Below are 72,089 nucleotides of genomic sequence, written 5' to 3' on the forward strand. Positions count from 1 at the left end.
ATCTTATCATCAATGTTGGAATTGATCTTCACCTATAACCTGGAATCTGACTTGTACTGTGTCCCTATGCATCCCCTTTTATTTCTAAAATTACTTCTCATTCCTTATTGTTTGGACACTCTTATTTATAGGGTGGCCATATAATCTATCATTTGTATCAGGATGTACTTTTGAGAGTGAAAAGGGGTGCTTTAATAATTATGCTTGGGCAACAAGCAAACTGGGCTATCTTGAGCATTACTGTGAAACAAAGTCACCCTGCTTGTTTAAAAATGATCTGGGGTGGATTGTGCCAGAAAGTGCAAGTCAGTGGCCAACACCAAGAAAAATTGGATGTTAGGTATACTTCTGTTTTCACAATGCAAGTATTCATCCTTTGTTCTAACTCCATGAAGCCTTGCCCTCTGATGATTATTGCATTTGGAAAATGGTTTAAAAATCAATGTGAATGCCCATAAAAGTTTACACTGTTTAGGGTTGCTTCTGCTCTCAAAGACTGGAGAGCCTTCAAATTATCATGGTATCATTTATGGCTTAATGGACAAGTAATGTTTGAGAGGCTAAGTCCCGACAATGCTGAAACAATAAGAGACAGCTGTCCACTCCTGAAGCCAACTTTCACTCACCCTCACCCCAATCTTTATTCCATAATTATGTGGTTAAATACAACTTACTAAATCTAAAGGTCAGTAATCAAACTGTGATCCACTGCTTGAAAGAGATAATCAGGTTCCTAGGGAAGCTTTTAGCTTTTTGTGTACTTGACTAAATATCAATAGTTCCTTTAATTTACATAAGGCTATCTTTTAATTATAAATAAAAATAGGGATTAAACACTGATTGAAAGGAGCATGAGCACCCAATAAAGTCTTCGCTGGTGAGCAGCCTTGAAACTTCATTTTGGAAAACAGTAGGTGAATAAAGATGCATTTTGAAAAGCATATAGTAATATGGTGCCAAAATTAAATGAAAGGTCAACTTTTAATTATTTGACATAATGACTATGAGATGGCAGGGACAATTTATAATAACTGGGAGACTATAGGTAAAATACAGTTTGTCTTAAATTCAAGATACTAATAGATGTTCTATCATGATATGGTCTAGCAATGCGACTTGTGCTATTCCTATTTATTTACTAGGATTTCCTGTTTAGCTCAGCAGGACTGACCACCCCTCTTACAGAGCATTCATAAATGTTATAGTTAACTTAATATTTATATGAAATCACCAGGACAGCCATTCTTCTGGCCAATCACTGTTTTTCTTAGAGAACAGGTTTCTCTATTTCTCTTTCCCTCAAAGCTAATGACTTCGGTAAATTACTATTCACATTTCAGTTTAGCTAAATGCTCTGACCTGGAGTACCCAGGGGAGAAAAAGGGCTCATTTATTCATTTGTCAAATATTGGCTCAGCTCCTATTATGTTTGACATTGGGGTTAAAAAATATGATTAATCTGCCCTTGAATTTAGTTTAGGGTTGTGCAAATGTAAACCTCATGATACTCGTGGTGAAGACTGCCTCCTCCAATCATGTACAGGGAAGAAAATTCTGGGAAATGTAGTGCAAGTCAAGCATGGATTAGTTATACTTTCTCTTTGAACTAGTTTCCTGTGCTGAGGCCAGCCCAATTCTGACTAATTTAGAGTAGTGGTATAACCAATATTCTTAAATTCAAGAATGTTGAGGTCTGGTGGCAGCTTTTCCATTGGGATATTTCCATGATTTAGCCTTGTAAGTGTGGTCATCCATTAAGCGGGAAAAATCATGCACATTCTCAAAAGTCTTCAGTGATTAACCAACAGATTCGGTTTTGCTGGTGCAAATTTTGCATAGATGGGATTATTTTCTCTTCTTTCAACTGGTAGCCAAATAGGCATCCCAGTTTGTAATCTCCCCCAATGAAAAACGCTACCTCAGTTTCACAAATCTCACAGCTTGAGCTTTATTTCCAGGAGGGTCCTGCAGATCACCAGGGTGGCAAGGCACAATGAACAGAATGGCAGCTTGCCAGCAGCCTCATCTGAATCACTGGGTTTCAGTATGATGCTGGTTGGTACAGGTTTCAGTCTTATCGAAATGTGCCCTGCCATTCTCACAATGAATGTTTCCCTTTTAAGTGTTCATTTTCCAGCCCTCATCTCCACCTACTAAAAGTGAGGAGAAACAGAAGCCTTTTTCTTAAGGATGAACCTTTTCCTTCTTATCCCTGTTCCTCACAAATGGACCTCCAGATTAATCTAAAAAAGCAGCTCCCAGCTCACTCGTTTTTCTCTAAAACTTTCCTCACGTCCATCTTTCTTGGTACTATCTCCTTCCCAAGTCTTCACCTTCTCATAGACACAAGCCTGGCAAACTACCACTGCAGGAAAACCAAATTGGTTGGCTTAACTAATTCCCATCCCCAAGGAAAGCATTCTGGGCCCCAAGAAGCCCGGTAAGGTAGGTAATTATCTAGTTTTGCCTGGAACTGAAGGGGCTCCCAGGTCCGTCCTGGGACAGTAGGTCATACGGGCCGTGCGGCGTTGGGAAAGCAGAACCAAAGTCAGGCAGGAAAGGACAGCCCAGTCTTTGGGTGTCAAAGCTCCCCAGCCCCGGATAACGCGCTGCGCGCACCCAACGCTTCCGTCCCGTATCAGAGTGGTAAACTGAGGCACCGCGAAGGCCGCGGCCGAGTCCGCCCGTCAGCCCTGGCTCCCCAGGCCGGCTCCCGCCTGGGGGCCCCTTTGTCAGAGCCGCGGCCTTCCCGCCTGCCCCGCCCCCTCGCCTCCGGCGCGGCTGACGCGACCGGGGAGGAATGCGTTTCCGGAGGGAGCCGGCGGCGGCGCGGCCGGAGGAGCTGGACCCGCGCGCTAAGGAGGCGGCGCCGCGGGGTTCGTTTCCTGCCGGGAGGCGGCTCCCCACCCGAGTCTCCGCCTCCCGTCCCCGAGAAGGAGGAGCCGCCGCCCGCCGCGCCCGAGACCCGGGAGGCGGCGCAGGCCCCGGGAGAGACCCAGCGGGAGCCGCGGAGCAGCAAGCCCGAGCCGACAGCGCGGGGCCCGGACGCCGCCTTGGGAAGGTAGGGCCTTAGGGGAGCGGGCCGGGCGGCGGCCTCCGACTCCCGTGCGCGCCGCGCCCCCAACCGTCCACAGCGGCTCCGGCCTGGACCTTCGTGGGGGGCGTTGGGGCCGGGTGGGCCGCTGGGGCTGTGGGGGGGGGGGGTGCAGATCCCAGGCCGGGTAGGAAGTCTGGGCCGGCGCCCGGCCTCCGGCCTCTCTGCCGGCCTTTCCTCCCCCACCGCTTCTCTCCCTCCAGCGCGCGCGGCCGGCGGCTCAGAGCCGCCCCGCCGCGTTCCCGGTGGAGGGTCGCGGGCTTGCACCGTCACCTCGGGGCCTGGCGTGTGTGGGTCCCGGGCCCTCAGCCGGCCGCTCACACACCTGCGTTCGTAGCGACCGTTGCCCAACTCGTGGCCTGAGCCGGGGATGCGAGCGGGCGCCGCGCCGCCGGGATTCCTGTGCGCCGCCCTGGGTGCTCGCCGGTGGGGCGGCGGCGCTGGCCTCCTCGGACCCGACTCCTTAGGACTTGGAACGGTCCTGGTCGGTTTCTCTTTGTCTCCGTTTCTGTCGCAGACTGCCTTTACTTTGAGCGACGTTGAGCTTCGTCATTAGCTTCTACGGGAAGGAAAACTGTTTTCTTCCAACTTCCTGAAGTTGGGTCCTGGCATTTAGCGCCTGGGGCGCATTGCGGGGTGGGCCCCGAACGCAAGTTGGCATCGTACGGCCGCTGGAAAAGGAGACGCAGTGTTGGCGTGTGTGCCGTTCACTTAAGAGGTGTGAGCCGCACTGGAGTGTCGGATACCTCAGCCGTCAGGCCGCGTCCCGGGTCGGGCGCTCCGAGTCCCTGCTCCATGTAATGCCCGTCCAGTTCCTCATGCCTTATTACGACGTGTCATTTATTATGCTTCGTAACAACAGGGTGTACTTTTAAGAATACCAGTGTTCAATGCCTAAGCAATTTGAATTCATCCAGATTTGCGCTTTTGGGTCAAAATCTCGCATTAGTCCGTAGGATCCCTAGTAGATTACACAGTGTAATTTAGCATTTCCTCTTCTGTAAAATGGGAACAAGAATACCTACGCTAATAACAAGTCATAATTATAGTAGGGATTGTGAGGGCCATGCTTAGCTCTAGGCGCTTTACATGTATTTTCTCAGTTAATCTTGGAAGTGAGCCAAAGAGGCAGGTGGTGGTTTTATCCCCATTTTACAAATGAGAAAACTGAGGCACAGGGAGCATAACTAATTTGCCTGAGGTCATCCACCCAGTAAGTGGAGAACCCATGAGGTCTAGCTTCAGAACCACAGGTAACCTTCTATGATTAGAGTTGTGAAAATCAAATGTAAAATGTAAAATACTTAAAGGAGATGCTCAATGTATAATATACTGATTCCTTTTCATTCCTTTTTAGTGTATTGAAAAGACTTGAAAAAATCTTAAATGTAATTGATAATATCATTATGAGGGTCCTTTGGATCTACTTTCCACATAGATACTTAGGTGGATAGAATTACTGGATCATTTTTTATTTTGATGGTACAAAGATAACATGCTAAATTCATTTTGATTAGGTATCTTAAACTACATACAGCCTTTACAATAGATTGTATAATAAACCACTTTTAGAAATAATCGAGAAATTTTAGCTGAAAGTTACCTAGTCTGCATTTGTGGAAATCAAGGTTCAGAGGAGACAGGGCTCAAGAGTTCCATTGTACTTTCATATTTTAAAATAATTTTAGTTCGTTAATAATATTGAGTTGCTGAAGATGATGAAGTGCTACATAGGAAACAGATGAAACAAATTAGTATTTTGGTTACAGGCATTTGAGGAGAAAGCCACTTTACTAACCTGAAATTCAGTGTAAAATGGAAGATGTTATTAGAATGCTAGTTAAAAAGATAGGATAGTTCACTTCTGTAACTGGAAAGCAGATAAACTCCAAATAAAGTCATCTGTGTTGACTTAACAGACCTAAAATTTTAAGTTTTTCTAATGTTCTTTTTAAAAAAATGTTAAGTTCTAAATAAGATATTTTCTGATCTCAACATTCTGTACATGAAAGGTGTAGAATCAACAATACTGAAAAATCACTGGATTTCATAATTTTACCAGATGGCTTCCTTCTTAACTTCTTTGTCAATATAATTAAAATGTGTCCCAAGTTACCATAACTGAATGAATATGTACTTTTATATTGGTGTCAAATTCCTAACACCAAGATGGGGGGGACATCTGGTCACTTTGTAATAGTGAATGTTATTAAACAGTTTAACGTGGTGCTAGTTTTAATGGAATGCTCCCCACTTAAAGCTTCATTGCTTCGCTTCTTGTCACATTGTGGCTTACAGCATGGGGTGGGGAGTAGTATAATCTAAAGAAAATATTTTAATATTCTGTAAGCACTGGTTTGCTCTTAAATACACTGCTGGAGTGATGAAATAACTATCTTCTAACTGGTGAAAGTTTTAGAACCTCTGAGGTCTGAGAATTTCAATATCTGAATGTCTTACAAGCTGAATTTATCTGAGAGGGCTCGTGTGGACTGTTGTTCAGTTTTAGAAAGTACCCACACTATGTATGGAAAGTTAGAATCTGTCAGGTATTGGTGGACACTTAGAGGATTATATTGTGCAAATATGTAAATAGTTCTTATTGTATTAGCAGGTCTCTTCTGAATTTAGTCACATATTGTGGGATTTTGTTTGTCCTTCTGTGTGGTTGCTGTTGGCAGAGGTAGGCGTCTTGAGATTGGGAGGATGTGCTGACCTGGACGAGGGTAGGGAGAACGCATTAGTCTTCAGGGTCCTGCAGTGGTAGCAAACTCCATAATTACAGAAAGCTGAAAAAATATTACAGTATGTACCTAGGTTAAAGGAGGTATAGCCCATAAAACCCAGAACATTAGCAGCCTTAGATTCAGTAGATAAGTGAAAATAATGTGGTATGTTTTTTTCAGGAGCTGTGTGCAAAAGGAGCCAAACTATATAAATTTTTCTTTTTGAAGATGGCTAATTACAAAACTAACAGAGTTAAGCTTTATTTATAAAATATGGAATGTGATTTTTTTAGAAGTAAACTACCTTTAAACTTTATTTTTGGTTTGTGGCTTTAGATAAGGTTAGCTGTATTTAGTAATATACTAAATAAAGCACTGGGATATCTCATCATGAATATGTGCATGCATAAAAAAGAAACTGCTTCAAATAGTCATACTACATATGTATATAAACACCATACACATGTGCATATATATATATATATATATATATATATATATATATATATATATATTTCTTATAAGATTATCTCCTTATATAGTCTCCAAAGTGTTGGTTCCTGGACCTCAGGGATGTGTAAAATGACTCATTGGAGTGTTAGGAAGAAAATATTAGACAATATTATATATATTTTTTAACCTCATGATTTTAAAGTTAAAAATCTTATTATGATTATGTCTTACTGTATATTCTGTAGAAGTACATGCATTCTAATTTATATATTTGGATACATGTATGCTCAAAACTTTTTTTTATTAATTGAGATGAGTGATCAAGCTTCAAAGATCGTTGGTATAGTGGATGATTTGGGTGGCGGTACAAGAATTACTGTAGGAGGGAGAATTGCTAAAACTTGATACCTGAAGTAGCAGAGGTGAAAGAAACCCTAAGTGACACAGGTTTCTGTCCAGGTGGTGTCATTTGCCAAGGTAAGCCGTCCGACCACAAGGGGGTGGTGCTGTTTGACCTGAAGGAGGCAAAATGATGAGTTTATCATGCTGAATGTTTTTTAAAGGTGACCATGGAACATGGGTAGAGACACCTAAGAGTGCAGTTGAATACACAGTTTAGAAGCTCAAAACGAGAAGTCTGGCTAGGAGATGTAGATTTGGGAATTCTTAATCTGTAAGTGGGAGTTGAAGCTACAGGCTGCAGATGAAAATACCAAGGGGGAGCATGTAGAGTGAAAAGGGGCCAGGGAGAGAACCTGGGAACACTTGTCAGTCAAAAGTTGGGTGGAGGAAAAGGAATCTAGAAAAGCATTTCCCTTTCCCAATATTCTCGCTGAATTCCTAATTTCTTTGTTTGACAGGTTAGTGAGGGGCTTGCGTGACTGGCATGTTTGCAGCAAAGAGAAGCACTTAATAGTCTTTTTAGACTTAATTAGAGAAGCAGTTTGATATAGTAAAGCTTCGTGATTGGGAGATGGGAAAGGGGGTTTCACTGTAAGCTCTGCCCCTGAATTTCTCTGTGACCTTTTTTGATTACTTATGTCCTGGGTTTGGTTTCTGTATCTGCACCATAAAGAGGTGGTCTCTCTGTGTCTGCATTCTGCCCTTCTGTGAGCTGAAGAAGAGTGCCACTCTTCCTTTTCTCCCATGAGCACCCATTTTCTTTTACTATTGCCAGAGAAATTAGGCGCTGTTCCCAATTACTGCTTTAAGTAAACCTGCCAATGCTGAGCAGCCAAATCTATTACTGTTAGCTCTTAGAATGTACCTTGGTTGTACATTCTAATCTATCAGTAGTGTTTTGAGGGCCAGTTACTTGGAAAATGCTGTGCCAAGTAGATGTAGATCAAGAAGTTGGCATGGGCCTTGCCATTGGATATATGGTCTAGTTGAGGCAAGTTGGGGTCATTCTAGAGCAGTGTTAACAAATATCAAGGGATATTTTCACCATGTCCTGTACCAGGTAATCATCTCTGATAGATTTTTGAGAAGGAAGTCAGCATTGCTTTGTTTTTGGAAGGTTTTGTAGAGGAGCTTGGCATAGTATGAGCAAAAATATGTATGACTGAGGGGGGACATATTCAAAGGACAGTATAGTTAGAAGGTAGAATCCAGCCTCATGTAGCAAGTACTGTTTGGCTACTTCGTTACATATGCACATATACATACCCTTCTATATATAGAAGCATATATAAAATGAAGGCCTGGATTCTTGCCCTCCAAGTCTGGTCTGGTGGGGCTCACAGACATGAAAAGAATTACAATAGAGGTTTGAATGAAAACACCACTATATCATTGAGCATCACTGAGGGTTTGTCATTTACTGTGCTAGACACTATCAGGAATATGTTTTGGGATCACAGAGAAAGGCGTTACTTCAGCTTATGTTTATGTGGTTGGGGAAGAGCCAATGAGGGCTAAAGAAAAAATCAGAAAAGTAGAAGAAAAATTAATATTTTATTTTGTTGTAGGGAACATAGTGTCAGTGGAATGATGAGGAAAGTATTACATGAAAACTTTGTTAGGAATGCACTATTTGAAGTATGGAAGTCACATTTTAGTATATAAATGTTTATTGAAGGTATATGTAAATAATGAGCTTTCAAACTGAAATTAGGACTAGTGATTTATTAGCTCATGTATTTTATAGTTTATGTGTGATTTATTTCATATAATTTCAGTGCTTCTCAAAACTGGTGGTGGTGGGTCATAGTTGATTATTGGAGGAGGAGGTTGTAGTTTGAAAAAGTTCATTTAGTACTATGGTGTAGTAGAAAAACAACACACACAGTAGGGAATGGATTTGAATTTGTGCTTATTACTACAGGAGCTTGGGCTCAAAAAGATTGGGATCCATTTACTAAGTAGTCACTCAGGATTTTCCATTTAGAAGCCTGTGAGAGGAATCAAGGAAAGTGGGACCCTTAGATCACTACAGATATTTGTTGCGAAGAGCTTTTACATTTGGGATTGTATTTTATCCTAGCAACAATTCTGAGGTAGGTAGTACTCCCAGTTTAGTGCTGATTAAGAGGAGAAATTGATTTCTCACCACGTTTAGTTAGTTTTTAAAACATGTAGCATATTTTTAAAATAGACCCAGCACTATGCTTGTTTTACTCCACTACAGGGCAGAAAGTGGGAGTGGTGAATACACAAAATATATGGTCAGGATTTATTAAAGTTTTTGGAGAGATCTACCTAAAAAGTAGGTAAAATTACACAATTTGGGAACATATAAATCTCCTTAATTGAAATTATGTAGAACAGATTTTTCCTTCCAGTGCTTATTGATACCATTTAATCAGGATGATCAATGTTTTTTGCTAGCTCCCTTCACAATTACCTTTGTAAACTTGCTCTAAAGTAAAATTCCTCAACCAAAACAGTTGCCAACTTTTCCCTGCACAGGGAAAGACAAAATCTATAGACACAGCAAGTGTTAAGAACAACAGCTCACTTAGGCTGTTTGAAACGTATCAGTTGGTAAATAATTACTATCTTCTGAGTATAAGGAGATGGGAAGAATTAAGTTCAGGCAACGTGACATGCTCATTTTGTATCAGCCTTTAATATGATAGCTTGTTTTTCTGCTTGTATTTTAAGTTTGTCCTGCGGTCTTTGAGTTTATTTTGTGCCCCCTCCCCATTTTTTTAATGCTTAACTTTTTTTATTCATTTTTACATAAGGCTTTCCTTTCTGAAGGGAAGTGGGGTGGCCAGTTATCTATTCATTGGGTCACCATTGACTTATCATAATGTTTGTAATTAGCTTGAATTATTTTGAATTCAGGGTGGTTTTTCTTAAGCATGCTCTTCCTGTCATTGATTCTGTTCCTTGTGTTTCTGAGCTCTACAGAGGATTTCAACTTAAATTTCCTTCCTTATCTTTGTATACTTTTCCTCTAGTGCTGTGGTCTTACTGTTCTTGATTGCTGTAAGGACTGTTTGAGGTTTTCTAAATTACTTCAAAACATAATGAACTCACCTAGATTTTCTCTATTTTCAAAAAGGATTCTTCACTTCCTTTCACTTTTTGTCTTATAGTTATTCCTAGTTGTCAAGTTCCATGACCTTACCTCCCCTCTACTTTGAACTTTTTGAGGCTTTTTTTTTTTTTTTTTTTGCCTACATGCAGGATCTCCATTCTTTTCCTCTTTTACTTGTGGAGTAGGTGGTGGGTGAAGATGATCATTCTTCCATATTCTCATTTTTCCTGAAAGGGTGGGTAGAGTAGTTACTGGTGATGAATTTTGTCTTCAGTCTGTTATTCTGTATTTTTTGTTAAGTGTCTAGCCCTGTTTTGAGCTCTTCTCATGTTTCAGATTGATTCCGGAGCTTGTAGCTTTGGAGCAGCCAAACCTTTGTTGTTGCAGCTCTTTAGCTTCAAGCTGATAAGATAGAACCATTGGGTAATAAGGGGTTAGTGTCCTAAAAGCCTGTTTTCTTCTGAGTGGGAGTGGTAAATACTGTTCTATTTATTAAGAGAGGGTGGGAAAGGACTTAGGAGGAGCAGTTGCTTCTTTGCCTTGAAGTACTTAGCCTTTTCTCCTTGCTGTTCCATTTTTTTAAACCCCTTCTTACCCTTTCTGCTAAGGTTTTGTTAATCATTAATTCTAGCATATTGTTTGTGTCATAAGCACCTTCACAGTCACTACCACTTACCCACACATGCTTCCTGCCTGTGGAAGGAAGAACACATTTGAGTTGAATTGCTCCTCCTGAAGGGTGAGGGTGCTCTTGGATGAATTCACGCCCTCCCCTCCCCTCCTATTTGATGGTGTAGAGAGCAGCAGGATTTCTCAGAGCCCTTTGATTCGCTGTCCCCTCTGACTGCCCTCTGGGCTAGGGAAAGGGCAGTGACCTGCACTTTAACTCCCTGAGGCTTTCAGTCTGTCTCTGTATTCTTTTTCTGGGCTACTGTACATTGATTTTTTTAAATATTAGTCTGTTATTGGACGATTTATTTTTCCCTTTTAAAAGCAAATACAGAAGATAGTGATGGTAGGACAGACTTGGGATGAATATGTTACTGTATTTTTAGGAGGGATCTATGATATACAGCACTGTAGGTGTACTGGTCATTTTCACCATTAAAGTGAAATGATTTTAGAATGTATGACATGGAAAAGGAAACAAGATCTGTTCTCTGGAAATGAGTATTTGAATGGTGAGAATGCTGAGCCTTTCTTATTAGAAGCCTGCTTACATTGAAAGCCTGAGCCTTTGAATCAGGCCTGGGTTCACATCCCAGCTTGGTCCTTTGTATGTCTGGCACATGGTAGATACGCGATAACTACTTGTTGACTTGAATTTAGTTAGTTGTACTGAATAAAAATGTGCCCTTGTGCAAAGATATTTGTAGGAAGAAATCTTTTGTGGGTGACTTCTTTTTGTACTAATTGGTTTTAGGGACCTTATTTTAAAACTTGAAATAAATGTAAGTCATCACATTTTTTTTAAAGTAATTTTTCTCTAAAGTGTAATTGTTTAATTTCAACAAATATACCACATCTAAAGTTTCCAAAGATGTTATCTTTAAATGTTAAAGGAAATGCCAAATGTCAAATATGTGACATTATCAAAACACTGTTACAAACATTAATAAAAAGTATGTATTTAAAAGTGAATAGGACATAAAACAGCACTTACTTTTGGGTAAAGATGAGTTTAGATTAAAGGAAGCTGAAATTTAGAGGAAATTAAAATAATTACACTTTCTGACAATGGGAAACATTGTACATATTTGGGGTTGTTAGACACTGAAAAGAAACTGGGGAAAGTGTTTACGATAATTTATTGTGTAAGGAGTGAATTATGACCCCTTAGATAAAACTGAATATGGTAAAAAAGGATACTAGAGGAAAGGTGTTTGTAAGAATGAGATTCAGAACCCGTGGGTGGACTCCTGAGATCTGACAGTTAACTCTTGGCCTCCATTCAATTTGAAGGACTAAGAAGTAAACTCACAGAACCTTGTAAGCCCTTTCATTTCTAAGCTGTAGATCTGTTCTAACAGGAGAAGGATGTTCTTTTAAAATAGTGACTAAGGAGGCCTTCAAAAAATTACAGTTTAGTGAAACTGAAGATCAGGTTACAGCTTCTGGATTCAGGTGGTCTGGTTTCAATTCCACCTGCTAGACTTTGGAGAAGTTATGACCTCTCTGTGGTTTGGTTCAAAACAAAGATAGTCTTCCCAATCTCACAGTTTGTTGGAGGAGATAGTTAGCTGTTAATCATTTTATCATTGTTGTCAGTATTATGGTCCTTTGAAGGGGCTCCAATAAAAGTGACATGACTTTTTTGTTACAGATTACCTTTATCCTCAAAACTCAGTGTATTGTATTGTTCCTGTCTGTGCCTGGCCTATGCCTAGTCCCGCTCCCTAACTGAACAAGTAGATCTCCCTTTTCTTAGTTGTCCTCTGTGGGCAGCAGTCCATGAGTGAAATCTGACCTGGGACACAACATCTGATTCGTTTCTCCCAATAAGATGTCTTTTCAGGGCCGTTTCCTTCTTTAGTTTAGCCTGTCTTAGGTGTGCTTCCCCTGACAGAGCCTCAGGTTATCCTTCCTTATTTCTCTTTGCAAGAGGTATGTTTCCCTCTTCCCCCTCATCTTTTTTTTTTGAAAGAGGTCTGTAATATTAACATTCATAAATATCTGTCTTTTGTCTGATTTAGTAATAAAAAAACACTAGGTTTTACTTTTATTATTTTACATACAAATTGTTAGGAATATAATTGTTAGAAAGTACATTAAATATAATCCTACACTTAGACATAGAACCTAAAATAAGTATCTGGTTATAATTATGTTACTAATATAATAATTATTATCTAATTTAAAACATCTGATTAAAAATTGTTATACAGTGTAATAAAGTTTTGATATTGTATCAAAATAAGTATCTGAATGGCTATAATAATCAACATTAATCTATTATTTGTAGCTGTGTTATTACTAACCCTTCCATCTTATCCTTTCTTCCATATCTTGCGTCTCTCTCAACATGAATCAGTTCAGTTTCCGGTTATAATTATGATTGGGGAAAAAAAGCAAAACATTGAAACACACAGTATTTCGTTATTCAATCAAGTTGTTATTTGAGCTCCAGCTGTAATGCATATTAATAATAATAAGTAATATTTATATAGTGTTTATAATGTGCCAGGCCTTGTTTCACACCTTTTATGTTTATCAGTTGACTTGAGCTCACATAACCCCTGTAAGGTAAGGTAAGTACTACTGTCTCCATTTTAAAATGAGGAAGCTGAGGCGCAGATTAAAATAACTTGTCGGTATCACATACTTGGTTAGTGCTTGATCAGAGATTCAAGTCCTGCTTTGTGGTTTCACTGCCCATGCTCCTAGCTGCTAAGTATTACTGTGCGGTGGTGGGCACAACACATTGCTTGCCCTCTGTAAGTTTACTGTGTTTCAGGGTACTTCAGAATATCTCCAGTTATCTTTAACTTTAGTTTCTTTGCTAAGTATTAAGATACTGTGCTAGATTCGGAGGACACAAAGAAATGACTTCTAGGAGATAATTCATAAGACATGTCAACCGTATTCATCTACAGAAGATTGAAAGAGCTCCATATGTCTAAGTAGTTTTTAAACATTGTTTATTTTTGTTTTAATATGTGTATATGTGTACACATGTGATAGCCTGGCCAAGTCACCTTCCTTGTTTTTGCCATCACTAGGGTCCTCAAGAGTTCATGCAGGTGATACCATCTGACCTAGCAGTTTTCTAAACTCTTGTCAACTGCAGTATTCATGCTCTCACAATACTGTGATATTATAGCTGAAACACAGGCACTCTGTCCTCCTCACATCCTCTGGGCATCCCCCCTGCTTCCAGTCTCTGCTGCTGCAAAGTTCGTGACTCACTTCTGGCTGACTGCATCTTGCTCATTGGCCTTGTCTTTTCCATCCCTGGGGCTTTTCCAACAGGCCCTCTTGTCTGCCCTTTGGGTGAAAAGCTGGCAGCAGCCTTCTGGGCAGACACAGTTCCTGGAAGTGTGGGGGAGTTTATACCCCAAACTTGTACCTATGGGGGCTGGTACAAATAGTTGATAAACATCCTTCTCCACGCTGACCCTGCTCTAGATAGGCTTTTCTATTCGCTTAAAAAACTTCTAGAAGACCAAGCTCCCAGCACCACACGAAGTAAATACTCTTTCTCGGTTCACTGTCTTCAGTGTCTCTCTTTTCTGGGGTCACCTTCTGCACCAGCTGCCTACACACCTGTTCTTGTCTCAGGCCCTGTGTGGGAAACAGTGATCCATAGCTGTGTCCTTACCTGGACCAGCTGCCCTGAGACTCCCTGTCTCTGAAATTTAAACCTGAATGCCTTACTTTCCAGCTGTTTTCCCTCCCTTGTTTCCACTAGTCCCTTCTTCTCACCTCCACTCCATTGTGGTCTCTAGTCCTGTGACCTGTCCTCTTTGTTGCTACCTTTTTGTCAGCACCCCACTTCTTCATGTCCCCCTTTTCTCCTGCACTTTCTCTGAGCCGATATTCAGTGATTTCAAATTGCAGCATGAAGACCCATGGGAGATAGTGTCAGTGATTTGAGTAGCTCTGCAAGAATTTTTTTTTTAATTCTGTGCTTTTGTGCTAATAGTAATAATAAACAACCAGCATCTGGATTATCTGGTTGACCACCTTATAACTGGGTAGTTCTTATTTCAGTACCTAGTTTGTGTTTGTATGTGTGAATTTTGGATCATAAGGTATAAGAGCCAGGAGCATGAGGCGTTTTGCATCTAGCTTTTAAGTTGACTTGTATATACTTGAGTGAATTGAAAATTGTTATCCCTAGGGTATGTGCATTTATTATTATATCTAACGAGTGTCTGTACATTACCGATCCTAAGAAATGCTTCTTTCCTGGGCTTTTGAGTAATGTTGGAATAAAAATGTTACACATTTTAATATAGTTCAGCAAACATTTTTGAGCATTGGCTTTGTGAGAAGCACTACTAGGTGCTATAACTGAATCAGACACACCAAGACCCTGTCTTCCTGGAACCTGGAACCCATAAGGGAAGATGGTATCAACAGGTAGTTTGAAGGGAGTGACTGTCACTAACTGCCTTTATAAATGAGGGTGCCTCCTCCCTGCTGGGCCCAGCTTTGCTCCATGATCCTACTGCATCTTCCTGATTTTCTTCCACCCCCTAGCCCTGCCTCTTTTTCTCCCAGCTATGTCCTTGACTCCTTTCAGAAAAAATCAGAGGCTGTCATGTATGACCATGATGACTTGGAGGAAGGGCACTGCACCTCTCTTCAGGGCGGCAGGCTTCCTGCCCCAGAGGGGCCTAGTCCCTCCGTTACTCTCTGTCCCGCGTCTTCACCTTGTCACGCCTGCCCTCTGCTCTTCCCAACTGTTGTTTTCTTCACCTTCTCATCCATGTTCATGGTTTCAGTTGCCACCTCTACAGTGACAACTCTCAGGGATTTATCTCTAACCCTGACTTACCTCCTGGGGCCCAGACCCATGTCCTACTTTCCCAGTGGGCATCTTCCCTGGATTTCCCACAGGCATGTCACACTCCACATTTCTGAAGCCAGTCACTGTCTTCTCCCCTCACTTCATTTTTTTCCTGTTGCCTTCATGTCAAAGTGATGATTCTTTTCTCGCCCTCACCCTCCCTTGTCTGAGCCGCCCTCAGATCCCACTCTGCGGCCTCCTGATTGCTTGCTTGCTCACTGTCCTGTCCACTGCCACTCTGAATTCAGATGTTTGTCATTTCTTATTTGAACCTTAGCTGTGAATTTTGTACCTGCCCTGTAGCTGCTATGTTGCTGCTCACCCTCTGTCTTGCTAATTATTCTCTGCCGTGGATAAGTTGCCGTGTTACTTTCCCTGCCCCACCTTTTCAGGTCCCTGTACGTACAGAATGGAATCTAAATGCGCTCAGCCTGGGTGGCATCTAAGGCTCCATGTAACCTACCTTCTGCTTTCTGGCTCAGTTTCCGTTATTTCTACCTCGTAATTTAGGTCTCAGAAATTCTTCAGTACTCTAAGATGATTTTGGCGTTTATGATATTTCAAGATTTTAACATAATTTATACTTATTGTACAGGGATAAAATAATCACTCATCCCACAGACTAGATTTAATTATAAATAACATAAAAATATATTTTGTTCTAGTCTTTTTTCTGTAAAGATAGGAGGAGCAAGACAATCCCAGTTGGAGGGGAATCCTTGGAGGTATATATTAGAAATAAGATTGGGAAGAAGTTATTATAATTTTTCTGGGAACTTCCTGGTTTTGCATGTGCTCGGAATTTTTTTTTTTTGCCTGAAATCTTTCTCTCCATTTGCCTACCTGTTTCCTTTATGTCTGCAATTCTAGCTGAAAAATTGCTGTCCCCATGAAGCCTCTGAACTTCCCCAGGCAGATTTCTGTGTCCTCAGTGCACTTTGTCCTTATTTTCATTACAGAATCCACTGCCTCATCCTGTAACTACTTGTATTTTTTTGTCTTTTAACTGAAAATACCTTGAGACAGTGATCTTTGTATGTCTAGATTTGGCACAAAGTCTGCCATAGTTGGCGAAGGAAGAACTTCCAGAGAAGCAGGGGAGAAACCAGTAAAGTCCAAAGGACTAGAGTGTGTGAAGCAAGAACGGTGAAATGTGTTAAATGTTGCTTTGTGTGCATTCTATGGGTGGTAAGCCAGCATATCTCCCCAAGTGCATGTTAGAGGTGGAGATTTTGAGTGAATGCAGAGAAGGCCTGGAAAGTTTTTTTTTTGCAAGAGCAGTTTCACATGCATGGTAGGAAGAGGAGGACACCAGGTACAGCAGGAGGAGGAGGGAGAAGGGGGTTACACAATGAGAACAATGGGGACAGTTATTTCTAGGCCTTTGACCATGAAGCGGAGACATTAGGACAGTACCTGAAGGCACATCTCCCTCTTGGCCCCTCACAATGAACTGTTCTGTGTGCAGTGTCATTGCTGGGAATCTCTGGAGTTATCTGGAGTAAGGCCCCACCCTCCAAAAATGGTGGATTTTAGGCCTGGGGTGGGCACCTAGATAGATCTGGTGCAGTCATCCCCTGGACCACACTGTGAGAAGTGCTGCCTCAGACAGTTTTGAAGTGCTGGAGAAGCTGGTGGTGTGCCCTTCTTCCCCCACAGTCCTTGGGAGACTGTCAGGGTTTGGGGAGGGGCTGCTGCCGAGCCTCTGCTGCACCAGGTTGACTGCGGCTCGCTGCTTGTGCTCCCCAGGGCCTCTTCTGACTGACCTCCTCTAGTAATTGTCCCCTGCAGCTCCTTTCTTCCCCGAGAGGAAGTGCAGACCCGCAGACATCTCCAGCCAGCCGACATCTGTCCTTGATCTGTTCTCAGCCTTGTCCTTGCTCTCAGCTGCTCTTCAACATAAAAGCCTGGTTTTGCTTGCTTCGGGCTTTGGAGCTCTTCCAGGGGCAGGAAGGCTTCAGAAGCATTGGCTTGTCAAGCTTTATAGAAGGGAAAGGACAGTGGCCCTCAAAGTATTAAAGTTACATAGATTAGGAATGTTGAGACATAAATAGTTATCTAATAACTTTATTTTAGTGATGATTCTCTGAATTATATAATATTTTTAAAGGTTTCTCAAGGCAGTCTAGTGGTCCTTAAAACAGCCTGAGTAGTATTTTGAAAAAACATGTATCAGACAATTTATGGAACAGATACATGTTCTGTTTACTTTGTGTAGCAGCTGCCCAGATGCCCCATTCGTCACAGCCGTGCATTTCCTCAGGAGTGTTCGTGCTCCAGGCCCCTGTAGTCATAGTTCTGGAATCAATAGCATTATCTGAACTGCTTTAAATTTCAGTCTACATGGATTTATTACATGTTCAATCTTCTGGCCAGGCCTTAAAAGGTGAACTGTTAGGCCTTCCACACTTGTGTGACACAGCTTTTGTTGGCCTGTGGGTGCATTTCCAAGTGATATGCAAGCAAAACTGTAAGCTCGATACATAACAGAAATTGCTGGTCTGAGCACAATTTCAAGTTGGATGACGGTGCAAGTTACTCATTGCTTTCTCTGGGAAGCCAACAGAGAAAACACAAACATTTAGGAGACGCAAGTGCCCCAGGGGCGCTCTGAGCACAGCTTTAAAGCACACTCTTGAAGTTCTGGGAATAGCTCCTAAAGATGGAGGTGTTTTAAAAGATATTTTTTTTCTTATTAAAGGACATTTACAAAGAAAGAAAAAAATTCCACACAGTTACTCTGTCATAAATGTTTTTATTAAGAATGCAAAAAGAAGAAAACACCTTAACAATTTAAAACCCCATTGTCTTTTTATCATGCATATAACTCTCTGTCATCTCCAGGCCTCTCTGGTTACTTTATTTATTCATATGCGGTTATTTTCACATACTTGCCATCTTAACGTGTACTTTGCATCTAAAATTATTCTATAAAGCTCTGATGTTACTATACTTTATTATTTGTATGACTGTAGCAGTCCGTATGTTGATGGAGTTAGCCATTTCCCTAGTACTGGGTAAAGTATGTTCCATTTTTGCCTGTTGTAAATATACTAGATTCTATGCTGAACATGTATGTGTGTATGTCACCTTTTATATTTTTAATTATTTCCTTAGAATGAGTTCCCCATCACTAGATTACTAAAAGGATAGAAATATTTTTTTATAGCTTTTGATATAGGTTGCTTAATTATATCCCCCAAATTCACACCAGTTTTTAGAGCCCTCTCTGGTTCCTTTCAGCCATCTGCAGTAAGTTTTGTTGGTTTAAAAACTTTTTTGTTTCTCTTGCTAGTTTGCCTTGTTTTGCTTTAATTTATGTTTCTTTGACAACTAGTAAAGCTACCCTTTTGTTGCTGTTATGTATTTTGTTTTTTTGTATTCTTGTAGGAGAGGCAGGTATTTTTATGCCTAATTATTAGACTGTCCTTTAGTCCAAGAGCACTAAGCAGTTCAGGGATAGAGGGAAACCTGTGGTTATAGCAGTCTTTAACCAACTCTGGTAAGGCATTGACTAATATTGTGAAAACCTTAATCTATAGAAAATACTCATGTGATAGCTGAAGATTGAAGTATTCTGCTTAGTATACAGAGTATTACTTAATTTTTCTTTAGTGGTTCTGGAAAACACTCAAGCCTCCGTCAGTTCTTCTCATGCCTACTTCACCTACCTTCTTTTGGTCTAGTTTGGAGATGTAGATATTACAGGAAATTTTACTAATTCTGTGCATGAAGTTGATATTCTTCAGAAAGAAAAATAATTACAGGAGATCAAACTGAAAAACTAAGTCAGGACTTTGTGCATGATGTTGAGGAGACATAAAACTTGAAAAGTTGTAAGCAAGGGGATGTTGCAATCAGGATTTTAACAGGTCCGCTCTAACAGTTGTTATTGAGGGATGTGAGGCATCTGAAAGATAAGGGAGCTAGAGATTCCAGGGGACAGATGTTGTTCATAGCTTTGGGGTGTTAGGGAATACTTGACACTGTGATTCTTTTTTGAGCACTGTTAATTAAATGTTAGCATATATTTGGTTTGGAGAAAGGCAAGAATGGAATCTGGTAAGGAAGTTATTTTAGTAGTGTCTGAAAGGTGGAGTGACTGGGAGGAGACATGGATAACGTGTGGAGAAGGGCTGGCGAAGAAAGGTTTTGAGGGGTATTTATAAAATCACAGAATATAAGGAGAATGGGAATGTTTTATGTTTAATGTATTTTTTATTTTTTTGTTTCACAACATAACGATGTATTTTGTATTTCAGATGAATTTACACCTGATTATTTGGATTGGACTGATCAGTTCAGTTTGCTGTGTGTTTGGCCAAGCAGGTAAAAAAAAAAAAAGTTTCCCAGTTGTCTTTATGTTAGTATCTTGTATCACTGTGACCAATTAGATTCCTGGGAAAACATAAAGCAGATCATGCCGCAGCTCCTGAAAGGCCTGCAGCGGTCTGTCTTCACTGGGGGGCGGGGGCCTTCATCAGGCTTCTCCCACATCTGCCACCCAGGTTAGTGAGAGGTAGGTCAGCTAGGGAAATGCTCACATAGTAGGAATGGAATACACTACAGAAAGACCTTTTAAAAATGTAAGAGAGTGTTTAAGTGAGCCCCGAGCAGGCAATGGCGTGTGACCTATTTAGGAGAAGCTGAATGTGTAGAGGGGGGATTATGAGCTAACCATTATTATCTAAAAAAAGAAACCAGGAACAATTGACTTCCTAGATGTTCTTGTTTGTTTGTTTTTCTCCCCCCAAAAAAGTCTTGTAAAATGTTGGCATCATCTAGAAGATGAATGAAAGGTAAAGCTGAAAGTATATCTCCTTGTAAACCGTGGTGCATCCACATTTGGAACATGGACTTCCAATTCTGTTCTCCAAATTTCAAAACATACATTTCAAGCAAAACATTTGTGAACTGGTGTTCAGGACCCAGTTTCCACCAGACAATTCTCGGACATCAGCAAGGTGTCCATATATTCAACTTGGTTCTGACACTCTCTACCCAAGATACCATCAGATTCCAGGCTGAGGGCTCCATCCTACAAGATGCCTCTCCTTCCACCCCCTTTCGTACGCCATTTGCAAGCCCACGCTCTTATGTGTGATTCTCAACAGCCCAGCTACATTTTGGAGGTTCCAAGAACCTCCTCATGTTCAATTAATTTGCTAGAGCAGTCCACAGAATCCAGGGAAACACTTAACGTTTACCTGTTTATTAAAGGATATGAAAAGGATAGGAATTAACCAGGTAAAGAGGTACATAGATGAGGTCCCAGACTGAAGACCTTCCATCCTCATGGAGTCTGGGGTGTGGCTCAGTGGCACATGGATGTGTTCTGGTCCCCCAAGTGTGGAAGCTCTGAAAAATGGGAAAGAACAAAAAGCTCTCCTTGGGTTTTTATGGAGGCTTCCCTACGTAGGCATGATTGGTGATTGATTCAACCTCCAGCCCCTCTCCCCTTCCCAGAGATTTGGGAAAGTTCAACCCTTTAATCACATTGCTGGTCTTTCTGGCAACATATCCCCCACACTTGGATGAGGTCCAGAAGTTACCTTTGTTAATAACAAGACACAAAAATCTCTTTTGTGATTCTGAAACATTTTTCAGGAACTGTGGGTGAAGACTAGAGTGCTGAGAAATGTGTTTGGTCATCTGAATGATCAAATAGGCATTTCTTTAAGTCGTTACATCACAGGGAACATATATTTGATGATTCTGGTGAGAAATTAATGTGTATTAAGTACATTAAAAGCATTAATACTCTTCAAGTCAATATTTTTTTTAATTGTGATAATCAGTTCTACATTCTAAGAATGACTATGAGAGTGGGTACATATATATATGTGCATGTTTGGAGGGTTGGTGTGTGCATGTGACCAAGAATGTGTGAATTCAGCTGAAAACAAATTCATCCAATATTAAATAGGACACATTAATAAGATGAAGTATGTAATCATTAAAATACGTATTTTTAAGCATTTGTATTGAAACACTTAGGATAAAGTATAAAACATAATGTGTAAAATGTATATTATCAATTTCATTTGGGTAATGTCTGTATATGCCCAGTTCCTTGCTATCTTTTGATCTATATAGGGAAAAGACTGGAAAGAATATGCAAAACCATTAACAATAGTTATTTCTTAGTGTGCAGATTATGGGTGGTTTTTAGTTCTTTACCCTTCTATGTATTTTCTAAATTTTCTGTAATGAGCATATGTTAGGTTTATAATCAGAAAAGACACATTGAAGACAATCCTTACTAGTAGTGCTTTACCACATGAAAAACATGCTGATCCTTAGGGATTCAAAGAAGTGCAAGCCATACTTTGAACACAAAGCCTGAAAAAGCATGGGATTGTGGATTGGTTGATTCAGACTTTTCAAGTATTGAACATACTAAAAATTAAGGGAAAGCCACTGAAAGTGCTGTGGGGGGTGGGTTATTGTGAGGTTCATGGAAAGCAAGAATACTTGACCCAGTTGTAGGAAACCTGGCAATTAAGACCAACATAATCATAAAATTATGCCTTTGAAAAAAAGGATCTATGTATAGATTAATGGTACCTAGTCTTTGGTATAGAAGATAAGAGATAGCTATGTCTTTTTATGGCTCTGTGCTAAGATGATTCAAAAATCCCTTCTCTTTAGGGTCCTTTTGGGTAGGTCTTTTTGGATCAGCTTAGTAACTATATTCATAGTATTCATATTTAATGCTCCTATATGTGGCATTCTTTGTCATTGTGATGCTGCTGTTTCATTGTTTTCTCTTTTGAAACTTCAAGTAAAGCGGTCTATTCTTTCTTTGTCCTGACAGATGAAAATAGATGTTTAAAAGCAAATGCCAAATCATGTGGAGAATGTATACAGGCAGGGCCAAATTGTGGATGGTGTACAAATTCAGTAAGTAAGATTGCTCAATCCTTTCCATTTATTCCCCATTTAGTCATTCAGTGTTGCCCAATACTGTATCCATGGGAAGTGCTTAGACAGGAATTTTTTCTTAAGTCACTGTTTACTGAGTGTCAACTCTGTGTGTAATACTGTGTTATGGTCTGTAGCTGTGCTGTCCCATGCAGTAACCACTGGGCACACGTGGCATTTGAAATATGGGTGGTCTAAATTGGGAATTGCCCACATACCAAAGTTTGAAGACTTAGTGATTAAAAATATCATTAATAATGTTGAAAAGCTAATATTTTGTATATATTAAAATTAATTTCCCTTGTTTTTATTTTTCTTCTTTAATGTGGCTACTAGATGATTAGAAAATATATAATAACACACCTTTATGGCACACATTATATTTCGGTTGGACAGCTTCCTAAAAACCCTAGCCATTGGCTGTTTTAGATTTTTCCCTTTTTTTGATGGGAGAGGTATAAATTAACTTCCCTAATTATATTGGAGTTAAACTAAAAGAGAATTGATTGCATCCTAATAAAAGCCATTGAGGTTAGGATTCAAACTTCATTGACTTGTCATCTCTGTACATTGCTTAACTTGGTACCTTCCACAAAATCTACTAAATGTTGAATGAGTGAATGAACAAATGAATGAATAATGATAGGAAGTAAAGAGAAGTCATTTTGAGGATATATTATTTTTTCAGAGTGAAAAATATAGGGATGTCAAAGGTTTATTGTTTAAGACATTCTACCCCACAATTTTGAGTGCCTGTTTATAGGTATAACTGGTTAAATATCAGATATTTTATATGCTTTACCACCTGATAGACAAAATCAAAGGCTTTTGGTTATTTCAGAATTTTTCTTATGGCACTTTCTGTTCTCTTGAAAATGATATTCTGGAGTTAAACTGGCGACTGTGGAGAACCAGAGTGCTATGGATTGTCTCAGGCAAGGCTCATGTACCTGAAACTCTGTTGTCTTTTCTGGAAAATAAGCATGCTACTGCCTGCTTTTTATGTGTTGCCACAAGAATTAGAATTGATTGAACTTAAAGCAGTTTCAACTAGAATTTCTAAATCACTGGTAGCTTCTGTATCAACAACAGTATCCATTTTATGAGGGTTATAGTTTATCTGGGATTGTGGGTTATCCTAGCCAAACTATTCTTTAAATAATTTAGGCTTTGATCTTTGTGGTCCGGTTGTTAAAATTAAAAAAAAATTTTTTTTGAATTATAATTGATATACAGTATTGGTTTCAAGTATACAACAGTGGTTCAATAGTTACACACATTATTAAATCCTCACCCAACTAGTGCAGTTTGTATCTGTCAACATAGAAAGATTATAGAACTATTGACTATATTCTCAATGCTGTAATTCTTAAAAAATTTAAAGGTTATTTTAGAATATATCCGTTGAAATTTTATTTGGCTGTTACCATCTTAAGGTTTCCTGGACTGGCTGATAGTGTATAGTGCACTGGGCTCCTGGGTTTTGTTAGTATATTAGGTTTGATAATATGTAGAAATATTATTATCGGCCATTAAAAGTAATATTTGAGCCATCTTGACCCTTAGTATTTCCTCCTAGTTGTTCCTTTGATTACATAAATGCTTTAATTAGTGTTACATTTTCCTTAAAAAATAACTGATGGGAACCATTGTGTATTCTCTGTATATAAGTATCCTCATTTACTTTATGCAGTGCTATGAAATTGGTTGATAATAAAAGGTACCACAGAAAATTGAACAAAGTGACCCCAAATAAAAGTCATTCCCCCATTTTCCCAATGTAAAGATTAAAAAAAAAAGATTTTTATTAGGGGTATATGTGAAATACACAAATGTCTACTACAATTATTAATTTAGTTATATGTATACATTTTTAAATGATGTACACACACACAGTATCATTGCTTTTCCCCCACCCTCTGTTTCATGAAAAACTTACAAAATCTTTACGTACATTTTAACAGCAGTGTTTTTGCTCTCACTAAAGTATTCCTTAGCGAGAGGCATCTGATAAAATTTTCATTTCCATCTAAGTTGTTTTGAGGTATAGCACATTCATTTCCATAGTAATGTCCAAATTAATATAGCATACTACTGGAAATTTACCACAGCTATAGGAACCATTTACATACAATTAGGAACTTTTTAATTTTATTTTTTTAAAATTTACCCTGTGGAAATATAAAATGTCCCTTATCGATTCCTCAAGGGAGGAACAACCTAAGACAGGCACAGTCGCAGGGGGGCCATCAGGTGAGAAATTGGGAAATTGGGGATCAACAGAGGTGAGGCTTAGAACCTCTCCCCCCCTGTTCTGAGAGAAATCTGCTGCATCCGTGGATATTTTATTGCCCTTGTCTTGGATTAACACTTAGTCTACAGGCAAACACCTGATCATCTACATTTGCTCTCTTACAACACTAAACTATGTTTTCTACCTTTATCTTGCATCTACCTACCACTTCAGCATTTTATTAAAAATAATAATAATAAAGAGAGAAATGTGGTATCCACATATAAATCAAGTATAAAAATCAAACGAATATTCATATTTGGACTGATTGTTTATAGTTCATAATGCATGATCAAAACCAAAAGTTTCTGTGATGACTGCCCTTGTACTGTTCACCATGTAACTTATTCACTATGTAAGAATTTGTTCTCCATCTAAGAACTTGTTCGTTATACTTCAGAAGATTGGAGACTGACGAAAATTAGGCTTGGGGTGGATTAATGATTGTGCATTGAGCATTTACTCCCCTATACAGAATTTTATTGTTGTTAACAACCATTTGATCAATAAATAGGAGAGATGCCCTCACAAAAAAAAAAGAAAATGTCCCTTATCATATCATCACTTACTGTATTTTTAAAATAAATTTTAAAAGGCTATTAACAATTGCTAGTACTTGAAGTTTTTTTAAACCTCCAGGAATTTTTGAAATCTCTGCTGAATTTCTTAGTCTCCTTTTTAAAAATAACATCATTAATTGAGATGCCTTTAGGGTAATATGTTTTCCCTAAACATAGAGTTGTTCAGAGTATTATGATGGAAAATGCTACATAACTATGAGAGACTTTCAAGGACTTTTTTAAGGGAAATTCTGGAAAAAAATGTTCAATATTTGGGTGTATACATTATTAGTGGATGTTAATCATGCTAAATAAGTGATTTCACTGAAGGGATTTGATTAGATACTCTGAATTTGAAGGTGGAACAGTTAAAATGTACACTTAGGTCTGTTCTATTACTAGAAACTTTATAGTAAATAAAAGTATTACTTTCTAGGGAACAATTTTGCTTATTTTTAAACAAGAAGACATGCGATTTGGATGAGGGGAACATTTTATTTAAAAGCCATAAATGAAGTACATTAGATGTGTTGGTTGAGTTTTGCAATTAGATTTTTGCAATTCAATTGCATATTTGCAACTACAATTACATAAAAGTTTTGACCATTATGCTTTTTAATTATACCTATATTTTGTATGTCACTTAGACATTTTTACAAGAAGGAATGCCTACTTCTGCCCGATGTGATGATTTAGAAGCCTTAAAAAAGAAGGGTTGTCATCCAGATGACATAGAAAATCCCAGAGGCTCCAAAGATATAAAGAAAAACAAAAATGTAACCAACCGTAGCAAAGGGACGGCAGAGAAGCTCCAGCCAGAAGACATCACCCAGATCCAGCCGCAGCAATTGGTACTGCAGTTACGATCAGGTACAGGAGTCCTGTGAATACCTGCGCTGCCTGAGCTTCCTGACAGCTTCTTATGAGCCTCTTACCTGTTCCGGCTGAGGATCCATTTCCCATGTGGACTATCACTCAGGAATGGGGAATATGTCAAATTTTAGAAGGTTTCTTGCAGACATAGTATCTGTAAGATGCATATACTTGATATAATAATAAATGTTGCTTAATGTCCAAAGTAAATTCTGTTAAAGATTCAGGAAGTATTAGATTTCATAGGTTTTAAAAACAAAAGTGTCCATTCTCTAGTATAATTATATAAAATAAAGACACTTTAACCTATTTTTTCCTTTGTATTTGTTGAGAATTGTTAAAATGCTAAGGTTTTTATGAGTCTGTGTTAGTCCTGCATCTAAGAAAAAAAGCAAAAGCAGAAAAACCTATAAGAGAGCCCTCCTCTTCCTTCCGCGTGCCATCCCCCTTTCTCCCAAAAGAATGGCTCCACTGCTGTCTCATGACCTTCCCTCCTGTCCAGTCTTCACCCTGGTGCCTTCAGGCCTCTGCTTCCAAACCAGCATGGCTGTCCAGAGTTACCAGCCCCTGAGCCACTATGCCCAGTGGACCTGTGTTACAGCCTTTTCCTTTTTTCTTTTTCTTTTTCTTTTAACCTGTCTGTACCAAGTGATGCCTTCAAACTCCTTGAAATGCTGTCATCTTGGCTTTTACATCACTCCCCAGTTTCTCTTCTTATATGTTAACCTTGCTTTCCATTCTCCTTTTTGTGTTTCTTCCTTTTTGCAGTCCACCTAATCAGTTTTCCTCTCATAGTTTTAAAACCATTTGTTTGCTCAGGCTTTTCTCTTAAGCTCCAAACCCATCTCCCCACCTGCCTACTAGAAATCCATACGGAGAAAATCTGCAAGTTAACCACCGGCTGTTTCACCCACCCCTTCTCTTTCTCCTGTTTTCCTAGGTGAATCATACCCAGCACCTCTGTGTGTCTCTCCTCTCCCCATTGTTTCAGTTCATATCTTCATTGTCTCCCTTTTAGATTATTGCTTTAGTTTCCTAACAAGTCTCTAGGGTTCATATTGAAGACTTTTTGCCAAGTTTTCTAAAGTAGAAATCAGATTATTATGATTCATTTGCATGTGGTGGCATTCCATTAAAGAGCAGTCTTCAATTGCAGTCTCTCAACAATCAGTGATGCTTATGTGCGCCTGCCTTATGCAGCCAGTCTAATTGATGTTGCTCCATCTATTTCCATGTGTCACAATTATAAATTGACTGATTGTCTTGCCCACTGTGGATTGTTGTCTCTCATTTTTCATCCCCAGGGCCTGGCATTTTAAGTGTTTACAGTTGTATGAAATTGAGTTTACACACAATTTGTTACCTGTGGAATTCCTAGGTTTTTGTCAAAATTGTGGCACTGATAAATTTCATTTTACAGCATTCACTTTGTAAATACAGTTTGTTTTTTTTGCATTTGCATTGGATTGCTGTGGGCTGATTTCATTTTCTAATCCATTTAATTAGGAGAGCCACAGACATTTACATTAAAATTCAAGAGAGCAGAAGACTATCCTATTGATCTCTACTACCTTATGGATCTCTCTTACTCGATGAAAGATGACTTGGAGAATGTAAAAAGTCTGGGAACAGATCTGATGAATGAAATGAGGAGGATTACCTCAGACTTCCGAATTGGTAGGAATATTGAGAAAATTAACAATTTTCATTTGTATAAGTCTTGACCACATACTTGTGAGATAAATAAGCCAGTTTTTAGTCTTTTCTTTCTGAGGGAACTGGTATTCCTGTCACATGCCTATTAATCTTTCTGCCTCCTTTGTTTCTCTGTTACTTTATGCTACCCATGGTATTTGACACAGGATATGCCACATAGTTAATAAAATGCATGCTTGTTTTCACAGGAATTCATTCATTTGTTGGTTTATTTATAAACACTCTATATTAGATTCTATTTCATTACTAATTCATATGCCTTTACTTGTCTGTAAGGCCTAAACTCACTTCAGACTGGATTTTTCATAATAGTAATTATCTCCTTTCCAAGTCTTACTATTAAAACCTTATTTTTTATTAAAAGAAGAACAGTGGTAACATACTTGATTGTTTTTGATGCAGGTTAATTCACCTGTCCCTCCCCCCCCCCCCCCACTTTCTCTGTCCCTCCATCTATCCACCCTCCTGTCTCTGCATGTCTCCTTTACAGGGTTTGGCTCATTTGTGGAGAAAACTGTGATGCCGTACATTAGTACGACCCCGGCTAAGCTCAGGAACCCCTGCACAAGTGAACAGAACTGCACCAGCCCATTTAGCTACAAAAATGTGCTCAGTCTAACTGATAAAGGGGAAGTTTTTAATGAACTTGTTGGTAAACAGCGTATATCTGGAAATTTGGATTCTCCAGAAGGCGGTTTTGATGCAATCATGCAAGTTGCGGTTTGTGGAGTAAGTGCATTCATTTCCTACAAAGTAATAGTGATGTGAACTTTTAAGTTTGATTTTACTCTCAGTTAAAGAAAACTACCTTATCATACCTGATTATCCCAAAGAAGTACAGAATTTAATCACTCAAATTCCCTCCATCTACAAGTGCTTTTTAAAAGCATATTTAATCAGTATGTCCCTATTTAAACCAGGCACCTAGTTCATTTATATGGGGTTTTGAAAACCAGAATGCTCACCATTTGTAACAGTGGGGCAAGTTAGCTGTATGTTAGCTGGTATTCTAGGCTTTTAGAGGAGGTCAGGTTTCCTGCCGTTCTGGCTCGTGCCAGCAGTGGAAGGGAGGTCATCTGAGGCATCAGCAGGAGCTAACAGGGCTCAAGCACAATACCATTTTCCTCTGGCCATCTTCTCATCGTGTGTGAGATGACTTTCCTCATGTCTTAGTAATTAAAACAAAAAAAACTTTTGAAGTCCTACCTTGTAAGCTGTCTGAGAACATTTATTTTGAGAAGTGATATACTATTTGTAATTTTAATTGCAAGATTTTTGGCAGTAGAAGCTCATGTCCATTGGACTAGTAATTAGAATTTATGACCCGTTTACCAGCTGAAGATTCTGAGATGACCTTTTAATGATGTAGCTGAAGCTGAACTTGCAAACATTTTGAGGTAGATAAAGTTTGTCTTAAGAACTTACTACTGTCACATGTATCCCCCTTTTTTCCTTATAGTACCCCGATTCCCTAGAAGACCTTGATTCCAGTTGCTTCCTAATGGTTATCTTTCTACCAATTTCTGCTAAGGTGCTTATGTCCAAGGTGATAATATGGAATAGTGGTTAAGAGAACGGTCTTCAGACTTGCCGATCAGCACTGATTTTAGGTGTTTACTTACCTCTCTAAAGGACTGTTTACTCCATAAGGAGGGATAATAATAGATATACCTCATATGGCTATTTTAAGTCTAAATACAGTAATCCATATAAAATGCCAGTAAACAGTCGAATACTAGCTACTATATTCTTTTTGCTTTGATTTCTCTTGGAGTGGAATGTAAGGGTAGTCTTCTGCTTTTAAAGGGGAGGAAAGATTAATCCAGGCTGTGCCGAGCCTGACACCCCTTTTCTTTCCAGCAATTCATTTGTGATCCTGTTAGCAGCTCACTGGGGAGAAGTCGTTCTCTGGGCTGTCTCTGTAACTGTGCTGCAGCCTGTGGGCTTCAGACGAGCCGTAGCATCCAGGCCTTACTGTCCTGCGTTTGTTGTGCTGACTGGGAGCAGCTTCTCCACCTACTTCTCTAGATGCAAAAACTTGAATTGCCAGCATCAGTAAACTTAATTCCTGCCTTCAAGGGATTTACAGTCATTTGAGGATATTTACAGATGTATTTAGTAAACCTAGGCCTATATTATTAAAAATTACCTTAGAGAGAAGAGGATTTTACTACTTTAAACTCTTGGTTGAATAAGGTGGAGAATAAAATAAATGAACAAATAAACATTACTGATGACATAGAATGAGTAGAAATTAAGCAAGGCAAGTCTTTGGAGAAGATGCTTTTTTTCTGTAGTTAAAAAAAGGCAGGCCTAACATGGAGGACTGGTAAGGAAGTATATGCTGAAGAAAACAGCAGGGATGGGAATGGGATGGCAGCAGCAGGATAAAATAAGGTACGGCTGAGACATTTTTATGTGCTCAGGAAATACTCATTAAGCACCTACTGTGTGTAGGCACAGTGCAGCTGCTGCCGATATGATGATAACCAAAATCAGGTGTGGTCCCTGCCCCACGTAGGTTTGCTTACCTTCTAGTGGGAGAGAGAGACAATGATTTCAAAAGATAGTTTTTTTAAAAGAGCTAAGAGAAATGGACAGCCAGGCAAGATACAGTTACAGTGGGCGGAGGAACCTCATCCAGCTGGCTCTGTGTGTTTATCAGCAAGAATATTGGCATTGTGAAAAGAGTAAAGAGAAGCTACGGAATTAGGTCTAAAGCATAGCAGTGGCCTATATGAAGATTAAAAGATTAGGTTGAATTACTGTGAGTAGTATTCTAAAACTGAAATCCTTTTCAAGTCATTGATTGGCTGGAGGAATGTCACACGGCTGCTGGTGTTTTCCACGGATGCTGGGTTTCACTTCGCTGGAGATGGGAAACTTGGTGGCATTGTTTTGCCAAATGATGGACAGTGTCACCTGGAAAATGACGTGTACACAATGAGCCATTATTACGTAAGTGCTGAATTCCTTTCATATTGAAAGGACTCCTATTGAAAATTCAGTATTGAAGGTGACTGGCTTGTGGGTTTTTCAGGCTTGGTGTTTTGCTATTTTGGTAAGTATGGGCCCTAACCTAGTGTGTAGGAGAGCTGGTCTCACTGTTTGTGAAGATGTGGCTGCTTGCTTCTTACTTCTGCTTAGACAGGGCCTCAGTCAGGTGGAATGCCCTCAGACACCTGCTCCATGTCTCACCCCAGAGCTGTGTACCCTCTTATTCGTTACACTGTTTGGTAGTAATTGTGATACTATTTCTAAATAAATGTTTGTATAATCTTAGCACTTCTCATGTTATTCATAGGGGATTTTTAAAAGGAGGCACCCTGCCTCTACTTAAAGTAAATATTGGCAAATTATTCAAGTTCTGAAGAAATCTGAACCTTGGTGATTCTTGATCATTTTCTTCAGTGATACATAATACAACCTTTAATTACTGGAAATTCTTTAATTTTTTTTGACATTTAATATACAAAGATCTTTTTTAAACTTTTTTATTATGGAAATTTGTATACATAAAGAATAAAAAAGGATTAGAAAGCGACATGTACACACCACTCGAGTATTTATTTGTGTTATTTCAAGTGATCTTGTATTAAGCAACCCAGTTGTATACATAATTGTTATTAATTACAAGAAGTATTGCGAAACTGGAAGAGAGAGGGAGTAATTACATAATTTTACTACTTATTTTCTTAGGATTATCCTTCTATTGCTCACCTTGTCCAGAAACTAAGTGAAAATAACATTCAGACGATTTTTGCAGTGACTGAAGAATTTCAGCCTGTTTACAAGGTAAATACATATGTGTGAGATAAAAGGAGCAAATTCTGGACCATTTTTGTTTAGTCATTAAAGGCAAAATCATATGTCAGAATTGAAATGTAAAAAAATGTCATCAGTCAGGCACACTGACTGGATTTTACAGAAACAATATTAATTTTTAATCACATATTATAAAACATTTTTTATTTTAAGTCTGACCCTTAAGTTATTTAGGAAATGTATAAGGAACTGTTATTTAAAAATAAGTATTAGGGTCTCAGTAGATGCTAATTAATCAAATGAATAGTTTTTGTATTTCATATGTTTTATCTTTGAATTGCAGGAACTGAAAAATTTAATCCCTAAGTCAGCAGTAGGAACATTATCAGCAAATTCCAGCAATGTTATTCAGTTGATCATTGATGCATACAATGTGAGTACATTTTAAATAAAACCTGTTTTAAACAATATCGTCTTGAGAATACTTTGCTCAAAGGAAGGTAAACTCCCTTAATAAGCAATTTAGCAAACCCAGAGGACAACGTAAAACTTAAATTCTTTATATCCAGAGGAAAAACTCATATCCTCTTATAAAAGCAGTTATTTACATAACCTAGACAAAGCAAAAATATGATAAAGACATATGGGGAAAATTTCTAAATATCTGTTTGAGTGTCATTAAGCAATAGGTCTCATTGTTCGAAGGCAATCGTGAAGTAGAACTTAAATTTAAACTTATAGGATTGCCTCAGTCTTCTTTTGCCTCTCCAAGGTATCCTTTGTAGATTTGTCTGTTTTAATGAATTATGCTGAAAAAGCTTTTTTGCCAATTCTTCTCTTGCTGTAATTCAGAGAACATAGTTCTCAATTCTCAGGAATAGAATACACACAACTCGTATATACATGTACTGAATATATACAAATGTAAATATATGTGACTTACATATTTTAAAAAGATGTTTTTCCCCCACACATGAAATTGAATCTAACTGAAAGAGGAATTGTTTTTTTCATCTAGCTTATTAATTCAGAGTATCTCTAGTGATACTTACAAAGCACTGGCAAATCATTATAAATAAGCTGAAGGCATTTGTAATATTGTGGTGACCATTATGTGCTGCATACACCACCTCCATCTTAATGACAGGTTGAATTTTAGATATTTTTACCTCATGACAGCTTGTTTTGGAGAGAGGTTTTATAAAGATTCCCATGTACCATGTCTTTCCCATAGCTGTTCTCTGTCTTATAGAATCTTTTAATGCTCCCCTAACTCCTGTCCATCAGGGGTGTGAGCAAGAGATCGCTGGCGCTACAGCCTTCCCTTCTGTGTTTGTCCTGACAGTCTGGTATTCCCAAGGCACTGGCTTGAATCCTTTCTACTTGGGGTTTTATTTTTTGGCCAGTGCTGTACTGGATTTGTTTCCAGACTATAGATTGTTTACCTTAGGCCCTAGTTATCTGGCAGTGGGAGGGAAAGAAGAGCCGGGCTGCCAATGGGGAGATAAACTCGTTGATATCATGCCTCTGTGCTGTTGGATCATTAATATTTTAGCTCAGTAATTAAAACACAAATACTCTTTCCAATTGTGTACATTATTTTGAAGAATTGATCCTTATTAATTAGAGCCTGTTTCTCTGGGTTCTGTGTTTTCCGGTCAACTCAGGATTTGGCTTCAAATGTTTAATTTAATTAGTGCCTTCTTAACAGTCCATTCAGCTTATTTTGTGTAGCGTGTTGTTTGCCTTTCCTGTGTCTAATAGTCTGTCTTTTAGTCCCTTTCCTCAGAAGTCATTTTGGAAAACAGCAAATTGCCAGAAGGAGTAACAATAAACTACAAATCTTACTGCAAGAATGGAGTGAACGGAACTGGAGAAAATGGGAGAAAATGCTCCAATATTTCCATTGGAGATGAGGTATGTTGTATAAACATTTTCTGAGGAAAAGAAAAAATATCGCTTGTTTATAGGCAATCTAATTTATAATTTGAGAGACAGTAAAAGAAATGAGTAGCTTTTGAAATATTTTTTAGCAGCTTTAAATTGCTTAGTTAGTTGTTAACTTAATCTGTTTTTTTGCCTTCAAGGTTCAGTTTGAAATTAGCATAACTTCAAACAAATGTCCGAATAAGAATTCTGAAACCATTAAAATTAAGCCTTTGGGCTTCACTGAAGAGGTAGAGATCATTCTTCAGTTCATCTGTGAGTGTGAGTGCCAAAGCGAAGGCATCCCCAGCAGTCCGAGGTGCCACGAGGGAAACGGGACCTTCGAGTGTGGAGCTTGCAGGTGAGCCTCTAGTCTTTCCAGAAGGACAGGGAGAGGCAGATTGGCTGAGGAGGTAATAGGCTACATTTTGAGGCATCCAGAGAAAATCTCTCTATTTAGAGCAGATGAATTGTTTGTTCCAACCGTTGTTGCCCATCACAAGATCCATTTGGTGATCTTGTGTGTGATATTTATAGAAAGTTCTTCCCTGCCTTTTTTTCTTTAGAAGAGTGCTCTCCTCTACAATAAAGCTTTTATAGTCATTCAGTATGTATTTTCAATGAACTGTTAAGGTAGCATTTGGGTTTTTTCTTTTAAGAATAGCAATCTGAATTCTATTCTCTATAGAGCTAAATAAGCTTATATAAAATATCTTTTATAGAAAAATGTTTTGGGAAAATAAGTCAAACTTAAAATGGTGATTTTATTTGGAAATGGAATTAGAAGGCAATAAAGGATGTTTACTTTGTACTACATGTGGTTTTTCATTGGGATAATTATTTTCAAATAAATATATTTATATATTTTGTAAGATAAAAAAGAAAACTTCAGAACATAGAATGTGCACACAGAACTCTATCAAATTATTTTAAATTCTATTTTCACATTGTAGTTACTTTTAATCGAAAATTTAATTTAATTAAAAATTAAAACTGAATATACTCTGAATACAGCTTTCTCCTTAAGAGTTAAGAGGAGAAGAGAGTCCTGATATAAATGTGAGCCTCAAATGACTAGGTTTTGAAAGGTTTTTAATCATGAGAAAAATAAGTGACTGTGTTTTGCCATCAGTTATTAACTCTTTATATTCTAAATAACAATTAAAATGTTACATATTTTATTTTCCATGTTGTACATATCCTGACTGAGTCATGTGGATCCATTCTTTGTAAAATATCATTTAAAAAGATTTCTTGAAAATTGCCTTCCTTCCCTTTTATATATTTATCAAATATAGACTTATAGTGTATCCAGTGTCTATAGGCATTCAGTGTTCCAAAAATATATAGTGTGTCTGAAAAGTCTGGTCCCATAGGATGAACTTATTTTTCAGCAGTATGTTATATTTTCAGTTGAAATGTTCAATATATTTTTCTTAAACTTCCATGCACTTTTGGGGTGTGTTTATTGTTCTTTTTTAGATTAACAATTGGACCATTGCTTTAAATTTAGAGATACTTTACTTATAATAGCAAATGTAATAGCAAATTTATCCTATGTTTCCAAATGTTTTGTTCACTTGTTCATTGCTAGGTTATATTTTTATCTTGATCAAAATGGTTATTTTCTAGAAGATTTTTTCCTTGGCCCTTGAATGTCTTCCGTGTGAACTTGAGTGGCTGGCGTGTGTGCACATGTACACTTTCGTACATGTCTGTGACGTGTGCTACAAGACACTGCTGTGTAGTTCACATGTAGTTTGAAGATAATTGTTCATAGTCCTATTTCCTCCTCCAGTTTTTCTCACAGCATGACTTGTTTTTTTAGATTACTTTTATTTCATGTGATTGAAATTTTTGACTTTTTCTTTAGGTGCAACGAGGGACGTGTTGGTAGACATTGTGAATGTAGCACAGATGAAGTTAGCAGTGAAGATATGGATGCTTACTGCAGGAAGGAAAACAGTTCAGAAATCTGCAGTAACAATGGGGAATGTGTCTGCGGACAGTGTGTTTGCAGGAAAAGGGATAATACAAATGAAATTTATTCTGGCAAATTCTGCGAGTGTGATAATTTCAATTGCGATAGATCCAATGGCTTGATTTGTGGAGGTGAGCAAAGGGTCTGAAAATGGTTGTAAGATGTGACCCATCTAATATAATAACAATGTTACGAGTTTGATGAATAAATAGAAAAAGAACAGTTCCACATTGTTGCTTATTTCTACTATTAAATCAATGCTGTGATTTTATATTTTTCCCATTGTTAAGAGAAAGGATGTTTTTCATTTCAGGAAATGGTGTTTGCAAGTGCCGTGTGTGTGAGTGCAACCCCAACTACACTGGCAGTGCTTGTGACTGCTCTTTGGATACGACCTCATGCCTGGCCATCAACGGGCAAATCTGCAATGGCCGCGGCATCTGTGAGTGTGGTGCCTGCAAGTGTACAGACCCAAAGTTTCAGGGGCCAACCTGTGAGATGTGTCAGACCTGCCTTGGCGTCTGTGCAGAGCATAAGTGAGTGCTCCTGCTTGCCCAAATTAGCTGACATTTATCGTCTGCTGACCTACCAGCACAGTGCTGATATTAGGGTATACTGTAAAGAAAGTATCAGCCACACTGAAGCCCACTCTGAATCTTAAAAATTCTTTCTCAGTAGCTAGAGTTTGTCACATGATACTGAAATGTGTTGTGTGAAAGTTGGTACCACTATTGTGTGTGCATTTGCTATAGAATTGAATCTATGTGATAACCTTTGTTAAATTAGTATTACCAATTGCTTAATTACCATCTTTTGACTAAACTAAGCAAAATAGAAAGTTTTTCCCCTTGAATTATTATTGTACCAACAATACATAAATTACTTGGGTTTTATGTTATATATTTATAATACCTGACAGGGCTATTTTACTACTTTATTTTACTATTGTATTTCTTTTTTTGGGATTTTTAGTTTGATCTGTAATAATCTCATTTCACTTGGGAAAATAGCATCTTTATATTTAGTTTCCCATCTAGGAATGTTGTGGGCCACTCCATTTATTCAAATCTTCTTTCATAGCTCTTGGTTTAATTTGGTCAGATTTTTAGTCTAGCATATGAAATAACTTTTAAGCAAATATTTATTTTAAATGATAAATTTTAATTGTACCATCTGTGTTTTGACAGAGAATGTGTTCAGTGCAGAGCCTTCAATAAAGGAGAAAAGAAAGACACATGTGCACAGGAATGCTCACATTTCAACATTACAAAGGTTGAAAATCGGGACAAATTACCCCAGCCAGGCCAGGTTGATCCTCTGTCCCATTGTAAGGAGAAGGATGTTGATGATTGCTGGTTTTATTTCACATATTCCGTGAATGGGAACAATGAGGCCATTGTTCACGTTGTGGAGACACCAGGTAGAAATCTGATCATTTCAAAATTTTGTTCATTTTCTCTATGTCTTGTTTCTGCTGCTTAGGCCTATTGGGAGTTTCCCCAGTAATTCAGGAATGGCCTTAAGGTGGATTATTTTAGGTTCAAGTTAGGACCTTTTTAATTTCTGAAAGCTTGAAGTAGTATTTCATTTACTATATGAGAAATAAGGAAAAGGGAAAGCAAGCTTTAACTTTTATGAGTGAAGAGTTTGCAGAGTAAATGCAGTAATCCGCACAGAGCCCTTAGCACACAGTGCCTGACTCTTGGGTACTTGATGAGAGTTACAGCATTACTCATGATACTTAAATTTGAGCTTGACTTAGGTGGGACACTGGGAATGTTAATTTGTTAGAGGATATAAAAAGTGAATTTGTTCAGCTTCTCAGAAGATGAAACATTTTTTTATCTTGGAATCTAGGCTCTTTTTTTGTAATCTTTGAAATTTTCTACATTTGTGTACATGTTTTTGTGGGAATGCAAGTTTTCATTTTTCTCGTGTAAATATTAGGAATGGATTTGGGGGGCATATGGTAAACATGTTAACTTCATAAACAGCTGAACTTTTTTTAAAAGTCTGTGTGCTGTTTTGCATTGTCAGGTACGTGTTTTTGCAAATACCATCTCTCGGTCTTTTCATTTTCTTAACAGTGTTTTTTAAAGACCAGAAGCTTTAATTCTGGTGAACTGTAGTTTACCAAGTTTTTCTTTTATGGATCTTGCTTTTCTGTGGTATTTAAGAACTCTTTGCCTAACTCAAGTTCATAAGGATTTTTCTTCTGTGTTTTAGAGTTCCTTCTTTTCCATTTAGATCTATAACGCATTTTTAGTTAATCTTAGTATACAGAATAAGGTTCACTTTTTTCCAGGTGGATGTTCAGTAGTAGTTCAGCACCATTAGTTGAAAGACTGATCTTTCTCCACCTTTGCTGAAAATCAGAAGACCTTAATATGTGTGGGCCTATTTTGAGTCTTTAGTCTATTTCATTAATCTATGCATCTGTCATTAGCCAATACCACATTGTCTCAATTACTGTTGCTTTAGAGCTAGTCTTGAAATCTGGTAATATAAAATGTCCATATTAGTTCTTTTCCAAAAGTGTTTTAAAAATACTTTCCTACTTTTCTGCCTGCTGACACCTACAAAAGTCCTGCCAGGATTGTGACTGGAATTGCATTGTGGTTATAGGTCAAACTGAAAAGAATTGATGACAATATTGAGTCTTCCAGTCCACGAACATGGAATATCTCTCCATTTATTAAGTTCTTTGCTTTCTTTCATCAGTGTTTAGTAATTTTTAGCATGAAAATCTTGCACATATTTATTAGATTTATACACAACTATTTCATGATTCTTGTTGCAATTGTAGAGGATAATATATTTTACATTTCAATTTCCAGTATGTAGAAATAAATTTCTGTATAATACATAGAAATACATAATGATATTTTTTGTATCTTGTGTTGTCCTGTGGTTTTGTAAACTCATTTGTTAGTTCTAGCATCTTTTTTATAGATCCTTTGGGATAGTGTACATTCACTTATCTTGGGTTTTTATTCCTATGTTTTCTTAATGAGGGACTGTCTGGCTCTGGATAATTTTGGCTGCCCTTTGCACTTATTAATCCCTTGTATACTCATTCTTTCCTTCTTCCTTTACAGAATGCCCCACTGGTCCAGACATCATTCCAATTGTAGCTGGTGTGGTTGCTGGAATTGTTCTTATTGGCCTTGCATTGCTGCTCATTTGGAAGCTTTTAATGATAATTCATGACAGAAGGGAATTTGCCAAATTTGAAAAGGAAAAGATGAATGCCAAATGGGACACGGTAAGTTGCAAAACATCTAAAAAGTAAGATGGCTCATAAAGTAAATGTGATACTTGTAAGACTTGCTTATTAACTGTAGAACTGATTATGAGAGTCCTCTTTAAATATTTTATTCCCCCAGAAGTTCATTATTCACAGAACTTGTATATTATAAAAACAGAAATATGTTAAATATATCCCAATAAAACAAAACAGTATAAGTATCTTCTTGTTACTGTGAACATTTTGATCCTTAATAATTTTGATCCTTATTAAATCTGCTCTTCTGCTCTTCGTCTCATGTAAAATGGACTCCTCAGTAATGCTAGTGTGTAGTGAGCTATTCAGTGGAAAGCTTCTCCCTCTCTCTTTTTCCAACAAAGAACCTGAGAAGTAGCCAGACTCAGAAGGCTGCATATACTGCATGAGGCTATACATACTGAATGATTCCATTTGTATGACATTGTAGAAAAGGCAAAAAAAACTCTTGGGGCAGAAATGTGATCACTGGTTCCCAGAGGCTGGGGTTGGGAGGCAAGGGACATGAGGGATCTTCTTGATTGTGGGGGGATGTTTATTCATTTCTGAATTCTGAACTCTGTACTTAAAAAGAGTATATTTGACTCTCTGCAAATTATAACTCAATAAACCCTGCTTTATAAGAAGTTTTAAAAGCTGTTAAGTGACTAAAATGTGTGCTGGCATTTGACCTAGCAGTCAGGGTGAGCTGGCCAGATGTTGGTTCTCACCTACTCATCTTTTGTTACAAGAAAGCGGTGGCAGTCTTTGGTATTTTAAAATTATAAATGAACTTCAGTTATTTGTATTTTGCAACAATTTGCTTGAGTCTTTTAAAAAATTAATTTCAGAAGTGTGAAAATAGTCAAATAGTAAAAAATTCTCTGTTATAGTGTTTAAACACTATACATGTCAATTTTTTTTTTCTGATGAAATCATTAGAAACTATTTCTTTTACTTTAGCAAGAAAATCCGATTTACAGGAGTCCTATTAATAATTTCAAGAATCCAAACTATGGACGTAAAGCTGGTCTCTAAGTTGCCGTTCGTATTTTCTTTCATTTTCTGTCTTTGCATGTGAACTTTTACCCTTTTTTACTGCACTGCGTGTCCTTTATCACTATAGCTTTTTTTTAAAAGTCTGGCTTTATTTATATGGCTATATTATGGCTTTTATTTTTGTGTGCTAATTTAGCATTTATAAGAGCTTCAAATAAGCTTAATGATAAAGACGAAGCAGCTGTGTTACAGTGAAAAGAGAATCTGCTATGTGGCCAGACAGACCTAGGATCACATCCCAGCTCTTCTGCTTAGTGAGTAGAACAGCAGAGAGTCACTGCACTTTCTGGGAGCTTTAGTATTTCATATCTTTAATAGGGAGTCAGAAATAATACATAGGTATGGTGTGGTTGTTTTTGGCGAATGAGCTACAGTGTATGATATCAGCCCATCAGTTATAATCCTCACTACAGTCCTAAGCCTTTAGATGGTATTATCTTTATATGACAAATTACTGTATGTAAGTTTTAGGGTGAAATAGTGGCAAGTGAATGTGAATCTAAATTGCAAATAGAAAAATTAATGTAACCTGGCATAACATTTGTATAATACACAGCTACAATGAAGTTTTATTAGTTCTAGAAATATTTTGAGATTCTTTAGTTCTTGATTGTAATTTGAAATGCCATTAAAGCAAGGAGACCTTTTATTTTTATATATTTGTATATATTTTCATGTTATTGAATGATTCTAATAGATCTAATGTTGAACTTGTTTTTAAAGATAACAGAAACTTTAAAGAGAAAAGTTCTAGTAGAGTTTTAAATAAATCTTAGTAGAAAATTCCCTAGTTGTAGTAAGACTTTTGATTATCCTATTCCTGAAGCCAGGGTAAACCATTTTGGTGAATGTATGTTTCACCTAGTTGACAAATTTACTTTATCTTTTTTGTCGATAGTGGACAGGATTCCTCTTTATATCTGAATTTTCATGAAGTGCTAGAAGCATATTTTAAAATAATCATATAAGCCCCTAAAAATCCCTGACTAAAAATAGGCTATGATTAGAACAAATTGTCCCAGTGATCAGAATTCTTCCCTTTACTTTTATTTTTATTTCACATATGAGAAAACTAAGGCACAGAAGGGTAAGCTTAACTTGACCAAGTTCACATGGCTAGTTAGTGGGAGAGTTCAGATTCTAACTGGCAGTTGGACCCCAGCCTCCATGTGCTTCTCCATACAATGTACTGATAACAGCTGTATCTTCTTCAGGAGACTCTCTCACCTGGTTAGGAAGCGGTAGCTTACTCTTTCTAGAAAATTACAGCTTTTGGATATCTGTTGTGACTTGGAGTAACACTGCTGTGTTGGGCAAACATTGTAATGGGAAATCACTATTACATAGAAACCAGCACTGCAGTTCTCTATATTTACTCTGTTAGGAGTGTACTTTATCAAGTAACAACAAACAGGATCTTAAAACAGAGGAATGTGTAATATTTTCATTATTTTTAAGAGATACAGGAAGTATTGATAACATTAGAAAACCATTAGTTGCCAGGTTTTTCATTTCTAAGCAGATATTAAGACTTTTGAAATGACAGAGTTAAATTTGATGGCAGAAGATTACAGTCAGGTTCATATAGGGTTGGTACATTTCATATTAGTGGGAGACCTGACACGTTTTTCTCTTTCTCACCTAATACTTTCTAGAAAGTATTTTTAGAAAGAAACTGAGTTGCTGGGATTTGTTTCTTTCTTTCCCTTTTTTTTTTGTGCAGGGGAGTTGGGGAGTGTCAAAAACAATTAAATACTGAAAATTTCATATAGCTACTTCTCATACAAGATACATTTCTATATGTCCTGTCAAAATTTGCTGTACATTAAATTGTACCTTGAAAGAAATTATCAGTAATTGATGGTGAAACAATGTTTACATTGTTAACTAAATTTTTGGCTGAAATGTTACTACTTCATCCAAAATAAGCATTTTGAATAGTTCAAGAAGCAAAAGTTTGATAAAAATTTATTTATTCTTTAGTGAAATACAGGGAAATTAATGGCTACAGGTCATTCTGCGATGTTTTCTCAAGAGAAAGTAAAATAGAAATAAACAAGAAATTAATGATGAGCATCAAGAAATTAAAATATGGCTTATAAAGAAAGCACTTTGTGATATGGGACTAAGTTTTATCAATCATATGTCATTAACATTTCGGATAATGAGCGGGCCCTGTAATTACTTCAGCATTAAGGCCATCGTGTAGGTACATTTAAAAAAGATCAATTTTACAATTGTTACAATGGATTGAAAGAATTGTCTATCCTCCCTGCTCTTACGCAGATTTAAATGTGGATTCCTAATCTCGCACAGTTGTGCATTGTGTCTAATATAGAGGTGATTGTTTAGCCACCATTATCAGCCATTCCAGAGCGAGCGAAAGGAGGACACCTGAGTAGAGAAGATTTCATTTCTGAACCAAATAACCCTGTTCTCTCGATTTCCGTAGGCTTTGCTTTCTGTTGGGATGAGAATTGCACTTTGAACAATGAAATCTAACTGAATTATTTTAGTTTACCTCCATTTAAAATGATGCCTAACACAGTTTAATTTTACCTCTAACCTTGCATGTTACATTTTTGTTTGGATGGACTTTGAAATAATAAATATAAATGTTTGTGTATATGCAAAGGCAGACTTTTCTCCAAAGGTAAGTTCTGCCATATAAATTGAACTCATCAATAACTTAGGTATTTTTTTTCTTCCTTTGTTTTCTGTTTTGTTTATTTTGTACCACCTTTATATTTGTTAAGTATTAAATATTAGATTTATTTAATGCATTGTTTTAAAGAAACTTAACAGTAATTTATTTTCCCAGTATATTTTAAGGAATGGTCAGTGCTGGCCTCATGTGCAGATCGGGAGGGTGGAAATAGAGTGTAACTTACTTGTGTTATACAGCCTATTAAAAATGTAGTTGCTAGGGTCCAGTTTCCTGTCTCCATTCTGAAATGTCTATTCTGTCTGTATAAATATACTAGCTCCAGTTGGGATTAGAGCTTAGAATATGGCATCCTGTATGATTTTTATCTTGCAGCTTATATAATGTTTATCTCTAAGGGATCCTGAGTGTTTCTGAAATGGAGTCAGGTTGTATTTTGTGGGGTGGACTAAGGCATATTATCATGTTGAGTTGTCTGCTGCTGAGCTGAAATGATAGTGGTGTATTTGTTGTCTGTCAGACCCAGGCCTTGTGTGATACTTTTCCCCAGTAATCTACCATCCACAGGGTAACGTTCAGTCTGTGTATGTGGCAGGACCTTTTGTGGCTTGGCTTTGTCTTCTTCTCGTTTCCTTTCCCTTCCCAACACCTCAAACTCTCACACAGCTCCCTTAAAAACTTCTGAAATGCATAGTTCTAGATAAAATGAGTCATTTTTTTTCCTACATTTTGACTTTTTGTACGTTTGTTTACCTTTATTTTATTTAGTTTCACTATGAAAATACCCCTAATCTTGTCAAAGTCAATCCTTTTATTATGCTGTTACAATCTTATGTACATAATTATACTTTGTACTGTATCAAAGTGCCTTAATTAATTTTCACATTTGCCAACCACCAAATTATGCCTCTGAGAGAACAGAAATCGTGGCAATAGAAGTCAGATCCCAATAATCTGCAGTGAAGTGCAAATAACATTTAAAAGCAAAAATTACTGTTTGGATGCTTTCTATAGATATTTTTAAAAATCACCCAAATGGCTATATAGTGAGAAACTAAACAATGTTTCAAAATAACTTAATGTTTTAAGTTTTCATTTAATAGTTATTTGATTTGATTTGTTCTCACTGTAAAGGATTATTTGGCCATATTTCTCACTTGGCTTTCAAGCCTTCTTTCATTTTATAAGAACAGGAGAAAAAATAATATGATAGCAGATACTTAAATGTATTACTTGGCATAAGAGAATTTTGTAAGAAATGGTAAATATGGTATTGTATGTTATTTTCCTGCTTAAAACATCACTATCAGTATGTTTAGATCTTGAAAGATCTCCACGTTTATGACTTGGAGTCATTTATGGGACTTGATTGCAATACTGTTCACTAAATTATAGCACTGCAATAAAAATAAAACATTTTGCCAGTACAGTGTTGATGGATAACAATCATTTCATGAAGAATGGAAATTATTTTTGTTGACATTCTAAGCACTCTGGGCAATGTGATGACTTGGTGGAAGCACAGTGCCACCTGTGACACGGTGGGCCATCCCCAGACTCTCTTACTCAACCAGGTTGCGGGACAGCCTCCGGGGAACACCTCCCCAGGATTCCCTTAGGTATCAGTCACCTTCTGTGCACAGTAAAGTTAAGGATCAGGCAGTTGATGGCAAAAGAGTTAACTTCTTCTGCAAGACAGGCATTTAAAATCCAAAGGAGAAAAGAGTAATGACACATTCTCTGCCATGGAGGATCTTAAATCCGCCCTCCAAAGGAGGAAGGACTCAAGCATGAAGTAATTCAAGGGGCACAGGGGCACCTTTAGACATAGAGCAAAGCTTTAATTTTTTCATTTTTGTTTAAACTTTCATTAAATGCCTTTTAAAAAATTGTGTGATATCAGGACAGATAAAATGGAAATGACTTCTGAAAATGAGTAACTTTCAATATTGTTTTATAAAATAATACATGATTTTAGTAGAGTAACTGACAGCTTTTCTCCCTTTCTTTTAGGGTGAGAATCCTATTTATAAGAGTGCCGTGACGACTGTTGTCAATCCGAAGTACGAGGGAAAATGAGCACTACCTGTGCGGATGTCACCACACTGAGTGCAAACTAGTAGTCCTTGTAGCCACAGTAAAGTAGCTTTAGGGTCCGCACCACCATGGTCTTACTCATCTGTAGGTTTTGAAAATGTACAATATGTATAATTTAAAATTTTTTTATTATTTTGAAAATAATGTTATGATCCATGCCAGGGACTGACAAAAGACTTGAGACAGGATGGTTATCCTTGTCAGCTAAGGTCACATTGTGCCTTTTTGACTTTTTCCTCCTGAACTATTGAAACCAAGCTCTTTGGATTAAGCAGTTTTCTAGAGTGACTGAAAGGGTAGTTAAGGAGTATGATGAGAGTTTCTATTCATCATGTATTAAAACTGATTGATAGCTTTACAGATACATCAGGTTTCAGTTGTACAGAATCCAAAGTATATGTCCTACTAGCTAGTTTAGAATTATTTTAAATTTGTTGTTTTGCTCTTTGCCTGGTAGACTGACTGATGACATCTGAAAGATGAATGTTAGGAGTTATTGGTGTGAAATAGTTTTGAAATATTTGAACTACAGTCAGGCCATGGGAAAAGAGTTAGGAAGGGAAAACATAGCTTTAAAACCTGTGTGCCATTTTAAGAGTTACTTAATCTTGGTAACTTTTATGCCTTCTCTTTATAAATTCCAGCCTTGGATAAAAGTATTGGGAATTTTCTGCAAAAGAGTCCTTGATTTAGCATTATTTACATAAATGCCTTAATTTGCATATTTGCTGAATGGGGGACCTTTGGGTGAATTTATGTTACTCATTTTGTTTAAAGCCAGGTGCTTTTTATCACTCTTCTAATCATTTAATGTATTTGTTTGCAATTTGGGGGTAAGATGTTTTTTATCAGTACTTTGTCTCTGATGTTGTGGCTGTAAATTTGCCTTTTTAACTGACATGTAAAGTCATCCTGCGGCCTGTGCAGCAGCCCTCCCTGCAGCTGATGCGAGGGTGACCGCTGTGTATTTCCTTCTGGCTGTTCAAGTTGCCTGTTTTGTTTGATACTAGTCACATTCTTGTTTTAAGTGCCTTTTAATTTTAACAGTTCACTTTTTACAATGCTGTTTACTGAAGTTATTTATTAAATAAAAATGCCTAAAATATTTCAATTGGATGTTTTTATTCTATGTTGATATGTTTTGTCAGTTTGTGTGCATGGAATTTTTATAGTTCAAAGAAGTTAACTAAAACATTTCTGGTTAATGAATATTTCACTTAAGAAGCTAAAATATATTTCTTTAAAAAAAGATGTGTGAGGGGCATAAGGAAAGTGTTATGATAAAGTAGATTTTCAGACTGTCTTTGGGCTCTCTAAATAATGTTGGAGAAATCCTCATTTCCCTCCCCGATCCTCTCACTTCACTCAAGGAGATAGATTTCATTCCCACATTAAGCGGATTTCATTCCCACATTAAGTGGCATAAACTCTTCATGAACATCATTTTGGACCTGTTACCTAGAAGCTGAAAATTACATCATTTTATTTAAGATACAGACAGGGGATTGTTACTCTTCTGACAAGGAAAATTTTATTTTCATTTGGTTTTTGTTTATTTATGTTAGAAAGTATATATATCCATAAAAAATAGAACAAATATCAGAAAGATTTGGTGTTAAAAGTTCAATTTCACCAGCCTCTCACATTTATAGTGCCCCTCCCATCTTTATAAATCAGTATCTGGTTTACTTATTCTACTTAAAAGTACTTGCTAGCTTAGACTAGATCTGCTTTCAGTTTAGAATAATACTTAACTAGTTAGTTGTAAGCTCCGTGAGAAAAATCATCTTGTTCACTTATGACTGCATTTCACTCAGTGTCATATCCCACTTCCTACCTTATGTACTCAGCTCATTCCCTTATTCCTGAGGCATGATCCACTGAATTGATTACATATTTCTCCTGAAGTTTGTTTTTATAATGAGATTTTTAGTAAATATAGGAATGAAGTATATTTTCTATGTATAATGATATTTTTGCTGACATGCATCCTTGAGGCTGAAGTATTGTGAGTGTTTGGATGTATTGACTATAGAAATCCTTTTATTTGGAAGCTGGAGAAATTGTACAGAGCTTATTTTTCATGCTGATTCTAAAAGCATTGAAAAATTTTAGATTTAAATTGGCAATTTCAAAATACGGTCTCAGATTAATACTTAGCTTTGATTGAAGCCACATAGAACTTTATTTCAGTAAACTATTTATTTTCTTAAGGACAGTTTATTTTGACCTTCAGTGAAATGCTTTCCAAAAAATAAGAGCCTTAAAAGTAAAGTAATAGGGACAAGGTATTTTTTTTTCATTCAAACTCTATATTATAAAAATTTACAAAATGTTAGGTATCATACATTGTTTGGTCAGTGTCAAGTGCAAATAAGTAATGGCATTTTTTTTGCAGTGATTTCCTGACATACTGTAGTTTTCTTATTCCTTGGCAAAGTATAACTTTATGAATTTCTTTGATAACGATGCCCATATAAGACTTTGAGCTACAAAACAGGTACTACTTAAAAAATCACTGTAGTCACCTTTTTGTTTTAACCTGGAATTTAACTTGTGTCTGTTAACAGATTAATGGATACACAAAATGTAGTACCCACAATCAATGGAAAATTATTTAGCCATAAAAATATAGCAAGTTCAGATACAAGCTGTGACACTGATGAACCTTGAAAATGTGCTCAATGAAATAAGCCTGCCATAAAGGACAAATATTGTATATTTCCACTTATATGAGATATCTTGACTTTGTAAATTCACAGAGACAAAATAGATGAGAGGTTGCCAGGAGCTGGGGGAAATGGAGAGAGATTGCTAATGGTTATGGAGACTGGAATGATGAAAATTTCAGAAAATAGTGGTGATGGTTGCACAGACATTGAATGAAATTTTTTCTGTGTAATTTTTTCACTTTTAATTTTTTCAGCTTTACTGAGATAGTTGACATGACATTGTGTAAGTTTAAGCTGTGTAACTGGTTTTACTTATGTATGTATGTTGCAAGATTATTAGCACAATAAAGTTAAAGTTAACATGTTCATCACGTCACATAGTTACAATTTCTTTATTAATGTGGTAAGAACTTTTAAAATCTTAAACAACTTTCAAATATACAATGTAGTATTGTTAACTATAGTCACCAGGATGTACATTACACTCTCACAACTTACTCATCTTTTCACTGGAAGTGTGTACCCTTTGGCCATCGTTACCCATTGCCCTCACCCAACCTCCCACCTCTAGCAACCACCAATGTCTTTTCTATGAATTGATTTTTTTACATTATATGTATAAGTGAGATCATACAGTATTTGTCTTTCTCTGACTTACTTCACTTAGCATAATGCTCTCCATGAAATTTGATACATGTTGCAAATGTCAGGACTTCTGTTTTATGGCTGAATAACATAACTTTGTGTATATATATGTATATATATATGCCGCATTATCTGTACCCATTCATCTGTTAGTGGACAATCAGGTTGTTTCCATGTCTTGGCTATTGATAAATAGTGCTGTAGTGAAAATAGAGGTGGCCATACCTTTGAAGATAATCTCATTTCCTTCAAGTAAATACCTGAAAGTGGAATTGTTGGGTCCCATGGTATTTCTATTTTTTAATTTTTTGAGATACCTCCATACTGTTTACCATAGTAGGTGTGCCAATTTACATTTCCACTAGTAGTATGCAAAGATTCCCATTTCTCCATATCCTCACCAGCACTCATTACCTTTTGTCTTTTTGAGAATAACCAGGCTAACAGGTGTGAGATGATACCTACCTCATGGTTTTGATTTGCATTTTCCTGATGATTAGTCATGTCATCCACATTTTCATGTATGGCCATTTGGATATATTTTCTTTGGAAAAATGTGTATTCAGGTATTTTGCTCATTCTTAATTGGATTATTTTTTACTTTTATATATTTTGTTATTGTATAAAATTACATATTTTTTATATATTGTCATGAGTTCTTTATACAATTTGGGTATTAACTGTTTATCAGATAAGTGGCTTATAAATATTTTCTCTAATTTCATAGGTTGCCCTTTCATTTTGTTGCTCATATCTTTTGCTGTACAGAAGCTTTTTAGTTTGATGTAGTCCCACTTGATTTTGCTTTTGTTGCTTGTACTTTAGGTGTCATATCCAAAATATCATCGCCAAGGTCAACGTTGAGGAGCTTTTCCCTTGTTTTCTTCTAGTTCTTTGCTTAAGGTCTTACATTCACATCCTTAATCCATTTCAAGTTAATTTTTCAGTGGTGGAAGGAAGATAAGGGCCCAGTTTCATCCTTTGTCTGAGAATATCCAGTTTTTCTATCACCATTTATTTAAGATACTGTTTTATCCATTGACTGTTCCCAGCTTTCTTGCCAAATAATAGTTGACAGTATATGTGAAGATTTATTTGTGGGCTCTTTATTCTGTTTGTTGTTATACATGTCTGGTTTTATGCCAGTACAATCCCGTTTGGAATCCTGTAGCTTTATCATATACAGTCAACCCATGAACAACATTGGTTTCAACTGTGTGGGTCCACTTATATTTTTAAATAAATATGCTGGAAAATATTTTGGATATTTGCAACAGTTTGAATCATAGATGACCTGTGTAGTCTGGAAATAATGAAAAAAAATTAAGGAAAAGGTATGTCATGAATCCATAAAATATATGTAGACACTAGTTTATCATTTACTACCATAAAATATACACAAATATAAAGAAAGCATCAAGACTTAGGCACACAGACTGTATGTGGTGCCATTCACAGTTCAGAGGAATGTAAATGAAAGTAAAGACTGTTAAATCATAACTGCATTTTAACTAGTAAAGTTAACTAGTAAATTCTGTGCTACTGTGCTACTGCAGTATTTTCATACCTACCTCCTGTTATTGCAGTGAGCTCAGGTGTTGTGAGTAGCCACTTAAAATGCCTTGTGACGCTTATCATCTCCATGGGAGCAGCTCATCTCTAGTAAATTGAATACTGCAGTAGGAAGTGATCTCTTGCAGTTCTTGAGTGCTTTTCATTGTGTTTAGCGCAATTCTGTAAACCTTGAATAACACCATGGGACCCATATGAAGTGCCAGTAGTTGAAATGCTCCCAAGAAGCAGAGAAAAGTTGCAATGTTACAAGAAAAAGTTTAATTGCTTGGTGTGTACTGTAGATTGAGGTCACTATGGTTGCCCACCATTTCAAGTAAATGAATCTACCATAAGGACCACTGTAAAAAAAAAATTCTGAAGCCATTGCTGCAGCTACATTATGTGTGAAAACCTTACACCTTTTGCAAAATACTTTATCTCATATTGTAAATGAATCTTGAATATGAGTGTAGGATTGCTCTAAGAAAGGCATACCTACACACTAACATGATTCACGCAAAAGCACTCATATTACAACTTAAAAGGAAGGCAAATGATCTACAGCTGGGGAATTTAATGCCAGCAAAGGATGGTTTGATAATTTTAGAAAGAGGTTTGGCTTTAAAGGTGTCAAATAAGAGAAGTAGCTTCTGACTAAGTAAGGCAGCAGACAGTTCCCTTATGCCATTAAGAAAGTCATTGAGGGGAAAGGGTGTCTGTTGAGCAGGTTTTTAATGCAGATGAAAGTGCTCTGTTATGGGGGGGAGGGGAATGCCACAAACGACAGTTATAGGAAGAGAAGCAAGCACTAGGATTCAAGGCAGGAAGGGATAGGCTAACTACTGTTTTGTGCAAATGCAGTCAGGTTTATGATCAGGACTGCCCTTATCTGTAAAGCTGCTAACCCTCAAGTCTTGAAGGGAAAAGATAAAAATGGCTGCTAGTCGTGGTTATACAACAAGAAGGCCTGAATAATAACTTTCCTGTATTGGTTCCTGAGTTCAGGAGGTACCTTACCAGTAAGGGACTACCTTTTAAAGTTGTTTCAATACTGAACAAGGGCCCTGGCCACCTCATGTTTAACAATGAAAGCATCGAAGTAGTCTACTTGGCCCATAAACCCAGTGTCTCTAATTCAGCATCTAGATCAGGGATCATAGGACTTTTAAGGCTCATTATATAAGGTAATCTATGAAAGGATCATCAATGCTATGGAAGAAAAAGCTAATAAAGAGAACATCATGAAAGTCTGGGAGGATCACACCATTGAAAATGCCATTGTCACTATAGAAAGAATGAAAGCCATCAAGCCTGAAACAATAAATTGTTGCTGGGGAAAACAGTCCAGATGTGCATAACTTTGATGTACAACAGAGCCAATTAAGGAAATCATGAAAGAGATTGTGGATATAGTAAAATATATATATGTGTGTGTGTGTGTGTGTGTGTGTATGTAGAGAGTGAAGGGTTTCAAGATAAGGATCTTAGAGAAATTCAAGAGCTAATACACATCACACCAGAGGAACTGACAGATGACTTGAGGGAGATGAGTGTTCAGAACCAGTGCCAGATTATGAGGAAGAAGATGTAGAAGAAGCAGTACCAGAAAACGTTGGCATTAGACAATATCCCAAAAAGTTCCAAATATTCAAGACTGCTTTTGACTTTATAACATGGACCCTTCTATGACTTGGGCACCGAAATTGAAGTAAATGGTTGAAGAAAGATTGTTACCATTATAGAAACATTTTAGAGAAATTAAGCAAAAGTCAAATCATGATGTATTTTCATAAAGTCACACCAGGTGCCCGCTGCTTCCCGTTCCAGTTCCGTCTCTCCCGCCTCTGCAGGACCCCCGAGGCCGTAGGACGGATCCCTCTTCTTCCTCTTCAGCCTACTCGATGTCAACATGAAGACAAAGACATTTATGTAATACATTTGTGCTCAATGAATAATCATGTCATAGTTAAACTTGTCTGTTGTCTTTGTGTAAAAATCTAATGAATGTATGGCAAGAACTGTATGAGATATTTTTGTGTCATTATTGCCCAAGTATTGATCATCTAGGACATCATGTGTTGAGACTATGGAAGTGGTTGTCATTACATAGGCATAAGGTAAATGTTATTTAATATGAAATCAATGAAGTATTTTCTTACTGTATTATAATTGCTTTCAAAGAATTACATTACTGTAGAATATGCCTCCCCCATTTGGAGAGACTGTATTAGGCTATCATCACAGGTAAGTGTTTTTTTAAAAAAATTTAAGTTTCCAGTATTGTATTATGAGTGATTATAATATTGTATGCCATAAAGATTTTATAATCATTCATTCATTAGAGTATAGGCTAGGCTACTGTGAAGCAATCATAACTAGGCTACCATAAAGCAATCATATTGCTGCTTCATTATGCATGAAGTTAACAGTACATAAGTTGTTATATCTGTAAATAAATATGAACTTCACATTTTTCACTTTTGACATCTAATGTTGCTAATATGTATAACATCTATAGTGTTTTTTATCATGTATGACTTGATGTATCTACTAACAGCTAATTCATCTTGTAAACAGATAGTGTAAACATTGATAAATACAGTACAGTACTGTAAATGCATTTCTCTTAGAATTTTCTTAACCCCGTTCTCTAGTTTTATTGTTAGAATATAATATATAATACTTTTAACATGCAAAATATGTGTTAATTGACTATATTACTGGTAAGGCTTCTGGTCAACAGTAGGCTATCAGTAATTAAATTTTTGGGAAGTAAAAAGTTATATGTAAATTTTCAAATGCATGGGAGTTTAGTGCCCCTAACCCTGGCATTATTCAAGGGTCAAATGAAGCTTGACATAAGGAAGTGTGATGCCTCCAGCTTTGTTTTCTCAGGTTTCCTTTAGCTATCAGGGCCTTTTGAGGTTCCCTAAGAAGTTTAGGATTATTTTTTTATATTTCTGTAGAAAATGCCATTGGAAACTTGATAGGGATTGAATTGAATCTAAGATTACTTATTGTTGTATGGGCATTTTAATACTATTCTTCCAGTCCATGAACATGGGATATCTTCTCATTTATGCAGTTTCATTCATCAGTGTATTATAGTTTTCATCATACAGATTTTTAACCTTCTTGCTTACATTTATCCCAAAGCAGTTTATTGGTTTTGATGCTATTGTAAATAGGTTTTTGTCTTGATTCAATTTTTGGATAATTTGTTGTCAATAGAAATGCAACTGACCTTTCTATATTAATTTTGTATACTTTTTCTTTACCGAATTTGTTTTTTTTAAATTCATTTTATTATCATTAATCTACAATTACATGAAGAACATTATGGTTACTAGACTCCGCTCTTCACCAAGTCCACCCAACAAACCCCATTACAGTGTCCATCAGCATAGTAAGATGCTGTAGACTCACTACTTGTCTTCTCTGTGTTGCACATCCCTCCCTATGGACCCCCCACATTATACATGCTAATTGTAAGGCCCCCTTTCTTTTTCCTTGCCCTTATCCCTCCCTGCCTACCCCTCCTGCCCAGTCCCTTTCCCTTTGGTAATAACCGTTAGTCCATTCTTGGGTTCTGTGATTCTGCTGCTGTTTTGTTCCTTCAGTTTTTCTCTGTTCTTATATTAAACATATGAGTGAAATCATTTGGTACCTGTCTTTCTCTGCATGGCTTATGTCACTGAGCATAATACCCTCTATCTCCATCCATGTTGTTGTAAATGGTAGGATTTCTTTTCTTCTTATGGCTGACTAATATACCATTGTGTATATGTACCACATCTTCTTTATCCATTCATCTATTGATGGACACTTAGGTTGCTACCATTTCTTGGCTATTGTAAATAATGCTGCGATAAACATAGGGGTGCATCTGTCTTTTTAAAACTGGGCTGCTGTATTTTTAGGGTAAATTCCTAGAAGTGGAATGCTTGGGTCAAATGGTATTTCTATTTTGAGCTTTTTGAGGAACCTCCATACTGCTTTTCGCAATGGTTGAACTAATTTGCATTCCCACTAGCAGTGTAGGAGGGTTCCCCTTTCGCCGCAACCTCGCCAACATTTGTTGTTGTTTGTCTTTTGGATGGTGGTGATCCTTACTGGTGTGAGGTAATATCTCATTGTGGTTTTAGTTTGCATTTCTCTGATGACAAGCGATATGGAGCATCTTTTCATTTGTCTGTTGGCCATCTGAATTTCTTTGGAGACATGTCTGTTCAGCTCCTCTGCCCATTTGTTAATTGGATTATTTGCTTTTTGTTTGTTCAGGTGCATGAGCTCTTTATATATTTTGGATGTCAACCCTTTATCGGATCTGTCATTTATGAATATATTCTCCCATACTATAGGATGCCTTTCTGTTCTCTTGGTGATGTCCTTTGCTGTGAAGAAGCTTTTCAGCTTGATATAGTCCCACTTGTTCATTTTTGCTTTTGTTTCCCTTGCCTGGGGAGATATGTTCATGAAGGAGTCACTCATGTTTATGTCCAAGAGATTTTTGCCTATGTTTTTTTCTAAGAGTTTTATGGTTTCATGACTTACATTCAGGTCTCTGATCCATTTTGAATTTACTTTTGTGTATGGGGTTAGACAGTGATCCAGTTTCATTCTCTTACTTGTAGCTGTCCAGTTTTGCGAGCACCATTTGTTGAAGAGACTGTCATTTCCCCATTGTATGTCCATCACTCCTTTATTATATATTAATTGACCATATATGTTTGGGTTAATATCTGGGGTCTCTATTCTATTCCACTCTTCTGTGGCTCTGTTCTTGTGCCAGTACCAAACTCTCTTGATTACTGTGGCTTTGTAGTAGAGCTTGAAGTTGGGGAGTGAGATTCCCCCCGCCACACTTTATTCTTCCTTCTCAGGATTGCTTTGGCTATTCGGGGTCTTTGGTGTTTCCATATGAGTTTTTGAACTATTTGTTCTAGTTCGTTGAGGAATGTTGTTGGTAATTTGATAGGGATTGCATCAAATCTGTATATTGCTTTGGGCAGGATGGCCGTTTTGACAATATTAATTCTTCCTAGCCAAGAGTATGGGATGAGTTTCCATTTGTTAGAGTCCTCTTTAATTTCTCTTAAGAGTGTCTTGTAGTTTTCAGGGTATAGGTCTTTCACTTCCTTGGTAAGGTTTATTCCTAAGTATTTTATTCTTTTTGATGCAATTGTGAATGGAATTGTTTTCCTGATTTCTCTTTCTATTAGTTCATTGTTACTGTATAGGAAAGCCACAGATTTCTGTGTGTTAATTTTGTATCCTGCAACTTTGCTGTATTCCGATATCAGTTCTAATAGTTTTGGAGTGGAGTCTTTAGGGTTTTTTATGTATAATATAATATCATCTGCAAATAATGACAGGTTAACTTCTTCTTTACCAATCTAGATTCCTTGTATTTCTTTGTTTTGTCTAATTGCTGTGGCTAGGACCTCCTGTACTATGTAGAATAATGGTGGGGAGAGTGGGCATCCCTGTCTTGTTCCCGATCTCAGAGGAAAAGCTTTCAGCTTTTCACTGTTTGGTATAATGTTCACTGTGGTCTTATCATATATGGCCTTTATTATGTGAAGGTACTTGCCCTCTATACCCATTTTGCTGAGAGTTTTTTTCATGAATGGATGTTGAATTTTGTCGAATGCCTTTTCAGCATCTATGGAGATGATCATGTGATTTTTGCCTTTCTTTTTGTTTATGTGGGGGATAATGTTGATGGATTTTCAAATGTTGTAGCATCCTTGCATCCCTGGGATGAATTCCACTTGGTCGTGGTGTATGATCCTTTTAATATATTTTTAAATTCGTTTTGCTAATATTGAGTATTTTTGCATCTACGTTTATCAGGGATATTGGTCTGTAATTTTCTTTTTTGGTGGAGTCTTTGCCTGTTTTTGGAATTAGGGTGATTTTGGCTTCATAGAATAAGTTTGGGAATATTCCCTCCTCTTCTATTTTTTGGAAAACTTTAATGAGAATGGGTAATATATCTTCTCTGTATGTCTGATAAAATTCCAATGTAAATCCATCTGGCTCAGGGTTTTTGTTCTTGGGTAGTTTTTTAATTACTGCTTCAATTTCTTTGCTGGTATTTGGTTTGTTTAGATTTTGTGTTTCTTCCTTGGTCAGTCTTGGAAGGTTGTATTTCTCTAGGAAGTTGTCCATTTCTTCTAGATTTTCTGGCTTCTTAGTATATAGGTTTTCATAGTAGTCTCTAATAATTCTTTGTATATCTGTTGGGTCTGTCATGATGTTTCCTTTCTCATTTCTGATTCTGTTGATGTGTGTTGATTCTCTTTTTATCTTAATAAGTCTGGCTAGAGGCTGATCTATTTTGTTTATTCTCTCAAAGAATCAGCTCTTGGTTTCATTAATTTTTTCTATTGTTTTATTCTTCTCAATTTTGTTTATTTCTTCTCTGATCTTTATTATGTCCCTCCTTCTGCTGACTGTAGGCCTCATTTGTTCTTCTTTTTCCAATTTTTATAATTGTGACTTTTTACTATTCATTTGGGTTTGTTCTTCCTTCTTTAGATATGCCTGGATTGCTGTATACTTTCCTCGTAAGACTGCTTTCGCTGCATCCCACAGAAGTTGGGGCTTTGTGTTGTTGTCATTTATTTCCATATAGTGCTGGATCTCCATTTTAATTTGGTCGTTGATCCATTAACTATTTAGGAGCGTGTTGTTAAGCCTCCATGTGTTTGTGAGCCTTTTTGCTTTGTACAAGTTAGTTTTATACCTTTGTGGTCGGAAAAGTTGGTTGGTAGAATTTTAATCTTTTGGAATTTACTGAGGCTCTTTTTGTGGCCTAGTATGTGGTCTATTCTGGAGAATGTTCCATGTGCACTTGAGAAGAATGTGTATCCTCTGCTTTTGGGTGTGGAGTTCTGTAGATGTCTATTAGGTCCATCTGTTCTAGTGTGTTGTTCAGTGCCTCTGTGTCCTTACTTATTTTCTGTCTGGTGGATCTGTCCTTTGGAGTGAATGGTGTGTTGAAGTCTCCTGAAATGAATGCATTGCATTCTATTTCCTCCTTTAGTTCTGTTAGTATTTGTTTCACATATGCTGGTGCTCCTGTGTTGGGTGAATATATATTTATAATGGTTATATCCTCTTGTTGGACTGAGCCCTTTATCATTACATAATGTCCTTCTTTATCTCTTGTTACTTTTTTTGTTTTGAAGTCTATTTTGTCTGATACTAGTACTGCAACACCTGCTTTTTTCTCCCTATTGCATGAAATATCTTTTTGCATCCCTTCACTTTTAGTCTGTGCATGTCTTTGGGTTTGTAAGCAGCATATTGATGGGTCTTGTTTTTTTTATCCATTCCATGACTCTATGTCTTTTGATTGGTGCATTCAGTCCATTTACCTTTAGGGTGATTATCTATAGGTATGTACTTGTTGCCATTGCAGGCTTTAGATTCGTGGTTACCAAAGGTTCCAGGTTGCTTTCCTTACTATCTATGAGTCTCACTTAGTATACTGTTACAAACACAATCTAAAGGTTCCTTTCTATTTCTCTTCCTTTATCTTCCTCCTTCATTCTTTATATATTATCAAATTCTGTACTTTTTTGTATATCCCTTTATTGACTTTGTGGATAGTTAATTTAATTTTGCATTTGTTTCATAATTAGCTGTTCTACTTTCTTTACTGTGGTTTTATTACCTCTGGTGACAGCTATTCAACCTTAGGAACACTTCCATCTATAGGAGTCCCTCCAAAATAGACTGTAGAGATGGTTTGTGGGAGGTAAATTCTCTCAGCTTTTGCTTATCTGGAACTTGTTTAATCCCTCCTTCAAATTTAAATGATAATCTTGCTGGAGAAAGTAATCTTGATTCCAGGCCCTTCTGCTTCATGGCATTAAATACATCATGCCACTCCCTTCTGTCCTTTAAGGTTTCTGCTGAGAAGTCTGATGTTAGCCTGATGGGTTTTCCTTTGTATATGATCTTATTTCTGCCTCTGGCTGCTTTTAACAGTCTGTCCTTTTCCTTGATCTTTCCCATTTTAATTACTATGTGTCTTGCTGTTGTCTTCCTTGGGTCCCTTGTGTTGGGGGATCTGTGGATCTCCATGGCCTGACATACTATGTACTTCCCCAGATTGGGGAAGTTTTCAGCAACTACCTCCTCAAATACACTTTCTATCCCTTTCTCTCTTCTTCTTCTGGTATCCCTATAATGCAAATATTGTTCCGCTTGGATTGGTCACACAGTTCTCTCAATATTCTTTCATTTTTAGAGATCCTTTTTTCTCTCTGTGCTTCAGCTTCTTTGTATTCCTCTTCTCTAGTTTCTATTTCATTTATTGTCGCCTCCACCGTATCCAACCTGCTTTTGGTACCCTCCATTGTGCTCTTTGATGATTGGATCTCCGACCTGAATTCATTCCTGAGTTCTTGGATGTCTTTCCGTACGTCCATTAGAATGTTGATGATTTTTATTTTGAACTCCCTTTCAGGAAGAGTCACAAGGTCCTTATCATTTAAATCTTTCTCTGGAGTTTTATTAATAATTTTACTCTGGACAAGGTTCCTTTGGCATTTCATGTTTGTATATGACGCCCTCTAGTGTCTGGAAGCTGTAGTCTCTGGAGCTTCTCAGCCCCTGAAGCAATGTTGGGTGTTGCAGGGGAGCAGTACTGCTACCTGGGGGGAGGAAAGAGCTGTTCCCTGCCTCCCAGCTGCTGTGCCTGTCTCCACTGCCTGAGCCAGTGAGCAGGTCACACAGGTATGTTTTTGTCCCAGAGCAGCCGGATATGGATCCCTGCTTTCCACAATAAGCCAGAATCCCAGTCTCCCCAGGAACTCTGCCTGTATTAACTTTCCAACCCAGTAGTCATGCAAGTCTCATGAAAGCACCATGAAATGTAGGTTTGTGCTCCCAGAGCAGATCTCCGGAGCTAGGTATTCAGCAGTCCCAAGCCTTCCACTCCCTCCCTGCTCCGTTTCTCTTCCTCCCGCCAGTGAGCTGGTGTGGGGGAGGGGCTCGGGTCCTGCAGAACCACAGCTCTGGTATGTTACCCCGTTCAGTGAGGTCTGCTCTTTTCTCCAGGTATGTGCAGTCTGACGCCATCCTCTTTCCTGTGGCTCCCTCAGGATTAGTTGCACCAATTAAATTTTCTAATTGTATCCAGTTTTAGGAGGAAGCCTCTGTCTCTCCTCTCACACCACCATATTATGCTTATATATTTATAGATACATATGGATGCATAGATATTTATAACTATGAACTTCTCTCTCAGAAGTGCTTTTGGTGCATTCCATAAGTTTTGGTATGTTGCATTTCCATTTTCCAATATCTAAAAGTATGTTTTTATTCTCTTTTGATTTCTCGTTTGACCTATTGGTTCTTCAACAGCATTTATTTAATCTTCACATTTGCAAATTTTCTAGTTTTCTCCTTGGTCCTGACTTCTAGTATGGTACCACTGTGCTCAGAAAGATGCTTAATATGATTTCAATCTTATTATATTTATGAAGACTTGTTTTATGGCCTAACATATGGTCTATTATGTACAATGTTCCATATGTGTTTGAGAAGAATGTATTTCTATTGCTTTTGGACGGAATGTCCTGTGTATCTCTCTTAATTCTATATGGTCTAATGTGTCATTTAAGGCCAAGGTTTCCTTAATGATTTTACATAAGGTGATACATCCATTGCTGAAAGCCAGGTAGTAAAGTCCCCTACTAATATTGTATTGATATTTCTCTCTTTAGGTTTCTTTATATTTGCTTTATATATTTGGGTACTCCCATGTTGGGTGTATAAATACTTATAAATGTTACATCTTCTTTTTTGTTTAAACTCTTTATTATGTAATGACCTTGTCTCTTATCATCTTTGCTTTAATGTCTATTCTGCCTGACATAAGTATAGCTACCTCAGCTTTCTGTGGTTTCCATTTCCATCTTTGCAATCTATTCACTTTCAGCCAATAAGTGTCCTTAAAGCTTAATTAAGTCTCTTTGAGGCAAAATAGTTAAGTGTTGTATTTTTTCCATTTAGCCACTCTAGTCTTTTGATGCAGAATTTATTCAATTTATATTTAATTATTGATAGGTATGTACTTATTGCCACTTTGTTAATTGTTTTCTAGCTGTTTTGTAGAAACTGTTCTACTGTTCTACTTCTCTTGTTCTTTTCCTTTGTAATTTGATGATTTTCTGAAGGGGTATGCTTAGATTTCTATCTCTTTACATTTTCTGTATCCATTATAGCTTTTTTGTTGTTGATTTGTGGTCATGGTGAAGCTTAAATAAAATATCTTACATTTGTAACTGTCTATTTTAAGTTGATAACAACTTAAGTTTGAACACATTCTAAAGCCATACATTTTTACTCTTCCCCCACATTTCATGTTTTTGATGTTACAATTTGTAAATTTTTAACTTGTGTATCCCTTAACAAATTATTGTAGTTATTTTTACTACTCATCTTTTAATCTTAATGCTAGTTTTATTAGTGTTTAGCCTACCACTTTTACAATATTAGATTATTTTGAATTTACTATGTATTTACCTTTACCAGTGAGATTTATACTTTTATATGTTTTCCTATTATTAATTAGAACCCTGTCTTTTAAGCTTAAAGGGGTCCCTTTAACATTTGCTATAAGGCCAGTTTAATAGTGATGGACTCCTTTAGTTTTTGCTTTTCAGGAAAAATTTTTGTTTCCTTCAACTCTGAATGACAACTATGCCATGTAGAGCATTTGGAAGGGTTTTTTTTTCCAGCCCTTTGAATATATCATGACACTCCCTTCTGGATTGCAAAGTTTCTACTGAAACGTTGTAATCTTATGAGGGATTCCTTTGTATATAGTAAGATGCTTATCCCTCATTGTTTTTAAGTTTCTCTCCTTATGTTTAATTTTGATACCTTATTTATAATGTGCCTTGGCATTGGTCTCTTTGGGTTTATCAACTCTCAGCTTCCTAAATTTAGATATCTATTTCCTCGGATGAGGGATGTTTTCATCCATTACTTCTTCAAATAAGTTTTCTGCCCCTTTCTTTTTATCCTTTCGTTTTGGAACTCTAATGCAAATGTTGCTCCACTTGATCTTGTCCCATGATTCCTGTAAGCTATGTTCACTCATTTTCTTTTTGCCACTCTGATTGGATGAGTTCCACTACCCTGTCTTTGAATGCACTGATCCTCTCATCTAGTCTGTTGTTGAACCATCCTGCTGTATTTTTCAGTTAAGCTATTGTATTTTTCAGCTCTTAACTTCTTACTTTCTTGTATTTTCTGTTGAAACTTTCACTTTATCTTCTGAGTCAGTGAGCATTTTAAAAATTATTGTTTTGAGCTCTGTATCAGGTAAATCAATTATCTTCATTGCATTAAGGTCTTTCCTAAGGCTTTACCAGTTCTCTTGTTTGGAACATATTCCTCTGTTTCTTTATTTTCCTTAGCTCTCTCTGTTGGTTTTAATTATGTTAGATAAAACAGCCACCTCTCCCACGCTTGCAGGAGTGGCCTCATGTAGCAAATGAACTGTATTTTTCAGCCCTGTGCTAGCTCTTGGTTATTTCTCAAATATTTGTGCTGTCTATAAATATACTTTATTTTTAGTTGAACCCAGTAGTTGACAGTGTGTCAAGACTTGTCAGTGTCCTAAAGAGGAGGATTTCAATCAGCACCGAGATTCAGGTTAATTGATTCTAGACCCTCAGGAAGCACTTTTAAAGTGTTCAAATATATACTATCCTGTATGAATGCATGCATGAGTCCTGTTAGCTACCAGAACCATGTAACCTAAGTTGTATTCAGAGTGGCACTTGCTAAAATCAGGGTACAAGCTACTTTCTTTGAGATACCTGTAATCTGGAGCAAGGCAGAATGAGAGCACAAATTGGCATCCACCAGTTTTCATCCCCACAGAGCACCTACATAGGTCCCTAGATGGGTGACAAATCAGAGACCTGCCCCTCAGGCTGAAGACAAGTAAATAGGCCTCTTTCAGAAAAACACTGGGGGTGTATTTTAGTCAGCTGTCTGTGCTGTGCCCTGAAGTTGGTAGCTGGCCAAATTCTGTCTGTTATAACCCCATGGTACTCATGAACACATGTACCACTGGCTAGCATTCAAGGAGTTGTCTCAAAAATTGGGGCACCAGATGTAAAAACTGTGGCACTAACCATGTGAACAAGCTCCCTTGTGGGAGATACTGACTCCCTGGAACATGGCAGAGCGAGAATGTGAAGGTGGTCTCTGAAGGACTATGGTCAGCCTTTAGATTTATGTTTAATTAGAAGCCTGCCCCTTGGGCTGCAGCTTTGAAGATTAACTAATAGGCCCCTCATAGAAACAGTGGGCTCCTCAGTCTTTGTTAGCTCTCTGCTTTGCTCTGGGGTGGTAGCCCTTTGCGAACTTTTCTTCATTTGTAACAGTCCTGTGAGAATTATGAATGTAAGCACCTCACTCCACCAGAGACAAGAGATGTAGTGGTGTCCCCAGGGTGGCAGGCACAAAAATCAGAGTGCAAGACAAAGTTACAAGCTCCTTTCCACAAGATACTAATGAATTGGAGAAAGACAGGAGGGAAAATGCAAAGACAGCACCCAATGGCCTTCATCCCCATAGAGTATTTCTTTAGGCTTCTAGTTGTATGTTAAATTAGATGCCGGGCCCACAGACCAGTGCTTTAAGATAAATGAATAAGTCTCTTTTCTAGAAAATCTGGCTTCTTTTCACTCAATTGCCTCCACATTTGGACTCTGGGATGGGTGAGTCTGCACATGTGAGTCCTTTAAAAACTTTCTCTGTTCACTAGAGTCTTATGGGTCTCATGGGTGCAAGCTCCTTTGGCTTTCTAGCTAGATGTTTTGGGGCTGGTCTCTCAAGTGCAGGTCCAAAAAGTTGGGGTGCTTGATGTGGGGTCAAACCCTTTGCACATCAGAAAAAAGCTCAAGGTTTTCAGTTACATTCTGATTATGGGTTACCATGCTGGGAGTGAGGATTATGGAAATACTGTATTTCACCCTCTCTTAAAAATTTTGATATTGGTTATTTCTCATTTGCCTGAAATGTAGGATTCACTCAGCTAATTTTTTTTCCTAGGGGAAATTGTTCCATATGTAGTTGTACATTTGATGTGTCTATGGGAGGAGGTGAGTTCAAGATCCTCCTATGTTGCCATCCTGAACTGGAACCTAAAAGAATATGTTTTTATCATGATCTTGGTAACCATTGCATGGTGTATATGTATATCAAAACATTACCTATATAATTTAAATTTAAATACATACAATTTAATAATTTAAATACATATAATTATATTTCTCAATTATTCTTCAATAAACTTGGAAAAATTATATATATTTTATCTTAATTCTCAATAAACTTGGAAAAAATAATAAATATACATTTATACTTAGCAATATACATATTTACACTTAGAAATATTTTATATCTTTCAATTTATAATTATATGTATATTAATTATAATTGTATAGTATGTGTATTAATTATATATGTTTAAATATACAGATCTGTGACTTTCAGTGTGCATTTTTTATTGAGATATAATTGACATGTAATATATTAGTTTCATGTATATAACATAATGATTCAATATTTAAGAATACTGAGAAATGATTATTACATTAAGTCTAGTTACTAATCACCATACATAGTTACATATTTTATCCTTGTGATAATTTTTAAGATTTACTCTGTTACTTTCAAATATACAATACAATATTACTAACTATAGTCACTATGCTGTTCATTATATCTACAGGACTTATTTAGAATACAGCTGGAAATTTTCACATATTCACCACCTTCACCCATTTTGTCCTTCCCATACCCATGAGCTCTGGCAACCACCAATCTCTATGAGCTCAGATGTTTTATTTTTGGTGTTTTTTTAAAAATACCATACATAAGTAAGATCATTTGGTATCTTTTTCTGCCTGACATTTCTTTTAGCATAATGCCCTCAAGGTCCATCCATGTTGTTGCAAATGACAAGACTTCCTTTATTATGGCTGAATAATATTCCATGTATATCACATTTTGTCTATCCATACATCAATGGACATTTAGGTTGCTTCCATTTCTTGACTACTGCAAATAATGCTACAATGAACATTAAGGTGCTAGATCACAGTAGTTTTATTTGTTTGTTTTGAGGAACCTCTATACTGTTTTCCATAGTAGTTGAACCAATTTACATTCCCACCAACAGTCAGAAGTTTTCCTGTAATTCTACATCCTCAGAAACATTTATTTTTTGTCTTTTTCATAAAAGCTATTCCAACAGGTATGAGGTGATAGCTCACTGTGGTTTTGAGTTGCATTTTCCTGATGATTAGTGATGTTGTATACATTTCACGTACCTGCAGGCTATCTGTATGCACTCAGTATAAAATGTCTATTCAGATCCTCTGCTCATTTTTAAATTAGACATCTGATTGGTTTTTTTTTGCAATTAAGTTTGATGAATTCTTTATATATTTTGGGTATTAATCCCTTAACAGATATATGATTTGTAAATGTGTTACCACATTTGGTAGGTTGCCTTTTCATTTTATTGAGGGTTTTCTTTGCTGTGCTGAAGCTTTCTAGTTGATATAATTCCCCTTCTTTATTTTTGCTTGAGTTGTCTTTGCATTCCGTGTCAACCCCAAACACTCATCAGCAAAACTGATGTTAAGGAGCTGTCAGCTTGTGTTTTCTTCTAGGAATTTTATAGTTTCAGCTCTTAATTCAATTTTTAAATTCATTTTGAGTATTTGTGTATGGTGTAAGATAGTGGTCCATTTTCATTCTTTTTCATGTGACTCTCCAATTTTCCCAACATTTATTGAAGACACTTTCCTTTCCCTATTGTATATTCTTGGCTCCTGTCATAGATTAATTGATAAAATAAATTTATTTCTTGATCTCCATTGATCTGATCAATTGAGCTGTGTGTCTGTTTTAATGCCAATAGCATATTGCTTGAAATGCTGTAGCTTTGTAAGGCAGTGTGAGATTAGGAAGCATGATGTCTCCAATTTTATTCTTCTTTCTCAAGATTATTTTGACCTCATGGTCTTTTGTGATTCCATACACATTTCAGAGTTTATTTGTGTGGAATGCCAGTTGGAACTTTCATAGAGATTGCATTAAATCTATGGATTACTTCATGTAGTATGGAGTTTTAACAATAGTAATTCACAAAATCCATGGGCATGTAATATCTTTCCATTTACTTGTTTGTTTTTAAATTTCTTATATTTCTTTATCAATGTCATAGTTTTCAGTGTATAGGTCTTTTATCTCCTTGGTTAAATTTATTCCTTGGTATTTTATTCATGATTCAATTTTAAATGGTATTGTTTATTAATTTCTCTTTCTAATAGTTTTTTTCTAGTATATAGAAATACAATTGATTTATTGTTTTTGTATCCTATAACTTTACTGAATTTGTTTATAAGTTCTAACAGTTTTTTGGTGGAGTATTTAGGGTTTTCTTTATATAATGTCATATCAACTATAAATAGCCATATTTTAATTCATCCTTTATTATTGAATGTCTTATTTCTTTTTCTTCTCTAATTGTTCTGGATAGGGCTTCCAGTGGTATATTGTATAAAGGTAGTGAGAGTGAGCATCCTTGTGCTATTTTGGACGTTACAGAAAAGTTTTCACCTTTACACCATTGAGTATGAAATTAGCTGTGGGCATTTCATAAGTGGCCTTTATTATATTGAGGTATGTTCTCTCTACAGCTATTTTACTGAGAGTTTTTACTTTAAATAGATGTTGAACTTTGTCAAATGCTTGTTCTGCATTTATTGAGATGAATCATGATTTTTATCCTTTATTTTGTTAATATGGTATATTTATTTGATTGATTTATACATGCTTAAACATCCTTGAGTCCCTTGAATAAATCCCAATTGATCATAGTGTGTGATACTTTTATTGTATTTTTGAATTTGGTTTGCTAATAGTTAGTTGAGTGTTTTGCATCTATGTTCATCAGGGATATTGGCCTGTGATTTTCTTTTCTTGTAGTGTTTGTATCTGGTGTGTGTATTAGGGTAATGATGCATTCATAAAAATAAGTTTGGGAGTGGTCCCTCATCTCTGATATTTTGAAAGAGTTTGACATTATTGGTATTGATTTATTTGAATAGCCCCTCCCCTTTTAAATAAAGTTTTATAGAAGAAAAATTTACAAATGACATCCTCATATCATAAACTTAATACAATTATAAATGACACCATAAAATATGGCCATATTAAGTATTTGAAGTTAATAAATATATTAACAGCTAGATAATGAGTAAATGAAAGCTGAAGCAAAAAATCTCTAGAAAATAATAACAACGGGAATACTTCAAATGAAAAATGAACTCAAAGCAATATGCATATAAAATATTATATTAAATGCCTTTATTGTACTAAAAGAAAGGCAAAAAATTAAAAAATAACAATTGAAAGTTAAAAACTAGTAAAATGACAAATACTTGAGTGAATGTAAAAGGGATTTAAAATAGGAAGTTAATGAAGTAGAAAAAATACAATGGAAAGATATAAATAATAACAGTAAGAGTGAATAAACAATGTTAGGGTTAAATAGACCAATGGAACAGATAAAATTACACAAAGCTTGATAGTGTAATAGAGGAAGGGAACAAAAACACAAATAGAAATGAGAAACCTGATAAAAACATAGTTATTTAAAAATATAGAAATTTCAATGATCGTGTGTGCCGTTTTTCAACCCTGTATAATAGGAAGAATAATAGAAAGCTGAATTCTAAAACTTTAAAGAGAAAGATTAAAATATCAGACTACTAACCCTTATAAGTATGAATGTGAAAATAAATAATAAATAATGTCAAAAGGGAAATAGGGCAATCCATCGGCAGTTAATGGCAAGGGAAGGGAGGGAGAAGGGGGGAAGAGAAAAGGGGGCCTTACAATTAACATGTATAATGTGGGGGGGCACGGGGAGGGCTGTGCAACACAGAGAAGACAAGTAGTGATTTTACAGCATCTTACTATGCTGATGGACAGTGACTAATGGGGTATGTGGGGGGGACTTGGTGAATGGGGGAGTCTAGTAAACATAATGTTCTCATGTAATTGTAGATTAATGATACCAAAATTTAAAAAAAATACACCTTCCATTGTATTTTTGTATAATCACCAAATAAACCTTAAATTCTTTCTCAGATCACACCCCCTCACACGCATTTGAAAAAAGTTTGGAAAGATATACTTGGTGCATAACACTTTGTCTGATGGAAGGGGAAGAGATTTGAATTTGCTAGGTAAATAGAGACAGTGAAATATAATATGAGATTTTATTTCATATATCATTGTATAGCAGTTATTCTTTTACCTTTATAGGTCTTATAGCTGTAGCAGTCACAGCAGACAGAGTATTTGTAACTTCAACTGTTTTTTTGTTTATGATAGAATTTTTTGGACGCCTTAAAAAGGTAAGAATAGTGTTAATAAATTATCCTAGCAATGGCCTGATTTCAACTTAAAAAAATTAAAATAAATCTTAATCTCTTTCTAAAACTGCACTGCCTTCTAAAGCACTCTGCCCATAAGAGTAAAAATCAAGAAAAAGAAATAATAGAAATACTGTCTATAAAAATATGAGGGAAAGAGCTTTCTAAACAATGGGACAGTAAAATAATGTAAGCAGTTACACTGATAAATTATCAAATAAAGTTACTATCTCTATATGAATCAGCATTTCTTTCTTAAAAAAAAAAGACATGTATATTTCCATAGTGAAAATTCTCGTGCTAGAATGGAGAGAGAAATGCTATTGTAAAGACATGTATTTTCAGTACTGTTTAAAACAAAACTATGTAATAAGAAACATAGTTTCAATATACTTATTTGGAGAAAAATAAGCTAACATAAAAAGCAGAATATGAAAAATCCAAATGGCATTTTCTCAGGGCTACTGGAAAAATTTACATTGATGTATTTATTTAGTTTCCACAATATGTCTTGTAGAGAAAGGAAGTATTTTCAACTATTCGATTCCTCAAGACAAGTATTTGCTTAAAAAAATGCTTATGTGTCATGATTTTTAGATTGAGACTCAAAGTTTTGATGAAAAATAAAAACATATGGCAGCATCATTTCTATTCAATCCACAGAAGACCATTATTACTACTTTCTAATCATGAAGTAAAAATTTACATAGTGGAGTACTCAGTGAATTTGTTAGTTCTTCTCCTTGTTGTTTCCTTATGCAATATTACTGCTTATAATGAATACTTCCATCATGGAGAAAGCTTTGGATTATAAGAGGGAACTCACACCACTCAAACCATAGATAAAAGTAGGAAATACATAAATAGAAAGAAGTATTATAGGCCATGTGAAGTATTAGGTGAATCTAAAATTAATTAGTTTGTCTAAATATACTGGAAGATTACTGATATTACTTCCTTGCAGTCTAATAGGAAGAAGGGGATAGCCTGTCTAAATATAAAGGGCATGTTATAGTTAATTTTTGATTCTGCAGATTTCTTTGCCTAATTATGCCTTATGGCAGTTAACAGTCAAGTTTATTTCATTTCTGAGTTATATATCCACAGCATGGCAAAAGGTAGCCAATGGATATAATGATAAGATACAAAGATGCTGGGTTAGAATGAAAAACTGTCAAAAGTATTTGTAGCATAAATAATTATTTGGGGTTTTAGATAATATAATAGACTAAAAAATCTGTATTTTTTAAAAAGTTCAAACTCAGTATCTGTAGTAAATTACTAAGGTTTGATTATATAATGTCTCTGGAGCAACGGATAAGCAATTGGGTCTTCTTGTAGATTAGTTCTTAAATATTAATGAATTATATCACTGATCATATGGTAATTAAGGGAGAGGGAAAAATTAAAATAATGCTTATTTCCTTCCCGTCTACACTCATGTTGAGTCTTTCTTTTGAAGACTCTGCCTAGGTTTGGACAATAGAGGGATATATAAATATAAGAAACAGGATTGTAAGATGGGTTTATCTCACTCATCTGCAGGATCTATAATAGTGAATAGGAAAGAAAGGTTGAGAAATACAATGGAGTTCCAAATTAGGAGTGGTGAGGAAGAAAGGTCCATGCCAGAAATATCATTCATTCACTAATAATGCATATGTTAGATGACCTTAATTCAGCATTTACTTTCACTTATGTTTTGATTAGCTAGTTATATTACTAAGGCTAGTGCAATCTGGTTATTTCCATCTAAAGGTTTATTAATTTAAAAAATAATACTGAACATTAAGAATATTAAAAATTATCTGAAAATTCCTTATTCAGCGAAGGAAGATGGATGGTTTTATAAATGCCTGACCCAGCCCTAGATGTTCTATGAGGTGCTTTTTGAGGCTCACTCACATGGTATGAAAACTTTTCATAAGGCACCTCTACAAATATTTAGAAAATATGTTAGCTGTAAGCTGAATGACATCTATAGCTATTCTTAATACATAGTAAGTTGCTAATAAAAATAAAGGGAAATGAAATAACTAAGACTAATTTTTTGCGATCATTAATTTAATTAAAATAATAAAGATTGATACATTTAGAAGGACAGTTTTGGAGATCAGAAGTAAGTAAAGAAGCAAGACAGAAAAGGCCACATATTATAAGATACCATTTCTATGAAATATCCAGTATAGGCAAATTTTATAAAGATAGAAATTTGACCCATGGATGGATGGCTGAAGAGTGTGGAGGTTTCTTTTCCACATAATGAAAATATTCTAAAACTGAAAGTGATAATGGAAGAACAACTCTGAGGACATATTAAAAGCCATTGAATTGTGCATTTTAAATGCATGAATTGTATGTGAATTCAATAGATGTGAATTATATCTCAATAAAGCTTTTAAAAGATTAACATCTGACTTTTCATCACAAACAACAGAGGAAAGCAGGATGACATTCACAGTCCTGGAAGCAAAAATTTACAACCAAGAATTTTTTTGAGAGGGCATCTTTCATATTTATTGATCAAATGGTTATTAACAGTTAACAACAATAAAATTCTGTACAGGGGACACAATGCATAATCATTAATCCACCCCAAGCCTAATTCTCATCAATCTCGGATCTTCTGAAGCACAACGAACAAGTTCTTACATGGTGTACAAATTCTTACATAGTGAATAAGTTCTTAGTACAAGGGCAGTCATCACAGAAACTTTTGGTTTTGATCATGCATTATGAACTATAAACAATCAGGTCAAATATGAATATTTGTTTGATTTTTATACTTGATTTGTATGTGAATCCCACATTTCTCCCTTATTATTATTATTATTATTATTTTTAATAAAATGCTGAAGTGGTAGGTAGATGGAAGATAAAGGTAGAAAACATAGTTTAGTGCTATAAGAAAGCAAATGTAGATGATCAGGTGTGTGCCTATAGGCTAAGTATTAATCCAAGCTAGACAAGGGCAGCAAAATATCCATGGATGCAGAAGATTTGTCTCAAAACAGGGGGGGTGAGGTTCTAAGCCTCACCTCTGTTGATCCACAATTTCTCACCTGATGGCTCCCCTGCGACTGTGCCTGTCTTAGGTTGTTCCTCCCTTGAGGAATCTTACCCGTCTCTGGCTAACCACTCATCTTCCAGAGCCATACAGGAAAATGTAAAGTTGGTAAGTGAGAGAGAAGCAATATTGGTTAGCTTTTTACTTCTTTGCAGGTTTATGCCCTGTGGGTTTTATGCCCAGCATTTGTCTTGAGGTATCTTTACCACTTGGAAGAATTATGGTAATTGGTAAATTCGATCTGAGGCACGAATTCTATTTAAGGGTTGCAATTAGGGAGGAATAAAAAAAGCTATAGAAGTAGCAGACTGAAGAAAACATGGGAAGATTGGTTATTTCTTTGACATATCTTCTTGTAGAGTAACTTAAGCATGTATAGGTTTTAAACTACTAATTAAATTGCGCACACGCATTAACACAATAGGAATACAGTTACATAACCAAAGCAGACCTACAATTACCAGCCATCTCCAGTGAAACCAAGAAAACCAGATAGGCACCCTAAGCATTTGTGAAAACTTATCTATGATATGATGGATATTGTCTAACTGAATTTGAATAGTTTGAGAAAAATCAAACAATTTAAAACAACATATTCCTGGGAACTGTTCACATCCCATATGTTCTTTTAACAGTAGATAGTCTGTAGTCTCAAGATTTTGGAGCGCTGCAACTTGCACTTCTCCTAATTCTTGCTTGAGTTCCAACAGTATAGATCTAGTCAAATTTGTTATTTTACTGTATGCACAGGCCAGCTTAGATATCTCCTTTTTCATTCCCATGGCAAGTCCAGGAACTGGTGGGATGAATGCAGCTACAACTGCAACAGCGCCAGGATCTTTGTTGATGTTTTTTGATGATCATCTTCTGGAATGACTCTTCCAGATTACATTGATGTTGGAACTTCTTCTTCATATCATATCTTAGTTCGTTTTCTGGGTAGCCAAATTAGGCTTTGATCCTCTGTAAAAATACAAACAGACCCTTTGCCCACCCTTTGATATGCCCTTTATACCATTGTGAAGAACTTATTGGAGGTCACCACACAGGAACTGCTTTTTTGTTTGTTTGTTTTTTAAGAGAAAGGAATATTATCAGGAAAATGTACTTCCATAGCTGATCATCTGATATCCTTTAAATGATCAAAATTAAGGATATTTAAAGCATGCATTAATCGTTGGTTTACAGTTAGTTTTATCCTATCAAGGAGTAATCCCCCTTTCTTTCTTTTTTTTTTGTTATCATTAATCTACAGTTACATGAAGAATATTATGTTTACTAGGCTCTCCCCTATATCAGGTCCCCCTATAAACCCCTTTACAGTCACTGTCACCAGCATAGCAAAATGCTTTACAACCAAGAATTTTATATACCCAGCAAAACTATCATTCAAAAATAAAGATAAAACAAAATATTCCTGGACTAAACAAACAAACAAAAAAAAAACGAAGAGGTTTTGTTGTTATGTTAGCAGACAAGTCTTAAAAGAAATACTAAAAGAAATACTTAGATTAAAAAAAAATAACCCAAGGTAGTAACTAATATGGCAAGGTAGTAACTAACATGAATAAATAAAAAGCACCTGTAAAGAGATAGAAAAATTCAAATAGAGCCACTCAGAGCTGAAGAATATATTAACTGAAATGAACAAAAAAATGGAGGGAATGAATAATAGACTGCTTCAGGTAGAGGAGACAGTGGGATGAAAATTAGGTAACAGGTTAATAATAAAACCAAGGAACAAAGAAAAAAAGAGAATTTCTAAAAATGAGAAGATGCTAGGAAAGCTGTATGACAACTCCAAATGAAACAATATTTGTACAATAGGCATACCAGAAGGAGAAGAAAGTCTTTTAGAAGAAATAATTGATGGAAACTTCCCCAATCTGATGAAGGACATAGGCACAACAGGTCATGGAAGTACAAAGAGCCTGTAACAAAAGAAATCCAGGAAAGCAATACCAAGACATAGTAATTAAAATGGCAAAGATTAAAGATAAAGAGAGAATTTAAAAAGCATCAAGAGAGGAAGACAACATATAAAGGAAACCCCATAAGGCTATCAGCATGAATTTAACAGGCTAGAAGGGAGTAGCATGAACTACTTAATGTATTTAAGAAGAAACTACAACTAAGAATTTTCCACCCAGCAAGGTTATCATTCAGAATTGAGGAGAGGTTAAAAGTTTCTCCTATGAACAAAAGTTAAAAGAACTCACCACCACTAAACTAGCATTATAGGATATATTAAAGGAACTTCTGT

The 72,089-nt window shown here is 36.6% G+C and overlaps 1 protein-coding gene across 3 annotated transcripts; it reads left to right on the forward strand.

The window, feature by feature from the left end:
- Positions 1-2,904: 2,904 nt before the first annotated feature.
- ITGB1 (integrin subunit beta 1) lies at positions 2,905-45,500 on the forward strand. Of its 3 annotated transcripts, XM_073228964.1 has the most exons (17): positions 2,905-3,061; positions 19,535-19,601; positions 22,090-22,175; positions 25,697-25,919; positions 27,429-27,599; positions 28,129-28,367; positions 30,441-30,596; positions 31,338-31,433; positions 31,747-31,836; positions 33,180-33,320; positions 33,491-33,690; positions 35,203-35,441; positions 35,624-35,846; positions 36,498-36,730; positions 38,409-38,575; positions 39,536-39,616; positions 44,310-45,500. In XM_073228964.1, exons 2-16 carry the CDS (start codon positions 19,535-19,537, stop codon positions 39,608-39,610), a joined length of 2,406 nt encoding a protein of 801 aa, XP_073085065.1. In that variant the 5' UTR covers positions 2,905-3,061; the 3' UTR covers positions 39,611-39,616; positions 44,310-45,500. The 3 variants fall into 3 exon arrangements, with proteins under 3 accessions (XP_073085065.1, XP_073085066.1, XP_073085067.1); XM_073228965.1 differs by lacking the exon at positions 39,536-39,616; XM_073228966.1 differs by lacking the exon at positions 22,090-22,175 and having other exon boundaries at positions 3,046-3,061.
- Positions 45,501-72,089: the final 26,589 nt, after the last annotated feature.

Source organism: Manis javanica, chromosome 2 (genome assembly GCF_040802235.1).
Source record: "Manis javanica isolate MJ-LG chromosome 2, MJ_LKY, whole genome shotgun sequence".
Classification (NCBI taxonomy): Eukaryota; Metazoa; Chordata; class Mammalia; order Pholidota; family Manidae; genus Manis; species Manis javanica.

Coding starts and splice junctions, on each gene's coding strand:
- ITGB1 (XM_073228964.1), top strand. CDS start 19,535: ATGAATTTACACCTGATTATTTGGATTGGACTGATCAGTTCAGTTTGC. Junction 31,837..33,179: donor TGATCATTGATGCATACAAT/GTGAGTACATTT, acceptor TCTGTCTTTTAG/TCCCTTTCCTCAGAAGTCAT. Junction 36,731..38,408: donor TCACGTTGTGGAGACACCAG/GTAGAAATCTGA, acceptor CTTCCTTTACAG/AATGCCCCACTGGTCCAGAC.